At 38.4% G+C, this 71,794-nt stretch overlaps 4 protein-coding genes and 1 pseudogene across 7 annotated transcripts; 4 read left to right on the top strand and 1 right to left on the bottom strand.

The window, feature by feature from the left end:
- Positions 1-40,425: 40,425 nt before the first annotated feature.
- LOC104237476 (uncharacterized) lies at positions 40,426-43,341 on the top strand. Of its 3 annotated transcripts, XM_009791630.2 has the most exons (10): positions 40,426-40,619; positions 41,054-41,165; positions 41,251-41,524; positions 41,616-41,703; positions 41,790-41,911; positions 42,010-42,227; positions 42,312-42,469; positions 42,539-42,833; positions 42,917-42,970; positions 43,071-43,341. In XM_009791630.2, exons 6-10 carry the CDS (start codon positions 42,165-42,167, stop codon positions 43,242-43,244), a joined length of 744 nt encoding a protein of 247 aa, XP_009789932.1. In that variant the 5' UTR covers positions 40,426-40,619; positions 41,054-41,165; positions 41,251-41,524; positions 41,616-41,703; positions 41,790-41,911; positions 42,010-42,164; the 3' UTR covers positions 43,245-43,341. The 3 variants fall into 3 exon arrangements, with proteins under 3 accessions (XP_009789932.1, XP_070027692.1, XP_009789931.1); XM_070171591.1 differs by having other exon boundaries at positions 40,426-41,165; positions 41,790-41,908; XM_009791629.2 differs by having other exon boundaries at positions 40,426-41,165.
- On the top strand, positions 41,022-41,671 carry LOC104237478 (replication protein A 70 kDa DNA-binding subunit D-like). Its single transcript, XM_009791632.1, has 3 exons — positions 41,022-41,165; positions 41,251-41,524; positions 41,616-41,671. The coding sequence occupies exons 1-3, from the start codon at positions 41,022-41,024 to the stop codon at positions 41,669-41,671; spliced, it is 474 nt and encodes a 157-aa protein (XP_009789934.1).
- An 8,261-nt stretch (positions 43,342-51,602) lies between the features above and the next one.
- On the top strand, positions 51,603-55,462 carry LOC104237479 (uncharacterized). Its single transcript, XM_009791633.2, has 3 exons — positions 51,603-52,698; positions 53,813-54,765; positions 54,911-55,462. The coding sequence occupies exons 1-3, from the start codon at positions 51,603-51,605 to the stop codon at positions 55,460-55,462; spliced, it is 2,601 nt and encodes an 866-aa protein (XP_009789935.2).
- Positions 55,463-55,545: 83 nt separating this feature from the next.
- On the top strand, positions 55,546-58,093 carry LOC104237481 (uncharacterized; annotated as a pseudogene).
- An 8,629-nt stretch (positions 58,094-66,722) lies between these two features.
- On the bottom strand, positions 66,723-68,384 carry LOC104237477 (protein JINGUBANG-like). 2 transcript variants are annotated; one of them, XM_009791631.2, is made up of 2 exons: positions 67,764-68,384; positions 66,723-67,575 (listed from the first exon to the last, which is right to left on the bottom strand). In XM_009791631.2, exons 1-2 carry the CDS (start codon positions 68,331-68,333, stop codon positions 66,892-66,894), a joined length of 1,254 nt encoding a protein of 417 aa, XP_009789933.1. In that variant the 5' UTR covers positions 68,334-68,384; the 3' UTR covers positions 66,723-66,891. The 2 variants fall into 2 exon arrangements, with proteins under 2 accessions (XP_009789933.1, XP_070027691.1); XM_070171590.1 differs by having other exon boundaries at positions 67,791-68,384.
- Positions 68,385-71,794: the final 3,410 nt, after the last annotated feature.

Raw genomic sequence — 71,794 nt, 5'->3', positions numbered from 1 at the left:
CTTATATTCCCAAAGGCTCCTTCGGTACACCGATTTTTTGGTCTTCTGAATATCAGTAATCAAATCAGAAAAAGCAACGTTGTCAAAGGGTGTTGTTCTTTCAACTTCCTATATTCAAGGTTCGGAAAGTCGGATGGGTTTGAAATTCATGAAAAGGGCCTTACTAACAAACAAAACAAGGACACCTGGCAGATTCACCGACGCTTCGCTTTCATGGTGGCTTTTCTGGGAATCATGGTTTTCCCAAACAAAGAGTGGACGATTGATATTTGCATAGCCAGAGTCGTACAAGTCCTCACTACCAAAGAACATCACACTCTTGCCCCGATCATTCTCTCAGACATTTATCGGGCGTTGACTTTGTGTAAATCCGGGGCAAAATTCTTCGAAGGTTGCAATATTTTGTTGCAAATGTGGTTGACTGAACATCTCCGACATCACCCCAAGTTCATGCAGTATGGTCCAAGCAAGGATAATTTCATCGAGAGTTATGAAGAAAGAATAAAAGATTATAAATATTCAGAAGGAGTGGAAGCCTGGATATCCCACTTAAGATCTTTAATGGCAAGTCAAATTGAGTGGACTTTGGGATGGCTCCCGGTAAGAGAGGTGATACACATGTCAACCTTGAAGAGTTATTTGTTGTTGTTAGGTTTAAGAAGTGTCCAACCGTATGCGCCATAGAGTGTTCTAAGACAGCTAGGAAGATACCAAGTAGTGCCTGATGATGAAGATTTGAGTGTGCAAGTGATCGAACTACACCCCGAAGCCACTCTCCCTGAGGCTTTAATCCAACAGATTTGGAATGGTTGTCGATACTTGAAAGATGATACCCAAGTTCCAGATCCTGCGAAAGGTGAGATAAATCCGGGTTATGCTAGGTGGTTTGAGAAAATATCCCGTGTGGATGATGCACCAGAACCTGATCCTAGAAGGCCCATCTGATGGAAAAAATGCAAGATTATGACTCCATCTTGACAAAAACTGAGAAGGCGTTAGACAAAGCTAAGAAAAAGGTCATACAGTTAAATGAGGAGGCCAAATCTAGTAAGGAACGCCAAGTAATGAGATATGAAGAAGAAATGGCTCAATTCAACAGAGAGAAGGACAATTGGATACATTCAGAAGCTCAACTCCATGCACAGTTGGAAGAAATGAGAAGGTACAATAGAGAACATCAGCACGCAAATATTGATAGGGAGAGAGCACAGGCAAGACTCGATCATGCCAGACGTCGAGCTTAGTTGGAGTCAGCTTTAGATAGCGAAGACCGCATAAGAGATATAGCCACCACTCACCAACAGCGATTGCAAAACCAAGACCAAAATCTCCAAGATTTCAGAGCACAAATCCATGATTTGGCCGTTTATACTTCTCAAATTTACGTAAACTGCCAAGGAATGGATTATGAAAGGTTTTTAGAGCATGCACCTACTTTTGCCCGTCATCTTACAATGGAGTTAGAGAGGATGTACCGTACACTAGGGGGTCAGCCGGGTCAAGCCCCACCGTGAGCAGATGTTCCAATAATTAAAAGTAAAAGATTGTGGAGTGAAGCGTAGTCATAGTTGTTGGAACTTTTTGTATAGTAGTCATGTTTTAGTTTGAGTCTGTGTCGAGTCTTTTAAACCATTGTCTTAAAGTGTTGTCCAAATTTAATATAATTTCTGTCTTCGTATTGTTTTATTTGTTAAAATAAATAAGAGTATTAATAATTGTTTCCGCCAGAACTACGCTCGGTCTGATTCATGCAGGGTCATGATACGTAGGCAATCTTCATAAGATTCGACCACAACTAAAAGAAAAGAATAAAATGAAAAGAGGGGAGGAAAATAAAGATAGGCGTGAGTGACAATAAAAGGAAAGATCAGGAAAAGCTGGGATAACACAAGCAACCGAGCAAATACATGATAGAAAATGGTTAATTGCCTAGATACATTGCATCCCAACGTGTAATTGCATATGTGTTAAACTATAAAAACTAACAAGTTTGTTGTTTTCCAGAGAATTCAAGTAGTTAGTTTATCTAGAGTATACTGGCATATTATCATTACCAAACCAGATCAAAAAAACCAATACCAGAAATCATGTCTATCCCGGATATCGACACAAGTGTTGAGGTAGAGGAGTTAGACGTCAGTAAAATGAAAGAGGAAATGCTCAAACTTAAGCAACAAATGGCCGAGATGTATCAGGCATGGTCTAAAGGACAATCACCCCCAGCTTACCCTACTAACCATGCTTCCACCCCACCACCGGCTAAGACTCAAGATCATCCTGCCACCGATCTATCCCCGAGCTTTCCCATTTACCAGCACTACCGGGGCACCACGTCTCATACACCATAATCGCCACCACCAAAATCAATTCCATACCCTCCTCCGCCAGTCACCCCTGTCTTTGTGGCACCTCCACCAGCTACATTCCACAAATCTCCTAGCGAGCCTATGTTCCAGGCCCAGGAAAACTAATACTACCCCTCGGAGCCCACTTTCAAAGCTCCAGAAACCCATTCCTATACTCCTAACTTTGACCTCCCAATAGAAGCTGATAAACCAGTCAAAAATACCGAACAGGAGGAGATGTTCAGGAAAGTTAAAAGCTTAGAACAATCATTCAGAGATATGCGGGGGCTAGGAGGGCAAGTCAGCGTGGCCTACAAGGACCTATGTTTGTTCCCAAATGTGCAATTACCGGCAGGTTTCAAGATGCCCAAGTTCGATCTATACAACGGGCACGGTGATCCAGTAGACCACTTGAGGGGTTTTTGCAGCAAGATGAGGGGAGCTGGAGGAAAAGACGAATTGTTAATGGCTTACTTCAGTCAGAGTTTGAGTGGATCAGCATTGGAATGGTATACCCGCCAAGACCATGGGAGATGGTACACATGGGATGATCTAGCGCAAGCATTTGCTTGTCACTTCCAATATAATCTTGAGATTATTCCAGATCGACTGTCCTTGACTAAACTTGAGAAGAAGCATAGTGAAAACTTCAGAGAATATAGTTTCCGATGGAGAGAGCAAGCAGCAAGAGTAGATCCCCTAATGAAGGAAAGTGAGATGGTAGATTACTTCCTATAGGCTTTGGAACCTACTTACTATGGCCATTTGGTCTCAGCTGTGGGAAAGTCAATCAACGAAGTAGTAAAGATGGGGGGCATGGTAGAAGAGGCCTCAAGTCGAATAAAATCATGAGCTATTCGGCTATCAAAGTGACTACTCAGGCTATTCAGGGCGGCATAGCAGGGATTGAGAAGAAGAAAAGAGAGGAAGCGGCAATGGTTGATTCAGGAACTTGGTCCGGATCCAGAGGTTCACCTTACCACTACAATCAACCTCAACCCCATCAACAAACTTATCACCACAATCCACCCCAAAACTACTATCCCCCACCAGAACCTCATTTTTTCGTCCACCATGCACAAGCATACAACCAACCTCCTGCCTACGCTTAATGGCGTGCTCCTGTCCTACCAAATACTTATCCACATCCACGAGCCTACCAAAATACTCCCGGACCAAGTTTCAGGCCTAGTCAAGCACTCAAGGGTGAAAGGTTGCAGAAAAAGAAAACCTTTACTCCGTTGGAAGAATCATACACCAGTCTGTTCCACAGGCTAAAACAGCTAGATATGCTAAGGCCGATACAGTCCAAACTGCCAAATCCTCCTCCAAAGAATCTTGACTATACTGTCAGTTGTGAGTATTGTTCTGGTACTCTGGGTCATGATACAGAAAAGTGCTGGCACTTGAAAAGTGCAATACAGGAGCTTATTGATACCAATAGAATTGAAGTTCAAGCTCCCGAAGCACCCAATATCAACAGGAATCCGATGCCAGCCTATCAGGAGGCAAATATGATTGAAATAGTGCATGCGGAGGGGGAACCCAAGAAGCCATCATAGACCGTCATGATGATTCGGTCCAGTGGAGTCAAGACAGATGAACAATCAGCAGATGAGAAGTTGGTGCTTAAGTAGAGCAAAAAGAGTGTTGATCCATCTATGGCAGTAGATAAGGGGTCTTTAAGTAGAGTTGCAACGAAACAGGAAGGGGTAAAGGTGATTGTACCAGGAGCGGCCAGCAAACCCATCATAATCGTGGAAGAAGCCCGCGCAGATCAGGTTATTATCAAGCCAGTAACCTAATTACCAATTATCAACAGCAAGGCTATTCCATAGAATTACGAGCGGGTAACGGTGATGCATAAAGGGAATGAAGTAAAAGAAGAAATCTGTGAAGTACAGGGTTTAATTCGCTCGGGAAGGTGTTTTACTCCCGAAGAGTTAAGAAGAGCTAAAAATAATCCAGCACTAATAAAGAAAGTCGTAACTGAAGAAGAAGCAGAAGAATTCTTGAGGAAGATGAAGCTACATGACTACTCTATCGTGGAACAGTTAAGAAAGACGCCCGCTCAAATTTCCCTATTGTCAAATTGATCCATTCGGACGAGCACCGTCAAGATTTAATGAAGATCTTGAATGAGGCACACATTCCCGATAAGATCTCCGTGAATCACTTGGAAAAAATAGCCAACAAAATCTTCGAAGCAAACAGAGTCACGTTTTCTGATAATGAATTGCCTGTAGAAGGTACTAAGCATAACAGAGCTCTTTGCCTCACATTAAAATGTGAAAACTCTGTGGTGACCCGGGTATTGGTTGACAACGAGTCAAGCACAAACATCTGTCCTCTCTCCACTCTAAGCAAGTTTTAAATAGAAGATGAGAGGATCCATAAGAATAGAATTTGCGTGCGGGGAATTGACGGCGGAGGTAAAGATTCGGTTGGGGACATAGTGCTAGAGCTGACGATAGGGCCAGTTGAGTTCATAATGGAGTTTCAGGTGCTGGATATAGTTGTTTCCTATAATTACTGTTGGGTCGACCATGGATCCACGACGCTAAATCAATCACATCAACACTACACCAGGTAGTCAAATTTGAATGGGATAGACAAGAAATATTTGTGCATAGGGAAGACAGTTTATGTGCTCGCAGCAATGCCATTGTACCAGTTATTGAAGTGGAAGATGACCAGGGACCATGGGTCTACTAGGTTTCTGACACGATGTTGGTAGAGAAAGTTCTAGAGGGGAAATACATTCCAAATCAAAAGATAACCACCGCATCAGTCATGGCAGCCTATGAGATGTTGAAGAATGGTTTTGTACTCGGTAAAGGTTTGGGCTCATCTTTGCAAGGCATCATACAGCCGGTGTCTCTTCCCGAAAACTTAGGAACATTTGGTTTGGGATTCAAGCCCACTGCCGCAGACATAAGAAAGGCCATAAAGCTAAAACAGAAGGCATGGGTCCTTCCAAAGCCAGTCCCACATCTTTCCAAATCTTTTGCCAAGTCCGGTACCAGAAGTCGCCCAGTAACAACAATTCCTAATTCTATGATTAATCCTGATGAGGAGTTAATTGAAAGATTTGAAAAGTTGTTTGACGGTGTGAACACGGTGGAAAGTGGTGAAGGTCCTAGCAACGCAGAAATTCAATTCGTTGGGCCAGAAACAATGCTTAATAATTGGAAAGCCACTCCTCTCCCCATTCGAAAGGAGTCTTGGTAGTTTATTTTGATTTTCCTTTAGTTTGTTTGGGTTATTCCAGGGTTGTAATCCAGATTTTTGTCTTTCAGTCTGTTTGAAGTGTGCAAACCTTGTTATCTTAAATCATTCAATGAAATGCAGTTTCCCTTTCTTTATCGTTCCTGATAGTTTTTCTTTTGTTTTTCTTTTCTTTTCTGTACAATTCTTTTTACGCTGGCTCTAGTGATATGGCATGCATAAGGAATCCTCAGGCCAATCTTAAAAATCAATCTGATTCTGAAATAATAGTTCAAGAAGTAGATTGTGATTACGAATCAGAATACGATGAGGATGAGGCCTTCAAAGAGATTAGTAAGGAGTTAATTCACTTCGAAGAAAAACCCAAACCCAACCTGAATGATACAGAAGCCGTCAATTTAGGAGACGCAGATAATATCTGAGAGACTAAAATAAGTGTCCACCTCGAGCCAAAGATCCGGGAAGAGTTAATTAAAGCACTTATCGAATTCAAAGATGTTTTTGCATGGTCATATGACGACATGCAGGGTTTGAGCACTGATTTAGTGGTCCACAAATTGTCTACTGATCCAATGGTTCCTCCCATCAAGCAAAAGTTGAGGAAATTCAAAACTAATATGAGTGTGAAAATTAAAGAAGAAATCACCAAACAGTTGGATGCAAAGGTCATTCGGGTCACTCAATATCCTGTTTGGTTGGCTAATGTCGTGCCTATGCCAAAGAAAGACAGTAAGATCAGAGTATGCGTCGATTACCGCAATCTCAACAAAGCAAGTCCGAAGGATAACTTCCCATTACCCAATATCCATATTTTGATCGATAATTGTGCCAAGCATGAGATATGATCTTTTGTTGATTTCTATGCCGTGTATCATCAGATTCTAATGGATGAAGAAGATGCAAAAAAGACGGCATTCATCACGCCGTGGGGAACTTATTGCTACAGGGTAATGCCATTTGGTTTGAAGAACGCCGGGGCAACTTACATGAGAGCAATGACTCCAGTGTTTCATGATATGATACATAAGGAGATTGAGGTATACGTGGATTATATGATCATAAAATCAAAGCATCAGGCCGACCACATTGGGGATTTGAGGAAATTCTTCCTGAGACTTCGCAGGTACAACCTCAAGCTTAACCCTATCAAGTGCGCATTTAGTGTTCCATCCGGAAAGCTGTTGGGATTCATAGTCAGTCGGCGAGGCATCGAGTTGGACCCATCAAAGATCAAATCCATCCAAGAATTGCCACCACCGAGGAACAAGACTGAAGTGATGAGTCTGTTAGGGAGGTTGAACTACATCAGCAGGTTTATTGCTCAGCTCACGACAACTTGTGAGCCTATTTTCAAATAGTTGAAGAAGGATGTTGCGGTCAAGTGGACTGATGATTGTCAAGAAGCATTCGATAAGATAAAAGGATACTTGTCAAACCCACCCATACAGGTTCCACCAGAACTAGGAAGACCTTTGATTCTTTACTTGACATTCTTGGAAAATTCATTTGGTTGTGTACTGGGGCAGCATGACATCACCGGCAGAAAGGAACAGGCCATCTACTATCTTAGCAAGAAGTTCGCGGCTTATGAGGTTAAGTACACTCATCTGGAAAGGACATGTTGCACCCTAACTTGGGTGGCTCAGAAATTGAAACATTATTTGTCATCCTACACTACTTACCTCATTTCGCGTTTGGATCCGTTGAAGTATATCTTTCAAAAGCCTATGCCGACAGGGAGACTTGCTAAGTGGCAGATACTGCTCACAAAGTTTGACATCATCTATGTCACTCGGACTGCGATGAAAGCCCAAGCATTGGCCGATCATTTGGCCGAAAACCTGGTCGATGAAGATTACGAGCCATTGAGAACTTATTTTCCCGATGAAGAAGTGATGCATATCGATGAACTGGAGCAAATTGAAAAACCAGGCTGGAAACTTTTCTTTGATAGGGCTGCCAACATGAAAAGAGTCGGTATAGGAGCTGTGCTTATTTCTGAAATAGGGCATCACTATCCTGTTATGGATCAGCTTCGATTTTATTGCACCAACAATATGGCTGAGTATGAAGCCTGTATTTTGGGTCTAAGGCTAGCTGCAGATATGGATATCCAGGAAATCTTGGTCTTGGGAGACTCGGATCTTCTAGTACATCAAATTCAAGGAGAATGGGAAACGCGAGACTTGAAGCTCATACAGTACCGACAATTTTTACATGATCTTTGTCAACGGTTTCGATCAGTGGAGTTCAGGCTTATTCCAATGGTCAATAATGAGGTCGTCGATGCTTTGGCTACCCTGGCATAAATGTTGCACCATCCGGACAAAGCTTATGTCGATCCTCTGCATATTCAAGTCCGAGATCAGCATGCTTACTATAACATGAATGAAGAAGAACTTGATGGCGAACCATGGTTCCACGATATCAAGGAGTACATCAGAATGGGGATATATCTAGTGCAATCCACAGGGGATCAAAAGAGAACAATTCGACGGTTGGCAAATGGATTCTTCTTAAGTGGAGGAGTTTTGTATAAGAGAACACCAAACCTTGGATTATTAAGATGCATAGATGCGAGACAAGCTACGGCTGTCATGTCCGAAGTACATTCAGGAGTCTGCGGACCACATATGAGCGGATATGTGTTGGCAAAGAAAATTCTCCGAGCAGGCTATTATTGGCTTACCATGGAGCGAGATTGTATCAATTTTGTGCGCAAATGTCATCAGTGCCAGATACACGGAGATTTGATTCATTCTCCACCATCGGAATTGCACACAATGTCGGCACCATGGCCCTTCGTTGCTTGAGGCATGGATGTCATTGGACCAATTGAGCCAGCAGCATCCAACGAGCATAGGTTCATTCTGGTAGCCATTGATTATTTCACTAAGTGGGTTGAGGCCAAAACATTCAAAATGGTGACCAAGAAAGCAGTGGTCAATTTTGTTCACTCAAATATCATCTGTCGATTCGAAATCCCAAAGGTGATCATCACAGATAATGGTGTTAATCTTAACAGTAACTTGATGGAAGAGGTATGTCAATAGTTTAAGATTACACATCGCAATTCTACCCTGTATTGTCCCAAGGCGAATGGAGCAGTCGAGGCAACCAACAAAAACATAAAGAAGATACTTCGGAAAATGGTAGAAGGTTCGAGGCAATGGCACGAAAAATTACCATTTGCGTTGTTGGGATATCGCACTACTGTTTGTACTTCGGTAGGCGCAACTCCTTATTTGTTGGTATATGGCACAGAAGCAGTAATACCTGCAGAAGTTGAATCCCTTCCCTTCGGATTGTCACTGAGGCTAAGATTGATGATGATGAGTGGGTCAAAACCCATTTGGAGCAATTGAACTTGATTGATGAAAAACAATTGGCAACAGTATGTCATGGCCAGTTATATCAAAAGAGAATGGCAAGAGCGTACAACAAAAGGGTGCGTCCCCGAAAGTTTGAAGTGGGTCAGCAAGTACTGAAATGTATCCTTCCACATCAGGTTGAAGTAAAAGGCAAGTTCGCCCCGAATTGGCAAGGGCCGTTCATTGTGACCAGAGTATTGTCCAATGGTGCTTTATGTTTAATAGATATTGAAGGAAAATGCATAGACATGGCTATCAATTTTGATGCAGTAAAGAGATATTATGCATGATTTTCTTTGGTATAACTATTGATTGTTTATATTTGGCATTGTTTCGAAGATTGAAATGACGAAGGCAATTTATTCTGCTATCTAAACACTATACCCTCTATTCCCCCTTTTGAGCCGCATTTGTTTCTTTCATACCCCTCTTTTGGAATCAATAACAAAAAGGAAAGGAAAAGAAAGAAAAAGAGAAAAGAGAAAAGAAAAGAAGTGAAAAGAGAAAGTATAACAACAAGGAAATTCAGGTGTGAACTATGTTTGACCTGATTCCTGTTAAGGATACGTAGGTAGCCTCACGGCTCGGTCATAGTAAAATAAAATATCAAAAGATCCCCAAGCAATAAATTGGGGCATAAGTTGTACTTGAAATAAGAAATGTGATTTCAAGAGTTGTAATTTTAAACCCATGTCAAATTATTTTGAGCCTTTGATACCCTTTCTTTCTAACCCCATCCAAAAGCCCATATTACGGTCCAAAGAAAGACCTTCCGAACTGTCTTCGAGAGATGCCAAGTTGAGCAAATAGAGGTGATTCATATCAGGATAACGCTCTGGTCCAAGCAGGAAAAGTAATGAAAATGAGAGAGTCTTATGGGTGAAAACCCTCACGGGCACCATGAGGCGACGAAAGTTGAGAGAAAGTAAAAATGAGAGAGTCATATCGGTGAAAACCTTCGCGGGCACCATAAGGCGACAAGGAATTGAGGAACAAACAAATGAGAGAGGTTTGTCGGTGAAAATACTTCAGGGCACTGCAAGTCAAACAAGGTCCGTAAGTTGGCGGAAAGTAAAATTGGGTTGTGGAAATCTTGGAGAACAAAGTAAAACAATTGGAAAGGAGATTGGTTAAATAGACTGGGTTAATTAATCCAAAATGCATACCATGATCATTGGTGCCAGTGACTCCACTCAGATAAGTTCCTTTTTCCTATCTCCAACAGTCATCCAAATTTGGATTTTCTTCTTTATTTTTAATTCTCAAAAATCGTCGCATTTCATTGCTGTTAATTTTTACTCCCCTAAAGCTCTTCCAAGGTTAGCCTTGTTCCAACAAATAAGAAGGAATGTTAAAGTATACTACCAAGATTCAGAATTGCACAAAGCAAAATACAGCTAGACATGCTGGAGATAATATGATGAAAATGAGACATATGGTGTAAGCAAAAGTGGAATCGGTGGAATGGTTCAGTAATTTCATGGGATATATACGAGTTTAGACAGAAGGTTCAGAAGCGAAAACAACAGTTAGGGATCCTGCATTTAAGGATCAATCACGAGGTCAAAACAGTCCTTTCGACAGGTTCAAGGCAGTTTGTTGAAGCAAAGCATGGCAAAGAGAAAACCCTCCCCAGCAAGAATGCCACAACTAACCACCACGTTTTAAACTGACAAGATTTTCTTTGATTTTAAATAGGGGCAAAGATGACATTTGTTTCAGGAAGCACCCTGTGAGGGAGGCAAGTACCATGCAGGTTTGAACGTATAAATTTTCAGGACCCTCCTGGAAAATGGAATTTAGTTTAAAATTTAAAACAATCATGAGTAGCAAGATCTAGTATAAATGTACCCCCAAAAGAATATAAGTTGGCTTTAAAACTTTTATTGCTAGGATAGATTTAATTTGAAGTTTTCAGGACCCTCCTGGAAAATGGGACCTAGGTTAAACTTTAAAACAATCATAAGTAGTAAATATAGGACAAATGTGCACCAAAAGAAATATAAGTTGGCTTCAAAGTTCGCGTAAGTTATCAGGACCCTCCTGGATAATGGGACATAGCTTTCAAATTCTTAATAATATTTGGTAATATGATTCAGTTTAACACTCACAGATGCGCCCAGCTACCAAACCGGGGTAGAAATTTTTCTTTTATTTTTTCTATTTTTGTTGAAATCAGGCGTCCACCTGGAGACAAGGAACAACAGTTGAAGTATCAGCAATCAAACGTCCACCTGGAGAAAAAGGAAGAATAGTCGAAGTATCAGCAATCAGGCGTCCACCTGGAGAACAAGGAACAACCGTTAAAGATTCAGTAATCAGGCGTCCACCTGAATAACAAGGAACAACAATTCAAGTTTTAGCAATCAGGCGCCCACCTGGAGAACAAGGTAGTACAATTCAAGTTTCCACTTTCAAGTTCTTACTGATATTTGGTAACATGATTATATATGCCCATCTACCAAACTGGGGCAGAAATTTTTCTTTGCTTTTGTCCATTTTGTTGAAATCAGGAGCCAACCTGGAGAACACGGGAATACAGCTCAAGTTTCAACAATCAGGAGCCCACCTGGAGAACAAGGGAATACAATTCAAATTTCAAAGTAGTCAGGAGCCCGCCTGAGAACGAAGGGAAGAAGCAATTCAAATTTCAAATAATCAGGAGCCCGCCTGGGAAATAGAGGAAAGGAAACGATAGTCAAGGGAAGACATTTAAAAGGTTCAGCAATCAGGTGCCCGCCTGAAGAAGAAGGGAAAGCATTTCAAAGAATACCATTCAAGTCAGCCACAAAGGAACTTCTGAAGAAAATACAAGTCAACGAGGCAACATCAATCACAAGATCAAGTTTGAAAATAAATCTTTGTAAGGCATAGATTATAGCTTAGTCTAGCTTCTTCATTTTGTCATGGTGTAATAAGGAGGCCATAGGCAGTATCAACAGCAGCAACAATAGTAACAGTAAAACCGCAGCTTCATGGTAGTCCCAGCTACCAAACCTTCTCGAACTACATTGACCTGATTCCTTTATAGCCAAGGATATGTAGGAAACCTTTGAAGCAGAGGTTCGGTCAAATCTTTCAAAAAATGCTTCACACGGAGTGTTCAAACAGGCAAAAATCGCTCGTATCCGCTCACTTTATCTTTGCACGAAAACTCTTCGTGTTTCTGGACAAAGAGGGGCAGCTGTGAGCACATGATTTTTGCCTCATACGAATTACTCCAAAAGAATTCCCAAAATTAGGTCTTTTCTTTAATTATGTGTTATTTTTTAAGAATTATTGTGTGATTTCCCTGATCGTTTGCATATATTTGTGTGCATGTTTAATTTTATTAATGCATTAAAAATACAAAAATATAGCATTTGCATTTAAGGTTTGATTTTTACATTTTTTTGGAATTAATTAATAATTAGGTGTTTTACAAAAATGAAAATTCAAAAAAAATAATAATAACATATTTTTGTAATTTTAGTCAAATTGTGTGATTTTTCTTTTAATTTGGCATTTAATTATTTGTGATAATTATTAGTTGGAGTTAATTAGTATTTTTAAGTTAATTTGGTGTTTTTATAATTTAATTTAAGATTTTGGTTTTAATTTTTGAGAAAAAAAAAGGGAAGAAAAGAAAAGGAAGAGAATTAAATTAAAATTGGGCCAAATTCAAGTTAATTTAAGAAGCCCAAAACCAAAAGCCAGCCAAACTCAGCCAAAAACCAGCCCAGACCCGTCCCAACCCGGTCCGCCTTTACCAAAACCAAACGATGTCGTTTGGACACGCTTTGATCAGGGCCGTCAATTTTATTTGATCGAACGGCCCAAAGTCTTGCCCATCACCCGTATCCGACCCATTTCATCTGAGATCGATCCGGTCTTCAGCTCACTCAAACGACGTCACTTCATTTAGTCAGATGATCCAAGCCGTTGATCTCGTTTGATCGAACGGCGTGGATCCAATTCCACCTCAATATATAAAAATCCAAACAAACCCCGCCCCCTCAGAACCCCCCTCTCCCCCATCTTGTCTATCGTCTCCCTCACCCCGAACCCTAGAGACCAGCCGCCACCATTCCCCACCGCCTTCCGGTGGCGGCGCCGGCTCCGTTACTCTCCAAAATCACACTTCATAACCACCCCAACCCCCTCTTTCCAAATCCTCGATCTTTTTCCCTCGAATCACCCTAGTACTTCTCGAATCTTCAATCGAAGTTGTCCGGTCCAAAAATCTCCGAACCATAGCCTACCCAATCGACCCTAGTTTAACACCACACAACCCCCATGACTCCGTCATACCAAATCCATCAATGGTTTCCTTGGAATCTGAGCAGAACTCGTCGAATTTTAAATCTAGGTTCAAACCTAAAAGTTAAAAATCAGTTGAGCCTGAGGACATGCATCAATCCAAGCCTCTAGTTTTGTGATTATAAGGTCGACTTACTACAAAAACCGATGTTGTTCATTTGTTCTTGATAAAGAAAAAATGATTTGCATCAGTTTGGGGTGAGTCACAGTATCAAAGCCAAACCCAAGTTCGAGCCTGTCCGGTGAGTTCTGTCTTAATCTTTGTTTGTTTACATTAGTGTTATTCTGATGTTCGTCTTCCTCATCTCTTTTTCTTTTCCTGATCAATTTCAAATGAAATTCGATCAGTACTTTGGTATAGATTATTCTGTTCATTGTTTGTTTCCTTAAGATTGTTTTCGTAGATTTTGTTTCATATAATTGGGATATCAGTAGACTTTGAAATTGTATTTCGTTTAATCACTTAGTCAGAGTAATTAGGATCAGTTCAATAATTTGGTTTAAATTCTTGTTTAATTGTGTCGATAAGAATTGATTAATATAAGTAATTCAAGTGTTTACCTATTTAAGAAGTTTCTAGTGGATAGTAGGGTTAGGATTGCACTAATGGATTAAATAATTAAGTGGATAATTGAGTGGACAATGGAGTGGAGGATTAAAGAAATGAAAAGTTAAATTTGTAGTGGAAAATGCACTAATTGAATGCCCATTTAAGGGAGCTGAAATTCAGACAGAAAGAGGACAGAAGAGAGGGTCTAGTACTTTGAAAATAGAGAAATATACACAGAGAGAGATTGGAAGAAGGACATTCTAAGAGAGATATAGGAAGAGAGATACACAGAAATAGATACAGAAATCAAAAAAAATTAGAAACGATTGCAGAATTTCAGAAAAATACACTGTTTCATTGAGTCATTTGGTATTTTCTGAAGTTTTCCTCTAAGATGGAAGAAATTTCTGGTTAGCTGATAATAAAAAGGGTTTAAGCCGAGTCTGGTTTGGGGTCTGCTGATTCATTAAGACTGAAATTAGGGTCTGGACTATTGTATCGCATCTCTTGATTTCAAAATTAGTCTGTTGGTTTACTTTCTGGTGTTGAACACTACTGCAGTTGTTGGTTACTGCTGATGCCTCATTTTTCTGCATCCTTCTTTCATTTCCAGGTACACGTCTATGAACTCTATTCGAATGTAAAGCTTGAGGTGGGAATCAAAAAATGAAATCTGGAGCTATGAGTCGTATTCAATTTAAGTTTTAAAATAAGAATAAACATGCTTGTCTACTTTGTCTTGCTATAAATTTCCCTTGCTGCCTCTCAATTGTGAACGATGGAATCAACCTTTAATCTACGAATGTCATACGACATGGTAGCCTAGTCTAAATGTTTACCTTATTATAAGTTCTTTATATGCAGTTATTTTGCTATTCAATTGTTTCGAGTTGGACTGGTTTAGATACTGTTGACACAAGATCGTTTATTTCACGGACTATTAGATCTGATTGAAATTTGGTGTTTACATTTAACTTGCCTAAGTTTTGTATAGCAGTTTCTGGTACAGTTTTAGAACTCAAGCAAGTTGTTTGCTCTCAAAGAACTGTGATTCACACTATGAGTTTACCGTTCGACGAATACCAAATCTGGTAAACTGTGGTAGAATTTATAACTTGGGACTTAAATTTTCACTATGCCATTTGGTCCAATATGGTTGCTGCATTTTGTGGCAGAAATGGATTTAGCAATGCACAAGCATTACTAGAAGTTGAATTCTGCATTAAAAATTGTGGATGCAGATTTAGCATGTAACAAAGGGTAAACTTAGGTTTGTATAGGCTTGTAAGTAGACACAAATTTGAGCCAGTTGTTTGGATGTGTGTTCGTTTATGTGTGACTATCCTTATAGAATTATTTAAAAGAATTGGGCCGGTTGGACCGCATGGGACAACTTACTAGGAAAGGGCCTTCATATTTGTATTTCCCCCCCCCCCTCTCAATGGTCAAAAGGTTATGAGTAAGGTCATTGTTAGATGTTGGCTTCAGGGATTCGATCCTGAAGCCCTTGCCTGCAGCCAATGTCGCCAAACTATTTGGGCCCTTGGGCCTGAATATCATTGGGATATCTTCAGTCAGAAGAGTTTCCTCACGCTGAGATGGGTTTGTTTTTCCAGAAGTCTGGGCCTGTTTAATTCGGGCCCTTCCATCAATAAAATGGCTCAATGAAGCCTTGTTGATTGGAAGGGATTTCTCAAGTATTTTAGTGTTAAATAATTAGGGAGTTGAAAAAATAGAAATTTGAGGCAAGTCATAGTTAGACACTTAGTAACAAATGGCTCTTGTGTTAATTTCATAATGTAGAGGTAAAAATAATAAATATTCGTAGAGAAACCTTTAGGCACGTTTAATATACTGTCGTGGTTGTGGACACGTTCGCGTGACATGATTAAAATTCTAAAAACAATTCGGAGTATGCTTTCGCGCAACTTCGAACAAATCTTCTCAATAAAAAATGGGTTTTCGGAGGTTATTAAATTAAATTAGCTCATATAGTCCGAGGCGCGCCACCTACCATTTAATCGTACAAAAATGACAAATGTTCGTAGTTTGTTTTAAGCATGCGCAACTTCGACCAAATTCATTTTTATAATAAAAAATGTTATTAATTTAATTATGTACACGTACGCGTGACATGATTCCTTACATACAAAAAATAAAACGAATATACGTATGCGTGATTCGTTTCAAGACAATTCTATAATTAAGCTAAAAGCGGTTATAAAAGCTAAAAATACACGATAAGTTTAAAACGTGATATAAATCAGATAATTAGGCCAAGTATAAATTGTTAAGCGACCGTGCTAGAACCACGGAACTCGGGAATGCCTAACACCTTCTCCCAGGTTAATAGAATTCCTTACCTGGATTTCTGGTTCGCTGACTGTAATACAGAGTCAAACTTTTCCTCGATTCAGGATTATATCGGTGACTTGGGACACCATAAATCTCCCAAGTGGAGACTCTGAATCTTTAAATAATTAATCCTGTTTCGATTGTCCTTTAATTGGAAAAAACTCCTTTACACTCCTTCCCGGGGGTGTAGGTAAAAAGGGAGGTGTGACAGTAGGTCGTGATTTTGTCACCTTTGAGCCAGGTGTTTTCACGTAAAATCTTTGTGTTTTTTATTTTATGTATTTTTTATTCCGCAAACAGTAGTAGTAAGAACACCTAGAAGAACCAGGTTCTTCTAGAACGAAAATTGGGTACCACAAATTGTGTGGTATTGACGTTTAGAACATCAGGTACGTATCGTGATTAACCTTGACTTGAGGGATTAGGACTTGTTGGTCTATTTGCTACGTGTTTTATGTGTGAGGACAACGTATATGTGAGGTGATGAGTATCTATGCGTTGTCATTTGGTTAAAGCATGTGGGTGGAAATTATTTCTTTGTATTATATTGTTTCGTTGATTATGTTTCCATACTTAGGTTTGATTATTACTTCTTTTAATAATTGTTTCGTACATAATTATTTCTTATTTAAAAAATATTGGATATTTTGAAAGTTGAGTTTGATATTGTGGCACTATAACTGAAGTAAAAAAAAAGTCGCCTTAATTTTATTATTCGGATTTGTATTATTGCTTGGTGAAGAAGAGAGTAAAGCGCGAAGGGTATTGTCGTGCCTTATTTGCATTTATTATTATATATTAAGAGATGTTGAGAGTAAAAGATGAAGGAATGCCATGAGTAAAAGAACAAAGAGTGATATCGTGCTATTTTATTTATGATATTAAATGGTAAGGACGAGAGTAAAAGCACAAAGAGTGATGACATGTCATCTTCATTTCATTGCCTTGATTGATTTTTGAGTTTGGTGATTTACTTGGTTATATCGTGGTTTACTTTGGAAGATGTTATTTGTGATTTGTAATTGCGGCCTTTATGTTATCTCCTCTTTCGCATGTCCCTTTCCAATTAATATTTTATCGTTCTTCTTATTATTTTGCTGATATATATATATATATATATATATATATATATATATATATATATATATATATGAGGTTAGGCTCGATACTTACGAAGTCGGTTGTAGTCACACTATACTTATGCATTTCTTGTGCAGATACTGGTATTGGTTCTAGAGGTGCTTAGAGGTCCATCTATTTGGATCACATTGCTTCAATGACTTGAGGTAGATTTGTTGGCGTTCGTAGACTTTGATATCCCCTTCCATTTTCTATCCTTAATGTTATCTCATTCGAACAGTTGTATTTATTTCAAACTATACTTGTAGACTTCTAGTTGCTCATGTACTTGTCACACCAGACTCTGGGGTTGAGTTAGAGCGCGTTATGTTATGGGTTTATTTCATGAATTTCAGCTTTAATCTTCGTTAATAATTATTATTATTCTGTTTTGAACTGTTTAATTATTAAATTGTCTAACTAATATTGGCTTGCGTAGCAAGTGGATATTAGGCGCCATTACAACCACGAGGTTGGATTAACGACTAGTTTAGAATTTTAATAGCCATAATAATCCTTTAATATATGTATACCGGCTATTTTAGTTATGTCAAAATAAGACAAATAATAATAATAATAATAATAATAATAATAATAATAATAATAATCTTTTTAAATGGTGTTTTGCACAAGTTTCGCGTGTATTTCGTGCACAGGGGAGAGACCTATTTTGCCTTTTACCCCAGGTTTTATCGAGTGAACTCAATCCATTATTCTTGCTCTATACTAGACCACTAGAATAACAATTCTTAATAGAAATTTTTATTATCCATATTACATTATAAACTTATTTATCTTTCTTATAGAAATAATTACTTAATTACATTGGCGTATATAATTTATCACTTATACGCAAAATAATGTCACGTCCTTCATTTGGTGATGCACGCTGATGAACTACTTTTCCATGAGATATTTGCAAAATGACCTTCCCACGCTAGTCATATTGCAGAAGATGACATAGATGAGCTGCCAACTACTTACCTCCCGTTAGAAGAACCGAAAATCGGGGCTGGCTTTCTCCATGACTGCAACTAGGCCACCACTATATCCAGGGTTCGAGTTACAGGCTAAAGTGAATTTTGACTTAAGCCAAAAGACTTAGTATGCAATGAATCCAGTAATTACTATATTTAAATAACAAGTGAGCAAATAATAATGAAATTCGTGTTAAACCGTTAAAAACTTCATTGGCAGCCAATAAAAAATTTTGAAGCTCTGACTTCAAAAATCGAATATTTTGAAATTGTTATTTATTTGGATTGGGTGTTATTGTAAATGATCAAGGATATTCTTTGAAATTTATATTTAATTTTGAGCGAACTTGGTGAAGCTTCAAGTTGGGTTAGATAGAAACTCGAAGAAGAGGAAGACATAAATAAATTATATATATATATATATATATTGTGATGACTCAAAAGGTCATCACTTATTTTAGAAATAAATTCAGTGTTCCAAGGCCTAAAAACCTCCTTTTTTACCTCACCTTGACTTGCGTGCGTGGTCCGGTCCTATATCCGGAAAGCCTTCTATGTGAAAATATGAGAAATAGAAATTTCTAGAGTTAAAATTTGATTATGGTTGACTTTGGTCAATATTTTGAGCAAACAGACCTGGATCCTTGTTCCGACGGTCCCAGGAGGTCCGCAGTAAAATATGGGACTTGGGTGTGTGCCCGGAATGAATTCCGAGGTCCCAAGCCTTAGAAATCAATTTTTGAAAGAAATCGATTTAATGAATTATCTAAGAAATGAAGAAAAGAATTAATGTTTGAAACTATTGGTATCGGGCCCATATTTTGGTTCTAGAGCATGGTACAAACTTGTTATAGTATTTAAAAGATAATTGTGAAATTTGGTGAAAAACAGAGTTTATTTGACGTGAGTTGGACTTTCGGTTGAAGAGTTATGATCTTTGAGTGTTCTTGATGAAAATGTTGAGTTTTGAGGTTTAATTCATGGTTTTACATGTTATTTTGATGATGTGACCGCACGAGTAGGTCCATATGATGTTCTTGAGTTAGTATGCACGTTTGGTTTGAACTCCTGAGGGCTCGGGTGAGTTTCGGGTAGGTTCCGGGATATTTTAGGCTTAAAACATAGCTGTTGCAGGTTCAGAGAAGCTGCAGATCTATGAACCCGCCAGTGTTGTCCGCAATGTTTTTGTGCGATCCGCGGTGGAGGGATTTTGCAGCCGCACTCAATTTTGTGCGGTCCGCGGTGAGGAAGAATCCACAGATTCACTGGTCTGACTTCGGGAGCCTATATCTTTTGATCTACAAGGAATTGTAAAATGATTTAAAACTAAAGTTGTAGCCCTTCGTTCTAGTTTCCAGAAAGGTAAAGAAATCACAATTTTGACATCTGTAGAGAAAGTTATGACTAAAATACTAAAGCATGTCACAGCAGTCAACATTCTCCGCGGTGAGCTCCGCGGCCGTAATCCTTTTTGTGTAGTCCGCGGAGAGGGTCTGAGAGGGATATATTTAAACGGGACTTTAAGTTATTTTTCACTTTTCAAAACCCCAAAAACGTAAGAGGCGATTTTCCAAATACTCTTTCTTCTCCATAACATTTGTAAGTGATTTCTAACTCATTTTCTTTACTCCTTAACTTCTTTTTCAAGATTTCATCCTAGAATCTAGGGTTTTCATGGTGCAATTGAGAATTTTGGATAAAAACTAAGAATATTGAAATTTGGGGATATAGACCTCAAACTGAGGTCGGATTCCAAAACCAATTATATATCCAGGCTCGGGGGTGAAAGGGTAATCGGGTTTTGGTCCGAATTTCGGGTTTGGACCAAGCGGGTCCGAGGTCGATTTTTGACTTTTCGGGAAATACTTTAGAAAACTTAATTTCATGCATTAGAATTGATTCATTTAGCAATTATTAATATAATTAAGTAACTTGTGGCTAGATACGAGCGCGTTGGTGGTGGAATCAAGAGGTAAAGCGATAGTTGAGGCTTGAATTGTGTTTGTGGCATTGAGGCAAGTGTTTGGTCTAACTTAGCTTGAGGAATTAAGAGTTGTGTCCTATTTGCTATGTGTTATTTATTGAGTACGACGTAAAGGCATGGTGACGAGTATTTATACGTTAATGTCAAGCATGCCCATGAGTCTTATGTTATGACTAATGTGACTCTGTTTGTATTGTTCATGCCTAATGTGATGATTGTTATTATTGAGTAAGGTTTGTGGAAAGAATATTGATATTTGAAATTGAAGAGCGTTGGCTCAAGTTGAAAAGTGATTTGTGGAAGTATAATTGGCAATTAAACCTTATAGAGCATTGGCTCAAATTGTGAACCGAGTTGTAGAGTAAATGTGAAAAGAGTAGAGAATTATGATATTGTTCCTTTGCGGGGATGTTGTTGCTTTTAATATTGTTTCGTTGTCAGGATTTTATTATGATTCATTTGTTTCCTTGCCCTTATTGGTTGTGTTTGTTGTTTGGGTGAGGAAGAGTGTAAAGTATGAAGGGTGATGTCGTGTATTATTTTGGTGATAGAGCGTTAAAGCACGAAGGGTGATGCCGTGTAATCTGAGGAAGAGTGTAAAACACGAAGGGGGATGTCGTACCGCACAATGTACCATACTGTGCCGATTATATTTATTTTATAGTGAGGATGAGAGTAAAGCACGAAGGGTGATGTCGTGCAGTTTATATTTATTTTATGGTGAGGATGAGAGTAAAAGCACGAAGGGTGATGTCGTGCACTTGTTTGATTTCTGATTCTTGTTGATAATTAAGTTATGGTGTTCCTTATATGTACCTGCTATTTTTCTGTTATCATTTGATGTTTCCCCGCAGCATGCTTCCCCCTCCCATCCTTAACTATACATACCTGCTACTATCTTTCCGTTGTATATGAAACAACTGCATAGCTTTATTTGGTAGTTTGGTCCTAGCCCTATCACTACTTCGCCAAGGTTAGGCTAGGCACTTACCAGCACATGGGGTCGGTTGTGCTGATACTACACTCTGCACTGTGTGCAGATCCCGGAGTAGCAGCATTAAGACCTTAGCTTAGGTGGCTACCTTCAGTCCAATCGGAGATTCCGAGGTAGTTCTACAGGCGTCCACAGGCCTTGGCATCTTCTCCTATCCTTTTAGTCAATTTCTTCTCATATTTCAGAGACAGATTTGTAATAAATCTGTCAGACTTTTATATGTAGTATTCCTAGACAGTCTATAGAATTGTGACACCAGTCTTGGGTAGTTCTTTTATTGATTGGTATTGCCATCATTCTTAAATTATTACATGTCAGTCTTCCGCTTGTTTAAATTCCACTGTTTATAAGATGTTTGTTTCATAATTGTTAAAGGATTAAAATGGGAAAAGGGTAATTTGTTCAAACAGTTGGCTTGCCTAGATTTCATTAGTAGGTGCCATCACAACTCCCGAGGGTGGAAAATCCGGGTCGTGACAAGTTGGTATCAGAGCTCTAGGTTACATAGGTCTCACAATTCATAGACAAGCTTAGTAGAGTCTGAGGGATCGGTACGGAGACGTCTGTATTTATCCCCCCAGAGGCTACAGAGTTAGGAAAAACTTCACATCTATTCTTTCCTATCGTGCGGTTTGGTTTCTCAATATTGATTAAATATCTACTCTGTTCTTTTGCAGATGCCGAGAACACGCGCTTCTTCATCCGTTGATCAGCAGCCCAAGCCCCCAACAGCAGCTCCCCATGGGGCAGAGGGTAAGGACGAGGTCATGCTAGAGGCCAAGGTAGGGGCAGAGCTCAGCCCAGAGCAGTAGTCCCAGTGGCAGAGCATCAGGTCGAGTTTGACGAGGAGGTTCTAGCCCAGGTAGTTCCAGTAGGACCAGCTCAGGTCCAATAGGGGTTCATTGCTATCCCAGTACTCCAGTATGCTCTGGTCCATCTAGTGGGCATTATGGCGAGTGTCACCCAGGCAGGCTTGCTTCCTGTTGTACCAGTCATCTCTCAGGCTGGAGGAGGAGCCCAGACTCCTGCTATTCGCACTCTGGAGCAGGTGGCTCCCCAGTTTCAGACTCCAGTAGCTCAGCCAGTTGGAGCAGTTTAGTCGGGTGTGGTAGCCCAGGCCGGTGATGGAGTAGCCATGACTGTCGATGCCTTGTGGAGATTGGACAAGTTCACCAAGATCTTCACTACCACTTTCAACGGTGCATCTTCTAAGGATCCCTAGGATTATTTAGACAGCTGTCACGAGGTTCTCAGGAACATGGGGATAGTAGAGACCAATGGGGTCAACTTTGCTACTTTTCGCATATCTGGATCCGCCAAGACTTGGTGGAGAGATTATCGTTTTGCTAGACCGGCAGGGTCACCATCTTTGACTTGGGATCAGTTTTCTTAGTTGTTTTTGGAGAAGTTTCTTCCTGTCACTCAGAAGGAGATCTATCGGAGGCAGTTTGAGCAACACTAGCAGGGTTTTATGACTGTCACTCAGTACGCGACCATGTTTATTAATTTGACCCATCATGCTCTACTTATACTTCCCACTGAGAGAGAAAGAAAGTGAGGAGGTTCATTGAGGTACTCATTCAGCCTATTCAACTTCAGATAACTAAGGAGACGGGGGTGAGATTTCTTTTCAGGAAACCGCCAATGTGGCTAGGAGGGTTGAGATAGTTCTATAATAGGGAGGTGGTCAGGGGTCTGACAAGAGGCCACGTCATTCAGGAAGATACAGTGGTACCTCGTCTGGAGACAGGGATTCGTATGGTAGAGGTCATCCTCCTAGGCCTTTTCAGTCAGCACTTCAGGTTTCTCATGGTGCTTTAGGTGGCCGTAGTTCTCATATGTAGTATTCTAACCAACAGTCCTATAGTGCATCACCAGCTCCTATCAGTACACCGTCGCTCCAGGGTTTTTGGGGTGGTCATTCGGGTCGTCAGGCTCAACAGTCTCATCAGCCGAGGGCTTGTTATATTTGAGGCGAGATGGGGCATATTGCTAGATTTTGCCCTCAATCATCGAGCAGTTCTCAGCATCAGGGTTTGCGTGCAATGGTTCAGAAACCGAGTGTTCCACAGCCCGCTCAGCCAACTAGAGGTGGAGGTAGAGGTACTAGAGGTGGAGGTAAAAGTGTTAAAGGTGGAGGTCATACCGCTAGAGATGGAGGGCAGCCCTGATGTTATGTTTTTCCAGCCAGGCCTGAGGCTGAGGCTTTCGATGCAGTTATCACAGGGACCGTTCTGGTCCGTAGTAGAGATGCTTCAGTTTTATTTGATCCAGGATCTACGTACTCCTATGTGTCATCTTATTTTGAACCGTATTTAATCATGCCTAGTGATTCTTTGAGTGCTCCTGTATATGTGCCTACATTGGTGGGTGGGTCTATTATGGTAGATCGTGTCCATCATTCTTGTATAGTTGTGATCGGGGGTCTTGAGACCCGAGTAGACTTGTTACTCCTGGACATGGTTGATTTTAATGTCATATTGGGGATGGACTGGTTATCACCTTACCACGCTATCTTGGACTGTCCTGCCAAGACTGTGGCCTTAGCCTTGTCGGAGTTGCCTCATTTAGAGTGGAGAGGGACTCCTGGTCATTCTACCTGTAATGTTATCTCATATGTGAAGGCTCGACTTATGGTCGAGAAGGGGTGTGTGGCCTATTTGGCTTATGTTCGTGATTCTAGTGCCCAGGTTCCTTCTATTGATTCTGTGCCTTTTGTTCGTGAGTTTCCTGAGGTATTTCCTTCAGACCTGCCGAGTATGTCACCCGACTAGGATATTGACTTCTGCATTGATTTGGCTTCAGGCACCCAGCCCATTTCTATCCCGCTGTATTGTATGGCCCCGCCTAAATTGAAAGAGTTGAAGGAGCAGTTGCAGGACTTGCTTGAAAAAGGTTTCATTAAACCTAGTGTCTTGCCTTGGGGTTCGCCCGTGTTGTTTGTTAAGAAGAAGGACGGATCGATGAGAATGTGTATAGATTATCGGCAGTTGAACAAGGTTACAATCAAGAATAAGTATCCATTGCTTAAGATTGATGATTTGTTTGATCAGCTTCAGGGTGCCAAGGTATTTTCGAAGATTGACTTGAGATCTGGCTACCATCAGTTGAGGATTAGGGCATCCAATGTCCCTAAGACAGCTTTCCGCACTCGGTACATGCATTATGAGTTCTTGGTGATGTCATTCGGGTTGACAAATACCCCAGCAGCTTTTATGAATTTGATGAACCGAGTGTTCAGGCCTTACTTGGATTCATTCGTGATAGTCTTCATTGACGATATTTTGATCTATTCCCGTAGCCGGAAGGAGCACGAGCAGCATCTGAGAGTGGTTCTTCAGACTTTAAGAGATAGTCAGTTGTATGATAAGTTTTCGAAGTGTGAGTTATGGTTGAGTTCAATTGCATTCTTGGGTCATGTTGTTTCAGCGGAGGGTATTCAGGTAGATCCAAAGAAGATAGAGGCAGTCAAGGACTGGCCTAGACCCTCATCAGCTATATAGATCCGGAGTTTCTTGGGATTGGTAGAAAATTATCGTCGGTTTGTGGAGGGGTTTTCATCTATTGCAGCCCAGATGACCAGGTTGACCCAGAAGGGTGCCTAGTTCATATGGTCAGACGAGTGTGAAGCGAGCTTTCAGAAGCTCAAGATAGCTTTGACTACGGCGCCAATGTTGGTTTTGCCCATAGGTTCAGGGCCTTAGATAGTTTAGTGTGATGCATCTCGTATTGGACATGGTATGGTATTAATGCAGGATGGCAAGGTCATTGCATATGCTTCGTGCCAGTTAAAGATTCATGAGAAGTACTATTCGGTTCGTGATTTGGAGTTAGCAGCCATTGTTCACGCGTTGAAGATTTTGAGGCATTATCTGTATGGCGTGGCATGTGAGGTGTTCACGGATCACAAGAGTCTACAGTATTTGTTCAAATAGAAGGAACTAAATTTGAGGCAGAGAAGGTGGTTAGAGCTATTAAAGGAATATGATATCACCATCTTATATCACTCGGGAAAGGCCAACGTGGTAGCCGATGCTTTGAGTAGGAAGTCATCCAGTATGGGTAGTCTCGCATATATTCCGGTCGGTGAGAGACCGCTTCCTTTGGATGTTTAGGCTTTAGCCAATCAGTTCGTGAGGTTAGATGTTTCTGAGCTCAGTCGTGTGTTAGCTTGCACAGTCGCCCGTTCTTTATTATTAGAGCGCATCCGAGATCGGTAGTATGATGATCCTCATTTATGTGTCCTTAGGGACACGGTGCATCACGGAGGTGCCAAGCAGGTTACCTTAGGAGATGATGGAGTTTTGAGGCTACAAGGTTGAGTTTGTGTGCCGAATGTGGATGGTCTCCGGGAGTTGATTTTAGAGGAGGCCCATAGTTCTCGGTACTCTATTCATCCGAGGGCCGTGAAGATGTATTAGGATTTGTGGAAGCATTATTGATGGAGGAGGATGAAGAAGGACATTGTTGCATATTCGGCTCGGTGTTTGAATTGTCAGCAGGTTAAGTACGAGCATCAGAGACCTGGTGGTCTATTCCAGAAGATTGAGATTCCTGAGTAGAAGTGGGAGCGTATCACTATAGACTTCGTTGTTGGACTCCCACGGACTCAGAGGAAGTTCGATGCGGTGTGGGTTATTGTTGATAAGCTGACCAAGTCTGCACACTTCATTTTTGTGGTAGTCTCATATTCTTCCGAGAGGCTAGCTGAGATCTATACCCAGGAGATTGTTCGTCTTCATGGTGTGCCGTGTCTATCATTTCTGATCGAGGTACGCAGTTTACCTCGCATTTCTGGAGAGCAGTTCAGCGTGAATTGGGTACGCGAGTTGAGTTGAGCACTACATTTCATCCTCAGATGGACGGGCAATCCGAGCGCACTAATCAGATTTTGGAGGATATGCTCCGAGCTTGTGTCATTGACTTTGGAGGCTCATGGGATCAGTTTTTGCCTTTAGCGGATTTTTCCTACAACAACAGCTACCAGACGAGTATCCAGATGGCTCCTTATGAGGCATTGTATGGTAGGCGGTGTCAGTCGCCGGTTGAATGGTTTGAGCCGGGAGAGGCTCGGTTATTGGGTACAGATCTGGTGCAGGATGCCTTGGACAAGGTTAGGATCATTCAGTATAGGCTTCGTACAGCTCAATCCAGGGAAAAGATTAATGCCGACCGTAAGGCTGGTGATTTGGCATTCATGGTCGGTGAGCGGGTATTGCTTTGGGTGTCGCCTATGAAGGGTGTGATGAGATTTGGAAAGAGGTGCAAGCTTAGCTCTAGGTTTATTATCCCGTTTGAGATTCTTGATCGAGTGGGGGAGGTGGCTTACAGACTTGCGTTATCGCCGAGATTATCAGTCGTGCATCCAGTGTTTCACGTGTCCATGCTTCGAAAGTATCACGGCGATCCATCCCATGTGTTAGACTCCAGCACTGTCCAGTTGGACAAGGACTCGTCATATGAGGAGGAGCCGATAGCTATTCTAGACTGGCATGTTTGTCAGTTGAGATCGAAGAATTTCCCTTCTGTTCGTGTTCAGTGGCGAGGTTAGCCTACTGAGGCATCAACCTGGGAGTCCAATATGAGGAGCCGTTATCCCCATCTTTTTCCCGACTCAGGTACTTCCTTCTTATGTCCGTTCGAGGACGAACGATTGTTTTAGAGGTTGAGGATGTGATGACCCAAAAGGTCATCACTTGTTTTAGATATAAATATAGTGTTTCGAGGCCTAAAAATCTCCTTTTTTTTACCTCACATTGACTTGCGTGCGTGGTCCGGACCTATATCCGGAAAGCCTTCTATGTGAAAATATGAGAAATAGAAATTACTAGAGTTAAAATTTGATTATGGTTGACTTTGGTCAACATTTTAAGTAAATGGATCCGGATCCGTGTTTCGACAATCCCGAGAGGTCCGCAGTAAAATAAGGGACTTGGGTGTATGCTCGTAAATGAATTCCGAGGTCCCAAGCCTTAGAAATCAATTTTTGAAAGAAATTGATTGACTGAATTATCTAAGAAATGAAGAAAAGAATTAATGTTTGAAACCATTTGTATCGGGCCCGTATTTTTGGTTTCGGAGCCCGGTACAAACTTGTTATAGTATTTAAAAGATAAGTGTGAAATTTGGTGAAAACGGAGTTTATTTGACGTGAGTTGGACTTCTGGTTGAAAATTTATGAACTTTGAGTGTTCTTGATGAGAATGTTGAGTTTTGAGGTTTAATTCATGGTTTTACATGTTATTTTGATGATGTGAGTAGGTCCACATGATGTTCTTGAGTTAGTATGCACGTTTTGTTTGAAATCCCGAGGGCCCGAGTGAGTTTCGGGTAGGTTCCAGGATATTTTAGGCTTAAAACATAGCTGTTGTAGGTTCAGAGAAGTTGCAGATCTCTGAACCCGCCAGTGCGGTCCGCAATGATTTTATACGGTCCGTGGTGGAGGGACTTTGCGGCCGCACTCGATTTTGTCCGGTCCGCGGTGAGGAAGAATCCATAGGTTCTCTGGTCTGACTTTGGGAGCCTATATCTTTTGATCTACAAGGAATTTTAAAATGATCTAAAAACAAAGTTGTAGCCTTCGTGTCTAGTTTCCAGAAAGGTAAAGAAATCACAATTCGGACATCTGTAGAAAAAATTATGGCCAAAATACTAAAGCATGTCACAACAGTCAACATTCTCTGTGGTGAGCTCCGCGGCCGCAACACTTTTTGTGCGGTCCGCGGAAAGGGTCTGACAGGGGTATATTTAAACGGGACTTTCAGTTATTTTTCACTTTTAAAAACCCCAAAAACGTAAGAGGCAACTTTCCAAACACTCTTTCTTCTCCAAAACATTTGTAAGTGATTTCTAACTCATTTTCTTTACTCCTTAACTTCTTTTTACAAGATTTCATCCTAAAATCTAGGGTTTTCATGGTGGAATTGGGAATTTTGTGTAAAACCTAAGAATATTGAAATTTGGGGATTTAGACCTCAAATTGAGGTCAGATTCCAAAACCAATTATATATCCGGGCTCGGAGGTGAATGGGTAATCTGGTTTTGGTTCGAATTTCAAGTTTGGGCCAAGTAGGCCCAAGGTTGATTTTTGACTTTTTGGAAAGAACTTTAGAAAACTTATTTCCATGCATTAAAATTGATTCATTTAGTAATTATTAATATAATTAAGTAACTTGTGGCTAGATACGAGCGAGTTGGTGGTAGAATCAAGAGGTAAAGCGATAGTTGAGGCTTGAATTGTATTCGTGGCATCGAGGTAAGTGTTTGATCTAACCTTAGCTTGAGGGATTAGGAGTTGTGTCCTATTTGCTATGTGTTATTTATTGAGTACGACATATAGGCATGGTGACGAGTATCTATACGTTGGTTTCAAGCATGCATGTAAGTCTTATGTTATGACTAATGTGACTCTATTTGTATTGTTCATGCCTAATGTGATGATTGCTATTGTTGAGTAAGGTTTGTGGAAAGAATATTGATATTTGAACATTGAAGAGCGTTGGCTCAAGTTATAAAGAGATTTGTGAAAGTATAATTGGCAATTGAACCTTATAGAGCATTGGCTCAAATTGTGAATCGAGTTGTGGAATAAATGTGAAAAGGAGTAGAGGATTAAGGTATTGTTTCCTTGTCGGGACGTTGTTGCTTTTAATATTGTTCCATTGCCAGGATTTTATTATGATTCATTTATTTCCTTGCCCTTATTGGTTGTGTTTGTTGTTTGGGTGAGGAAGAGTGTAAAGCACGAAGGGTGATGTCGTGTATTATTTTGGTGAGAGAGCGTTAAAGCACGAAGGGTGATGCCGTGTAATGTGAGTAAGAGTGTAAAGCACGAAGGGTGATGATGTGTCGTACGATGTACCATTCCGTGCCAATTATATTTATTTTATGGTGAGGATGTGAGTAAAAGCACGAAGGGTGATACCGTGCAGTTTATGTTTATTTTATGGCGAGGATGAGAGTAAAAGCACGAAGGGTGATGGCATTCACTTGTTTGATTCTGATTCTTGTTAATAATTGAGTTATGGTGTTCCTTATATGTACCTGTTGTCTTTCTGTTATCATTTGATGTTTCCCCGCAGCATGTTTCCCCCTCCCATCCTTAACTGTACATACCTGCTACTATCTTTCCGATGTATTTGAAACAACTGCACAGGTTTATTTGGTAGTCTGGTCCTAGCCTCAACACTACTTCGCCGAGATTAGGCTAGCACTTACCAGCACATGGGGTCGGTTATGCTGATACTACACTCTGCACTGTGCGCAGATCCTGGAGTAGCAGCATTCGAACCTTAGTTTGGGTGGCTACCTTCAGTCCAGACGGAGATTCCAAGGTAGTTCTACAGGCTTCCGCAGGCCTATGCGTCTTTCCCTATCCTTTTAGTCTTTTTCTTCTCATATTTCAGAGATAGAATTGTAATAAATCTTTCAGACTTTTATTTGTAGTATTCCTAAACAGTCTGTGGAATTGTGACACCAGTCTTGGGTAGTTCTTGTATGGATTGGTATTGGCATCTATCTTAAATTATTACATATCAGTCTTCCGCTTGTTTAAATTCCGCTATTTATAAGCTATTGTTTTATATTTGTTAAAGGATTAAAATGGGAAAAAGGTAATTTGTTCAAACAGTTGGCTTGCCTAGCTTTCATTAGTAGGCGCCATCACGACTCTCGAGGGTGGGAAATCCGGGTCGTGACATATAGGTAACAGAGCTCTATGTTACATAGGTCTCACAATTCACAGGCAAGCTTAGTAGAGTCTGAGGGATCAGTACGGAGACATCTGTATTTATCCCCCATAAGCTACAGAGTTAGGAAAAACTCCACATCTTTTCTTTCCTATCGTGCGGTTTGGTTTCTCAATGCTGATTGAATTTCTACTCTGCTCTTTCGCAGATGCCGAGAACATGCACTTTCTCATTCACTAATCTGCTGCCCAAGCCCCCAATAGCAGCTCCCATGAGGGGCAGAGGGTGAGGTCGAGGTCGTGCTAGATGCCGAGGTAGGGGCAGAGCTCAGCCCAGAGCAGCAGCCCCAATGGCAGAGCCTCAGGTCGAGTTTGACGAGGAGGTTCCGGCCCAGGCAGTTGCAGGAGGACCAGATCAGGTCCCAGAGGGGTTCATTGCTACCCCAGTACTCTAGGATGCTCTGGTCCGTCTAGTGGGCCTTATGGAGAGTGTTACCTGGGCAGGCTTGCTTCCTGTAGCACCAGCCGTCTCTCAGGCTGGAGGAGGAGCCCAAACTCCTGCTACTCGCACTCTGGAGTAGGTGGCTCCCCAGTTTCAGACTCCAGTAGTTCATCTAGTTGGAGCAGTTCAGCCGAGTGTGGTAGCCCAGGCCGGTGATGGAGCAGCCATGACTACCGATGCCTTGTAGAGATTGGACAGGTTCATCAAGCTCTTCACTACCACTTTCAGCGGTGCATCTTCTATGGATCCCCAATATTATTTAGACAGCTATCACGAGATTCTTAGGAACATGGGGATAGTGGAGACCAATGGGGTCGACTTTGCTACTTTTCGCCTATCTAGATCCGCCAAGACTTGGTGGATAGATTATTATTTGGCTAGACCAGCCGGGTCACCAGCTTTGACTTGGGATCAGTTTTCTCAACTGTTTTTGGAGAAATTTCTTCTTGTCACTCAGAGGGAGATCTATCGGAGGCAGTTTGAGAATCTCTGGCAAGGCTTTATGACTGTTACTCAGTACGAGACCAGGTTCATTGATTTGGCCTATCATGTTCTACTTATACTTCCCACAGAGAGAGAGAGAGAGAGGAGGTTCATTGAGGGACTCATTCAGCCTACTTGACTTCAGATGGCTAAGGAGACGAGAGGTGAGATTTCTTTTCAGGAGGCGGCCAATGTGGCCAGGAGGGTTGAGATGGTTCAATCACAGGGTGGTCGTCAGGGGTCTGACAAGAGGCCTCGTCATTTAGGAAGATTCAGTGGTACCTCGTCTGGAGGCAGGGATTCGTCTAGTAGAGGCCATCCTACTAGGCCTTTTCAGTCAGCACTTCAGGTTTCTCACGATGCTTCCGTTGGCCGTGGTTCTCATATGCAGTATTCTAACCAGCTGTTAGTGCACCACCAGCTCCTATCAGTGCATCGTCGCTCCAGAGTTTTCGGGTTGGTCATTCAAGTCGTCAGGGTCAGCAGTCTCAGCAGCCGAAGGCTTGTTATATTTGCGGCGAGATGGGGAATATTGCTAGATTTTGCCCTCAAATATCAAGCAATTCTCAGCATCAGGGTTTCTGTCCCATGATTCAAGCACTGAGTGTTCCACAGCCCGCTCAGCCAGCTAGAGGTGGAGGTAGATGTGCTAGAGGTGGAGGTAGAGGTTAGGCCGCTAGAGGTGGAGACTAGCCAGCAGAAGGTCGTCCCAAAGATGTAGTCTAGGGTGGTGGGGTCCAACCCCGATGTTATGCTCTTCCGGCCAGGCCTGAGGCTGAGGCTTCCGTTGCAGTTATCACAGGTACCGTTATGGTCTGTAGTAGAATTACTTCAGCTCTATTTGATCCAGGATCTACGTACTCCTATGTATCATCTTATTTTGCACCGTATTTGATCATGCCTAGTAATTCTTTGAGTGCTCCTGTATATGTGTCTACACCGGTGGGTGAGTCTATTATGGTAGATCATGTCCATCGTTCTTATATAGTTGTGATCGGGTGCCTTGAGACCCGAGTAGACTTGTTACTCCTGGACATGGTTGATTTTGATGTTATATTAGGGATGGACTAGTTATCACCTTACCACGCTATCTTGGACTGTCATGCTAAGACTATGACCTTAGCCTTGTCGGGGTTCCCTAGTTTAGAGTGGAGAGATACTTCTAGTCATTCTACCCGTAATGTTATCTCATATGTGAAGGCTCGGTGTATGATCGAGAAGGGGTGTTTTGCCTATTTGGCATATGTTCGTGATTCTAGTGCCCAGGTTCCTTCTATTGATTATGTTCCTGTTGTTCGTGAGTTTTCTGAGGTATTTCCTTCAGACTTGCCGGGTATGCCACCCGACAGGGAAATTGACTTCTACATTGATTTTGCTCCGGGCAACCAGCCTATTTTTATCCCGCCATATCATATGGCCCCGCCTGAATTGAAAGAGTTAAAAGAGGAGTTGTAGGACTTGCTTGAAAAAGGCTTCATTAGACCTAGTGTCTCGCCTTGGGGTGCACCGGTGTTGTTTGTTAAGAAGAAGGACGGATCGATGAGAATGTGAATAGATTACCAGCAGTTGAACAAGGTTACAATCAAGAATAAATATCCATTGGTAAGCATTGATGATTTTTTTGATCAGCTTCAGGGTGCCAAGGTATTTTCGAAGATTGACTTGAGATCTGGCTACCATCAGTTGAGGATTAGGGCATCCGATGTCCCTAAGATAGCTTTCTGCAGTCGGTACGGGCATTATGAGTTCTTAGTGATGTCATTCGGGTTGACAAATGCCCCAGCAGCTTTTATGGATTTGATGAACCGAGTGTTCAGGCCTTACTTGGATTCGTTCGTGATAGTCTTCATTAACGATATTTTGATCTATTCCCGCAGCCGGGAGGAGCACGAGCATCATCTGAGAGTGGTTCTTCAGACTTTGAGAGATAGTCAGTTGTATGCTAAGTATTCGAAGTGTGAGTTCTAGTTTAGTTCAGTTGCTTTCTTGGGTCATGTTGTTTCAACAGAGGGTTTCAGGTAGATCCAAAGAAGATAGAGGCAGTCAAGGACTGGCCTAGACCCGCATCAGCTATATAGATCCGGAGGTTCTTAGGATTGGCATGCTATTATCGTAGATTTATGGTAGGGTTTTCATATTGCAGCCCCGATGACCAGGTTGACCTAGAAGGGTGCCCAGTTCAGATGGTCGGATGAGTGTGAAGCGAGCTTTCAGAAGCTCAAGATAGCTTTGACTACGGCGCCAGTGTTGGTTTTGCCTACAGGTTCAGTGCCTTATACAGTTTATTGTGATGCATCTCATATTGGACTTGGTGCGGTGTTGATGCAGGATGGTAAGGTCATTGCCTATGTTTTGCGGCAGTTGATGATTCATGAGAAGAACTATCCAATTCATGATATGGAATTAGCAACCATTGTTCACGCATTGAAGATTTGGAAGCATTATCTGTATGGCATGGCATGTGAGGTGTTCACGGATCACAAGAGTCTGCAGTATTTGTTCAAGAAGAAGGAACTAAATTTGAGGTAGAGAAGGTGGTTGGAGCTATTAAAGGACTATGATATCACCATCTTATATCACCCGGGAAATGCCAACGTGGTGGTTGATGCTTTGTGTAGGAAGTCACCCAGTATGGGCAGTCTCGCGTATATTCTGGTCGGTGAGAGACCTCTTGCTTTGGATGTTCAGGCTTTAGCCAATCAGCTCGTGAGGCTAGGTGTTTCTGAACCCAGCGGTATGTTATCTTGCACAGTCGCTCGTTTTTCATTATTGGAGCGTATCCGAGATCGGCAGTATGATGATCCTCATTTCTGTGTCCTTAGGGACACGGTGCAGCATGGAGGTGCCAAGTAGGTTAGCTTAGGAGATGATGGAGATTTGAGGTTGCAGGGTCAAGTTTGTGTGCCTAATATGGATGGTCTCCGGGAGTTGATTTTATAGGAGACCCATAGTTCCCGATACTCTATTCATCCGGGCACCACAAAGATATATCAGGATTTACGGCAGCATTATTGGTGGAGGAGGATGAAGAAGGACATTGTTGCATATGTGGCTCGGTGTTTGAATAGTCAGCAGGTAAAGTACGAGCATCAGAGACATGGTAGTTTATTCCAGAAGATTGAGATTCCTGAGTGGAAGTGGGAGCGTATCACTATGGACTTCATTGTTGGACTCCTACGAACTCAGAGGAAGTTCGATGTGGTATGGGTTATTGTTGATAGGCTGACCAAGTCCGCACACTTCATTCATGTGGCAGTCGCCTATTCTTCCGAGAGGCTAGCTGAGATCTATATCCGGGAGATTGTTCGTCTTCATGGTGTGCCATATCTATCATTTCTGATCAAGGTACGTAGTTTACCTCGCATTTCAGGAAAGCAGTTCAGCGTGAGTTGGGCATGCGGGTTGAGTTGAGCACAGCATTTCATCCTCAGACGGACGGGCAGTCCGAGTGCACTATTCAGATTTTGGAGGATATGCTCTGAGCTTGTGTCATTGACTTTGGAGGCTCGTGGGATCAGTTTTTGCCTTTAGCAGAGTTTGCCTACAACAACAGCTACCAGACGAGTAACCAGATGGCTCCTTATGAGGCATTGTATGGTAGGCGGTGTCGGTCGCCGGTTGGATGGTTTGAGCTGGGAGAGGCTAGGTTGATGGGTACGGATATGGTGTAGGATGCCTTGGACAAGGTTAGGTTCATTCAGGATAGGCTTCATACAGCTCAGTCCAGGCAAAAGGGTTATGCCGACCATAAGGCTCGTGATTTGGCATTCATGGTCGGTGAGCGGATATTGCTTCAGGTGTCGCCTATGAAGGGCGTGATGAGATTTGGAAAGAGGGGAAAGCTTAGCCCTAGGTTCATTAGCCCATTTGAGATTCTTGATCGAGTGGGGGAGGTGGTTTGCAGACTTGCGTTACTGCCGGGATTATCAGTCGTGCATCCAGTGTTTCATGTGTCCATGCTTCGGAAGTATCACGACGATCCATCCCATGTGTTAGACTTCAGCACTATCCAGTTGGACAAGGACTTGTCATATGAGGAGGAGCTGGTAGCTATTCTAGACCGGCATATTCGTCAGTTGAGATCGAAGAATTTCCCTTCTGTTCGTGTTTAGTGGAGAGGTAAGCCTGCTGAGGCATCGACCGGGGAGTCCGAGTCCGATATGCGAAGCCGTTATCCCCATCTTTTTCCCCACTCAGGTACTTCCTTCTTATGCCCGTTCGAGGACAAACGGTTATTTTAGAGGTGGAGGATTTTGGATCATCACTTGTTTTAGAAACAAATTTAATGTTCCACGGCCAAAAAACCTTCTTTTTTACCTCACCTCGACTTGCGTGCATGGTCCGGACTATATCTGGAAAGCCTTCTATGTGAAAATATGAGAAATAGAAATTTCTAGAGTTAAAATTTGATTATGGTTAACTTTGGTCAATATTTTGAGCAAACGGACCCGGATCCGTGTTCCGACGATCCCGGGAGGTCCGTAGTAAAATATGGGACTTGGGCGTATGCCCGGAAATGAATTCTGAAGTCCCAAGCCTTAGGAATAAATTTTTGAAAGAAATTAATTTACTGAATTATCTAAGAAATGAAGAAAAGAATTAATATTTGAAACCACTGGTATCGGGCCCGTATTTTGGTTTCGGAGCCCGATACAAACTTTTTATAGTATTTAAATGATAACTGTGAAATTTCGTGAAAAACAGAGTTTATTTGCTGTGAGTTGGACTTCCGGTTGAAGACTTATGAACTTTGAGTGTTCTTGAAAAAAATGTTGAGTTTTGAGGTTTAATTCATGGTTTTACATGTTATTCTGATGATGTGATCGCACGAGTAGGTCCATATGATGTTCTTGAGTTAGTATGCACGTTTGGTTTGAAGTCCCGAGTGACCGGGTGAGTTTCGGGTAGGTTCCGGGATGTTTTAGGCTTAAAACATAGTTGTTGCAGGTTTAGAGAAGTTGCAGATCTTTGAACCCGCCAGTGCGGTCCGCAATGATTTTATGCTATCCGCGGTGGAGGGACTTTGCGGCCGCACTCGATTTTGTGCGGTCTGCGGTGAAGAAGAATCCGTAGGTTCACTGGTCTGACTTCGGGAGCCTATATCTTTTGATCTACAAAGAATTGTAAAATTATTTAAAAAAAAAGTTGTAGCCCTTCGTGTCTAGTTTCCGGAAAGGTAAAGAAATCACAATTTGGACATCTGTGGAGAAGTTATGGCCAAAATACTAAAGTATGTCACAGCAGTCAGCATTCTCCGTGGTGAGCTCTGCGGCCGCAATCCTTTTTGTGCGGTCCGCGGAGAGGGTCTAAGTGGGGTATATTTAAACGGGACTTTCAGTTATTTTTCACTTTTCAAAACCCCAAAAACGTAAGAGGCGATTTTCCAAACACTCTTTCTTCTCCAAAACATTTGTAAGTGATTTCTAACTCATTTTCTTTACTCCTTAACTTCTTTTTACAAGATTTCATCCTAGATTCTAGGTTTTCATGGTGGAATTGAAAATTTTTGGTAAAACCTAAGAATATTAATATTTGGGGATTTAGACCTCAAATTGAGGTCAGATTCCAAAACCAATTATATATCCGGGCTCGGGGGTGAATGGGAATCGGGTTTTGGTTCGAATTTCGGGTTTGGGCCAAGCGGGACCGGGGTTGATTTTTGACTTTTTGGAAAAAACTTTAGAAAACTTATTGCCATGCATTAGAATTGGTTCATTTAGCAATTATTATATAATTAAGTAACTTGTGGCTAGATACGAGCGAGTTGGTGGTTGAATCAAGTGGTAAAGCGATAGTTGAGGCTTGAATTGTGTTCGTGGCATCGAGGTAAGTGTTTGGTCTAACCTTAGCTTAAGGGATTAGGAGTTGTGTCCTATTTGATATGTGTTATATGTTGAGTACGACGTATAGGCATGGTGACGAGTATTTATATGTTGGTGTCAAGCATGCCTGTGAGTCTTATGTTATGACTAATGTGACTCCGTTTGTATTGTTCAAACCTAATGTGATGATTGCTATTGTTGAGTAAGGTTTGTGGAAAGAATATTGATATTTGAACATTGAAGAGCGTTGGCTCAAGTTTTAAAGTGATTTGTGAAAGTATAATTGGCAATTGAAGCTTATAGAGCATTGGCTCAAATTGTGAATCGAGTTGTGGAGTAAATGTGAAAAGGAGTAGAGGATTATGGTATTGTTTCCTTGCCGGGACGTTGTTGCTTTTAATATTATGCCCTTGCCGGGATTTTATTATGATTCATTTATTTCCTTGCCCTTATTGGTTGTGTTTGTTATTTGGGTGAGGAAGAGTGTTAAGCACGAAGGGTGATGCCGTGTATTGTTTTGGTGAGAGAGCATTAAAGCACGAAGGATGATGCCGTGTAATGTGAGGAAGAGTGTAAAGCACGAAGGGTGATGCTGTGCTGCACGATGTACCATTCTGTGCCGATTATATTTATTTTATGGTGAGGATGAGAGTAAAAGCACGAAGGATGATGTCGTGTAGTTTATATTAATTTTATGGTGAGGATGAGAGTAAAAGCACGAAGGGTGATGTCGTGCACTTGTTTGATTTCTGATTCTTGTTGATAATTGAGTTATGGTGTTCCTTATATGTACCTGTTGTCTTTTTGTTATCATTTGATGTTTCCCCGCAGCATGTTTTCCCCTTCCATCCTTAACTGTACATACCTGCTACTATCTTTCCGATGTATATGAAACAACTGCACAAGTTTATTTGGTAGTCTGGTCCTAGCCTCAACACTACTTCGCCGAGCTTAGGCTAGCACTTACCAGTACATGGGGTCGGTTATGCTGATACTACACACTGCACTGTGTGCAGATCCTGGAGTAGCAGCATTCGGACCTTAGCTTGGGTGGCTACCTTCAGTCCAGTCGGAGATTCCGAGGTAGTTCTGCGGGCGTAGCCCTTGGCGTCTTCTCCTATTCTTTTAGTCTCTTTTTTCTCATATTTCAGAGAAAGAATTGTAATAAATCTTTCAGACTTTTATTTGTAGTATTCTTAGACAGTCTGTGAAATTGTGACACCAGTCTTGGGTAGTTCTTGTATGGATTGGTATTGGCATCTTTCTTAAATTATTACATATCAGTCTTCCGCTTGTTTAAATTCCGTTGTTTATAAGCTATTGTTTCATATTTGTTAAAAGATTAAAATGGGAAAAAGGTACTTTGTTCAAACAGTTGGCTTGCCTAGTTTTCATTAGTAGGCGTCATCACGACTCCCGATGGTGGAAAATCCGGGTCGTGACATATATATATATATATATATATATACTAGTTTTTAGATACGCGCATTGCGCGTGTACTCAATATCAATGAATATAAAATTTTAAAAATCACACAAGAATTTTTAAACTATGTGCAATGGATTATAAAATATATTTTAAAATAATACAAGCTGTTGAAAATGATAAATATTATATCCCAAATTTTGAAAATAACATACACTATAATTTATAAATATACCAGAGTTATAAAATAAATATTATTAGTTTCTGAAAATGTTTATTCTTGATCGTGGCTAGCTAATATCTCCGAATACTAAAAAATGGCAGGACTAAAGCATATTTCGAAGAAGAAAAAGAAGATCGTCATATTTATTTTGTCGTTCTGGTAAGTTAATTCATAAAAATACTGGTAACTGTGATCTCCTAAGAGTGCTACAAAGGGGTTACAAATAAAATCAAAAGAAACAAAAATAGTTTATTGTGCTTACAATATTAGTTGAATCTTGTAAAGCAGTATATATATGCCCACGACATCGGCAACCACATACAAAGTAATAGCCTGCAGAGTAAGCAATTAAACATACATAGGTGATATTCATCTTAAAAATAGATAAATCGGTAAAGAATAACTATGAAAGTATTCGAAAAACACCAAGATGTAAATGTGAGATCTAGCTAAGTGAGTTCTGAAAGAGCTCTTATCTTGTTTTACTCATGCCCAACTCTTCAATGTGAAACTCTTCAAATTTCTCAAGGTTCAATTATGGAGTCACTCTTGTCCAAGAGGGTGTCAATTGAGACCATTTGCCGAAAAATTACACCACGTAAATAAGTAAAAAAAAAAAAATTATAAATATATTATATATTGAGTTTCCTTAACATCTTAGTATATTCACTTTTTTATTATTTATATTTTAATTTCTCTTAGTGAAAATTCTAGGCTCTTAGGCACAGTGTAAAGTCCATTGAAACTAACATTGAGCTCCTTCAAACTTGCACCAAACTCTTCGTATTCACAAGTAAGCCTTTTGTTGTGCCCATACCTGATCGCTTGTCAATCACATAATGTATGCACACAATTTTTCAGTAACAATAAGGTCAACCAATGTTCCTTATAAATAGACACTAAGGCATCACTCTGTAGATGGATTTCATGAAAATTAGAACAACGCGGGGTCTAATAATGACATCAGTTTTTGTATTAAACATGCGTTAATTCCACAAGAATTTTATTTATTAAATTAAAGGAAAAAACGACCGAACCATGAATACGATTCATAATGCTAATCGTACTGTTATGAGAAAAGATGCTTATATTAACAAAAAAAAAAACGGAATATAAAAGACTTCGTCTATTGTACAAATAAATAACTCCGGACGTAAGCAGGCAAACAACAATAGAAACAACATAACTCACAAGTAATTCAACTAATCACTTATAAATAATAGATACTTGATCTTCAATTGCGTTGTTCGAACATCCAGAAATTTAAATTGAATGAATTCGTGGAGAAAGCAGAAACCATATTTGAGGAGAAAGCGGCCAATTGATTTGTTCAACTACAGGTTATTTTGAAAAAAAGAAAACTACTATTAAGAGAATCCTAAACCTAAAGTGATATTAATATTGTTGAATTCCAAACCTAAAAGACATAATGTAAAAGAATCCTAAAGCTAAATTGAATCCTAAAACTAAACAAAAGAAGCCGTATCCAACAAAAAAGGCAATAAATATAATTATAATTTTGTCTAAAGTAGAATGAAATGATATAAAGGATAAAAAAGTCAATCAACATTTCGATAGGGGATTCGTGCTTTTAATATATATATATATATATATATATATATATATATATATATATATATATATAAAAGATGTATATAAATTGTGTACAAGATGTATATAAATTATAGGTTTTAATTTGACCAAATTTCTATGCCAAAAATTGTATTTAAATGTAGATAAATTGTAGATTTTGACCGGATGTGTATAGATTTTATCAAAAACTTTAGTTACTTTTTATACATAGGAAAAATTGGCTAAATCGGGTAAATAAGTATAAAAACTATATATATATATATATATAATAGAGGGCCCTAGCCCCGGTGAGGTGGCACTCCCAATAACCAGCAATCCAATTTTCTCGCCTCCAGGTTTTTTGCGGTAGTTTCACACTTACATTACAAAAAAAAAAAAAAAATGCTTCACATATTGTTTAGTCGCCGCTTCTTTAAATTCCCAATTGCATTGCACCTGCTCCAATTTACCCAACCTTCTTTGCATTTACAATTCCCTTTCCCCTATTCAAATACCCTCCGGCCTCTTCATTAGTGACATTCAAAAACCTATGATTTACCCTTTCCGCCAAAAAATTTGTTTCCCTCTCCGCCAATTTAACAAGATTTTACCATAGAAGAGTCAAATTGTAAAGAAGATTTGCTTCAACCTATTTCAGAAGTTGCCTTCTTCTCTTCTTTGATGGTATGTAAAATCGGTTAGCTTTCATTGCAACTTTCTTTGGCATATCTCACGAATGCCTTCTAATATTGGTTATTCTGAAAAGTCCTAAATAATTGTGTAATAAATAATGTATATATTCAATATAAATTCATATACGGAAAGTTGAAGTGTTAAACGACATAACGTCGCCCTCTTCATCCTCATGTGCAAAAACTCCCTCCGTTATAGTGGCTGTTCTAAAGGGTTGTAACTTTCCAATTAACTGTTGGCATCGTTTAAAATTTTTAACCGAATCCTTTATATAAAATCCACGCACACCATTGTCCTTAAACAACTTCTGCTATCCTTCTTAAACAAACAATTTCTGCTATCCTTCTTAATCTCATACGCTATTTTCCTATTCCTAAAACTCTTATATACGATATGGCGTATTCTCTTCTTACACACTTGAATAGTACTAGGGATGATTGGACCGTGAGGGTTAGAGTTTGCCGGAAATGGGACTCTATTAATTTCAAGAGAAACAGAGAACTAATGAGTACAGACATGATCCTTATAGATGAAGAGGTAATACATGTGTCTTATCCTTTTTTAATTATTATGCATTTGTAATTATTAACTTTGAAAACACTAACTGTTTTTCTTCTACCAGGAAACTTTGATACATGCTACAATCAACAAGAATTTAGTAAATAAGTACAAGAATTTGCTCAGTGAAGGATCAGTCTATTTTATTAAGAACTTCAAAGTTAGTGAGGCTTCTGGTGTATATAGACCAGTGACAAGTAATTTCAAAATTTCTTTCTTCCTGACAACTGCACTCCAGGAACTACAAGAAGGTATTGTTAATATTCCAATAAACGGATTCCAGTTTATAAAACCCGACATGATCGACTCAAGGCTGAACAATAACACCGTTCTATCAGGTATACTGATTACGATCAATGTTTCCTGCTATATTTATCGCAATAGCAATGTAGTTATGAAATGATTACTTCTTTCAATTTGATATTGTAGATGTGGTTGGTTGTTTAACTGCCATCGGTGACATGGAGAGTGTTGGAAGCAATTAGAAAAAAAGGGCCATCCAAGTTATAACTGATTAGTAAGCCACTTATCTTTAAATTACATATTAGATGAATCATATGGATTGTTACTCAATTAAATTTTGTTTCATCTTTTTACCTATAGTTCTGCAAAAACAAAATTAACTTTGTGGGAAGAACTTGGAGAGAAGTTCGAACTATTTCTATACAACGACTCTGGCCCGTACGTTGTCATAGTTACTTCTACAACAGTTAAACAATTCCGTGGTAATTTTTTATGTTAAATGTTCATTGCTATGTAATTTATTACTGATATTCTGAATATACATTAATGTTTGTTTTAAAACTGGATTCACTATTTACAGGTGGGGTTACTTTCGCCACGACATATGCAAGTAAAATATATGTAAATCTAGAAATAGATTACATAACAACTTTGATTCAAAAGTTTGGCCCCACATTTCTTGGTGTACAAACTATTGGAAGCTCTCATGTCAATAACATTCCCATTGAGGAAGAGATGTTTATGAACAGGATGAACATTACTGAGTTGTTGGAGTCCGACTGGAGTGCGGAAATACATGTTATTTCCCTATTTCTACTTCTTTGTAATTAAAAGTACAATTCTTCAAGATGCTTCTACTAATTAGAGTTTTTTATACGATAGGAATACATTGTTACAGTGAGGGGAAACATTGCAGAAGTAGATAATTATTTTGATTGGTACTACATTTCATGCAACTTGTGTTCAAAGAAGATTGTACCTTCAAATGGTGTCTACACATGTCACTTTTGCGCAAAAGAATGCAAGTTTCCTTTGGTGAAGTAAGGAAGCGACTAATAATGTAAATTTGATTATATTGTCGTTCATTTAAACTGACTGTATAATCATAGGTACAAAATACATGTCAAAGTAAGAGACAAAACTGGAAATACTACTGTGGTATTATTTAATGCTGTTGTGGAGAAGCTCCTCGATACATTTGCCCACGAGTTGTTCAATAGGCTATCATTGGAAAGCAATAATGTACCTCCACTAATCCAGAGCCTTTGCGGCAAGGAATTTATTTTCAAGCTACGATTAAACAATTACAATCTTAAAGAGGGGCTTGAAAATTATACTGTATCCAAGTTGTTCATTCCAGATGAGAATCTTGAATTGCAATACACAACAAGGAAAGAACAAAAGGTATTGTGATATAGATTGTTTTAAATGGTAATCCAGATGTATATGTACACTGAAAATATGCTTTATTTTCGTTGGTTATGCAGGGAAAAAAGAAGGTGGAGGATAACATTGAAACAAAACGTTTTGTTGAAGCAAAGGTAAATTTCTTTACTGTTTTATTAAGCAAATTTTCAGCTACAAAAGAAATTAGCATATTTGATAGATCTGTAAATTATAATTTTCCTGAAAACTATTCAGGAATCTACTGCTGTCTCTTTGGAGGACTTTGAAGACTCTCCAGAAGATCCACATGTCAATGACGATGTTAACTGTAAGGGGAGAAGAACCTCATCAAGAAAGATTAGAAAGAGAAACCTAATCATACATGACGATGAAGTTATCGAGCAAGCAACCAAAAAAAGCAAGAAGTAGAGTGTTTATTTGTTGGTTTTAGAACTTTTAAAGTTGTTTAAGAGCAGGCTAAATTATTGTTCCCTATTGTGCTTTTCATGATGATCTCTGCAGTAGAAAGTTGTAGTGATGTAGAAATTTCTCTATTGTTACTATCATGAAATAACCACTGAGAAAAAAATACTTGCAATAAAAAAGCAAAAAAAAAAAAGCGTACTAAAATAAGAATAGACAGTATCACAATTTGCCATACTTTGAAGAAAAATGTTCCCGCTTTGGTTGGAACATTTTAAGTGAAAGTTACATAAATACAAAACAACGTCAAAACATTTTGAGTTTCATTTACTCATATAGGTAGCAGTTTCATCAACACCACTAATTTATTTTACTGCATCTATCATGTCACTACTTCTGCTGTTATTTTATGTTTCCATGAATTTTTGTATTCCAAGCGCAAATTGCTTTCTGAATAAATTTAGTCATATTTGACCAATGCTAGCATTTCCGTATACTCTTATTACTTTAGCTCATTTGATTGAAATGTTTATCAAAAGGCCGACTTCATACTTTTACAATCAACTGATTGCAAATTTTATTTTTTTAGCGTTTTATTAATTGCAGCAAGATAAATAGTGACATAAGAAACAAGGGCGTATTTCTTTTCAGGCAAGTTTCTGTTGTTATATTCAATCCATACTTTCAAGATTTAAATTTTCTAAATATCTTTTGTCGTTCCTATGATTACCGCCGTTCCATTGTTTCACCAATTGAGAAAGGACAAAAGAGAAAGAAATGGAAATAAGAGAATAACACACGTTGAAATCTCTTTCTTTAGCAGGATGCACACATCTTTTGATCAATATGAAACTTAAGTTACATTTCCATTTGCCATTGTTCTCTGCCATTCATTCACATATGGAATAAATTTTAACACACTCTTATCAAACAGAAGTTTTAACAGCATCTCCTTTTCTTTAACCCACGAAGGTTGTTTCTTACTTGTATTCACAACATAATACTTGACCTTTATGTTCCAATTAATTACAGTATTAAATTTAATATTAATTGAATATTTATGAAGCACCCAAATATTGTATACAAGAGTAGATGGCGATTCAGAGAAACATCACACAACTTCTCCCTGGCAGTTACTTTCTTGCACCAAATCAATAACGGCTATATCCTATTTTATATACTTCAGACTTACTTTTATCTTTCCACCTATTATATTCATTTTTTCCTGCTAAAAATTGAAGAGGGACCACAGCAAAGAAGGAAAAGTTGAATTAGTATTTCAGAAAACATAAAGAAGAATCAAACCGCAGCATTACTAACACTTCACTTTTGTTAACATCATACGCTTAGTGTGTTTCACTTTACGTTGGCTTCTGAAATTTTCATTTTTGTTCTATTCGAAATACATTTAGGTGTTCCTCCTTTCTATTGTTAAGCAGGCAGGCATTTCTTCATATCTTCTTACATTTTGTTACTTTGATTATTTACTAAGAAAGAATTTCTTGGATTTGCTCAAGTATAAACTGGGTATAATCCTTACTTATCATTTTGCCTTGACATAGTCTTGAGAATCTGTTTGCATTGAATATATCAACGCCGCACATCCGGAAATATCATATTTTACCTGTTAATAATAGCAGTTACAAATTGTTCAAGATTACATGCTACACAGTCCGTATTGTCAATATTCCATTGTGTTTTTTTGCAATGGATAGTTTGATTTGCAGTTCACATAACCATCTTTGCAACCTATTTGTTTTTAATATCTGACTTCACCAAACATTTCAAATTTTAATATATTCAATTTTTTCAATACTTTATAACAGGTTTGATGGAACTGCTATCTGCTATTGTTAAACAATTTAATGTGTCAACGAATGTTCAGCCGGAAATTACACTGCTGCTGCAGCTTCTACCAATTTTGCAAATCTGTGACCAACTTATTGAAACTGGTGATATGTTCATTCATCGTGGTACCAGGAACATAGGTGAAGTGAAACAGTCTCTTCTTCATGTACAATTTATTTTGACTGTTTTTCTTCAAAAATTTATCCTCCAGTGCTTTCCATAATTTACTTGCAGAAGTTTCCTTTGTGTATGGATATTTCTGCTCTCTAGCAAGGTAGGATCGAATGGTACCGCAAGCAACACGGTTGATAATTCTCCAATCTTCTTCTCCAATAACATCTGGTTTCTTTTCTTCAATGGCCAGATCTAGCCCTTGTTGAAAAAGGACATCTAGAACCTCGCCTTGCCACATCCCAAAATGTCCGGACCCGTCAAATATTTCGACCGCAAATTTCGCATTTGACACAATTCTTGTCATAAGCGAAGATGCCAATGATGACGTATTGTTGACACTTGATGTAGATTCTTCTTGTTTATTGTCTCCCATCTTTGACACAAATATTATTTAATAGCTGACGACACAAATCAAGATTATTTCCTTTCTGGTGTGGAAGATCAGACTAAGCTGCAACCACAGAGCATACTCAGACAGAACCTTGACTCAGTTACCAAGATAAATCTTTTCTGATGTGGAAGATCAGACTATGCTGCAACCACAGAGCATACTTAGACAGTACCTTGGCTCTGATACCAATTGTTGCGGAAGCCAAATGTATATAGTGTGAATAAGTCACAACTACTATACCAAAAATTATGACAGCCACCAAATAATAAATAAGACAATAAAACAACAATAAAGGGAACACCAGAATTTACGAGGTTCGGCTAATTTTGCCTACTCCTCGGACACAACCAAATATTTTATTCCACTCCAAAAATACAAGTGAAATAATACTAAAGAGAGAAGATACAAATGCCTTAAACAGATGAGAAGGCAAATGAGAGGTGTGTCTCAATCCTAAACATTAGGCCTTCTTTTATAGGGGAAAAATCCCCTCCAAACTTAACTCCCAACCAATGTGGGACTTTGGCATTTTGCCAAACTTCAACAAATCTCCACCTTGGCAAAATTCCACATTTTCAATTCTCTCTCAATAACAAATTTTGGTTGTGTCTTCATCTTCAATCTTCAGTGTTCAACAATGTTGATCAAATCCAAACAATGTTGAAACTTGACCGCAGTCACCACCTTTGTCAGCATATCAGCAGGATTCTCTGTAGTATGAATTTTCTTCACCGTGACTCCACCTTCTTCTATGATTTCTCGTACGAAATGATACCGAACATCAATGTGCTTCGTCCTTGCATGATAAACTTGGTTCTTCGCTAATTGAATAGCACTTTGACTATCACAAAAAATTGTGATACCTTTTTGTTCAACACCAAGCTCCTTTAGCAATCCTTGAAGCCAAATTGCCTCTTTCACAGCATCTGTAATAGCCATGTACTCTGCCTCTGTTGTAGACAAAGCAACTGTTGACTGCAAAGTAGACTTCCAACTAACTGGTGCCTTTGCAAAAGTAAACACATAACCAGTAGTTGATCTTCGTTTGTCCATATCACCCGCAAAATCTGAGTCACAATATCCAACTACAGACTGATTGTCTTCCTGCTCAAAAACTAACCCGACATCTACAGTATTATGAATATACCGTAGAATCCACTTCACAGCTTGCCAATGCTCCTTCCCTGGATTGTGCATATATCTGCTAATAACTCCAACAGCTTGTGAAATGTCAGGCCTTGTGCAAACCATTGCATACATCAAGCTACCAACAACATTTGCGTATGGTACCTTTGACATATACTCTCGTTCAGCTTCATCCATTGGCGACATAGTAGTACTTAGCTTAAAATGGGAAGCAAGTGGAGTACTAACTGGCTTAGTCTTGTCATCTATGCCAAAACGTTGAAGTACTCTCTTCAAATATTCCTTTTGAGATAAACAGAGTTTCTTTGAACGTCTATCTCTAATTATCTCCATGCCAAGAATTTTCTTTGCCTCACCCAAATCCTTCATCTCGAACTCCTTCTTCAGTTGAATCTTCAACTTATCAATTTCTTCCAAATTCTTGGAAGCTATCAACATATCATCAACATATAGGAGAAGATATACAAAGGAACCATCTTTAAGCTTGTGCAAATACACACAATGATCGTATTTGCTTCTCTTGTACCCTTGCCGCAACATAAACTCGTCAAATCGCTTGTACCATTGTCTAGAAGATTGTTTCAATCCGTACAACGATTTTTCAAGTTTGCACACCATATTTTCTTTTCCAGCAACTTTGAATCCTTCTGGCTGAGTCATGTAGATTTCCTCCTCCAAGTTTCCATGTAAAAACGCAGTTTTTACATCCATCTGAACTAGTTCCAAATCCAATTGTGCTACCAAAGCCAACATAATTCTAATGGAGGAATGTTTTACAACTGGAGAAAACACTTCATTGTAATCAATTCCCTCCTTTTGAGCATATCCTTTGGCCACCAATCTTGCTTTGTAGCGAACATCTACTTGGTTAGGAAATCCTTCCTTCTTTGCAAATACCCATTTGCACCCAATTGCTTTCTTTCCCTTCGGGAGATTGGCCAATCTCCATGTATGATTCTGATGAAGGGACTGTATTTCATCATTCATGGCAATCCTCCACTTATCTTCTTCTGAACTTTGGACAGCGTCTTTATAAGTAGTAGGAACATCATCAGCTACAATTGAGGTTGCACAAGCAACCGTCTCTATGAGACGAACAGGTTTCGTTATTGTTCTTTTTGGCCTGCTGGTTGCTATTGATTCAAGTTGTTGTTGAGATTCCTGAGTTGGAATCTCCTCTACTGGCTCTCCTTCCAGAGGGTAATCTTCATTTGTTTCCTCCTCTGCTTCTTGTGTAGGAAAAATAAATTTTCCCTCAAACTCCACCTGCTTAGAAGCACCTTCATTTTGTTTGGTATCTTCTGTTACCTTATTTACCATAGCAAATTCATCAAAGGTAACATCTCTGCTGAATATTACTTTCTTTGTCATAGGGCACCATAAGCGATATCCTTTGACTCCAGAAGTAATTCCCATAAAAATAGCCTTCTTTGCCCTTGGATCCAATTTTGACTCCGTCACATGATAATATGCAGTTGAGCCAAACACGTGCAAAGAGTTATAATCTACAGCAGGTTTTCCGTACCATTTTTCAAATGGTGTTTTGCCATCAATAGCAGCAGATGGTAGACGATTAATGAGGTGACATGCATATGTAATTGCCTCAGCCCAAAATTCTTTGCCCAAGCCAGCATTGGACAACATACACCGTACCTTCTCCAGCAAGGTCCGGTTCATACGTTCTGCCACTCCATTCTGTTGTGGTGTATGTCTAACAGTGAAGTGTCGGACGATGCCATCATTTTCACAGACCTTATTGAAATGATCATTTTTGTATTCACCTCCATTGTCTGTGCGAATACACTTGATCCTCCTGCCTGTTTGATTCTCCACCATCGTCTTCCATTTGAGAAAAATTCCCAGCACTTCATCTTTGTTTTTCATTGTATACACCCACACTCTTCGAGAAAAATCATCAACAAAGGTTACAAAATAGTGCTTCCCACCCAATGAAGGTGTTTTGGAAGGACCCCAAACATCAGAGTGTACATAATCCAAAATGCCTTTAGTATTATGGATCGCTGTACCAAATTTAACCCTTGTCTGTTTCCCTTTGACACAATGCTCACAAAACTCCAAGTTGCAAGCCTTTACTCCTTTTAACAATCCTTGATCTGATAGAGTTTTCAAGGATTTTCCTCCAGCATGTCCCAAGCGCATGTGCCATAGCTTGGTTGCTTCTGCCTCTTTGTCGTCACTGGATGTTACTGTCGCTGTCCCAATAACTGTACTGCCACGATAGCGGTACATATTATTATTCTTCCGATTAGCCTTCATTACCACTAGTGCACCGGAGCATACTCTCATCACTCCATTTTCTGCAATGATTTTGAACCCTTTTGATTCTAGGGCTCCCACAGAGATGAGATTCTTCTTCAAATCCGGTACATATCGAACATCTATCAATGTTCTGATCATTCCATCATGGTTCCTTAATCGTATTGAACCAATGCCATATGAGGTAAGAGGGCTGTTATCCGCTGTGTGGATGACTCCATATTCTCCTTCTTGAAATTCCATGAACCAGTCCCTGTTGGGACACATATGATAGCTACAAGCCGAGTCCATCAACCATATGTCTGATGATGTTGATGACTCTGTTGTAACTAATGAGAAGTCTGAATCATCACAATCAGCTACATTTGAATCCATAATGGCCTTTCCATTGTTATGTTTGGCCTTATTCTTCAACTTCGGACAGTCTTTCTTCCAGTGCCCTTTTTCTCGACAAAAGGCACATTCATCTTTGCTGGGTCTGGATCTTGACTTGGATCTTCCCTTCTTTGTCCTCGTTTGATTTTGAGGACGACCCCTCACAAATAGTGCTTCTCCTTCTCCGCCCTTCTGTTTTTCTCGCTTTCTTTGTTCATAGCTGTACAAAGCTGAACAAACTTCTCTGAGAGAAATTTCGTCATTTCCATGGAGTAGAGTAGTTTCAAGGTGCTCGTACTCATCAGGAAGTGACGCCAACAACATTAAGGCCAAGTCACCATCATCATAAGTTGTATCCATATTTTGCAAATCTGTGACCAACTTATTGAAACTGGTGATATGTTCATTCATCGTGGTACCAGGAACATAGGTGAAGTGAAACAGTCTCTTCTTCATGTACAATTTATTTTGACTGTTTTTCTTCAAAAATTTATCCTCCAGTGCTTTCCATAATTTACTTGCAGAAGTTTCCTTTGTGTATGGATATTTCTGCTCTCTAGCAAGGTAGGATCGAATGGTACCGCAAGCAACACGGTTGATAATTCTCCAATCTTCTTCTCCAATAACATCTGGTTTCTTTTCTTCAATGGCCAGATCTAGCCCTTGTTGAAAAAGGACATCTAGAACCTCGCCTTGCCACATCCCAAAATGTCCGGACCCGTCAAAAATTTCTACCGCAAATTTCGCATTTGACACAATTCTTGTCATAAGCGAAGATGCCAATGATGACGTATTGTTGACACTTGATGTAGATTCTTCTTGTTTATTGTCCCCCATATTTGACACAAATATTATTTAATAGCTGACGACACAAATCAAGATTATTTCCTTTCTGATGTAGAAGATCAGACTAAGCTGCAACTACAGAGCATACTCAGACAGAACCTTGACTCAGTTACCAAGATAAATCTTTTCTGATGTGGAAGATCAGACTATGCTGCAACCACAGAGCATACTTAGACAGTACCTTGGCTCTGATACCAATTGTTGCGGAAGCCAAATGTATAGAGTGTGAATAAGTCACAACTACTATACCAAAAATTATGACAACCACCAAATAATAAATAAGACAATAAAGCAATAATAAAGGGAACACCAGAATTTACGAGGTTCGGCTAATTTTGCCTACTCCTCGGACACAACCAAATATTTTATTCCACTCCAAAAATACAAGTGAAATAATACTAAAGAGAGAAGATACAAATGCCTTAAACAGATGAGAAGGCAAATGAGAGGTGTGTCTCAATCCTAAACATTAGGCCTTCTTTTATAGGGGAAAAATCCCCTCCAAACTTAACTCCCAACCAATGTGGGACTTTGGCATTTTGCCAAACTTCAACAGTTCAAAGATAGCATACTAAAATACTATAGAAAACACCAAGTCTCCTGATATGGAAACACAAAGGGGAAAACAATTCTATAGAATTTCTGCTTGAATAAACCAAATCCTACTTCAAAAGGACCAAATTGGAACAAATGTAGCATGTTGCTCAACTTAGCAGAAAATGCAAACAACGGACTTCACTTTGAATGTCCAGTGTTCTTCGCAATTTAAAAAATTGTCCTTGGAACATGAAAACACTTGCTGGTGTGGCTATATAAATCCTCATTATCCATTTCACTCATTTCGGACCTGTTTCAATCCAATACTCAACACCGTGAAGGTCTTTAACATTAGAGGTTCTCTGCACTTTCTACTGATATACAAATCTTAAATGACTTTAAAGACAGCTCGCAAACTCCTAATATATCTGCAACTCATGTCAATAACATTAGACTTGAAAGCCACTTCATATTGATGTTGAAATTTCTATTTGGCAGGTCATAATACAACAACTTGGAATTTTGGCCCTCCAACACACACTTGCCAATATTGTGGGGCCATTTTATGGTATGAAGAACGAACAAAAAAAACTAAACAGACAACACGGCCAAAATTCTCATTTTGTTGTATGGAAGGCCGTGTAAGACTACCGTTAATGAGCCAACCCCCGCCCTATCTCAAATATCTTTTGAGCACAGATTCTGGACAACTTGGTATCAGTTTTCGAAAAAATATCATAGTTTATAACTCTATGTTCGCATTTACATCTATGGGAGGCCGAGTTGACAGAAGCATCAATCGTTCAAAGGGCCCATATGTTTTCAGGATGAGTGGTCAAAATTATCATCACATTGGCTCTCTGTTGCCGAAAACTGGGAAAAAACCACAGTTTGCCCAGCACTATATATATGATACTGAAAATGAGATACATAACAGAATGAATAGTCTGCTCCATGAAGAAGTTGATCCTAAAATTGTTCAGGGCTTATCTGAAATGCTGGACGAGCATAATATTTTGGCAAAAATATTTCGAATGGCAAGGGATAGATATAAACAACATCCTGAATCTGTTTTCCGTCTACGACTACTATCCGATAGGACAAGAGATGGCCGACAATACAATATACCCACAGCTTCTGAAGTTGCAGGACTAATAATTGGTGATCTTACTGATGAAAATTTCCAGCGAGATGTTATAGTAGAACATCGGAAAAACAGACATCAAAGAATCACAGATTTACACCCAAGTTTCATGTCTATGACTTACCCATTAATACACCCATATGGTGAAGATGGATATAGGCTTGGAATTCTTTTGACAGATGTAATCAACAAAACTTTCGCGAGAGAACAATTGACAATGAGACAGTTCTACTGCTTCAGGATACAACAAAGACTTAACGAAGCGCACACTCTTCTACAAGCTGGTAGACTATTGCAGCAATACGCCGTGGATGGTTACATGGCAATTGAAGAAGAAAGATTTCGTTATATCCGGAACAATAAAAAAAAACTCAGGGCTGATCTATTTTCTGGATTGATGGATGCTATTGTCCGAGGTGATTCTGATTGTTCAATGATAGGGAAAATCATTATCTTGCCTTCTTCACACACTGGGGGACCTCGATATAGGGTACAAAATTATCAAGATGCAATGGCAATTTGTAGGTGGGCGGGATATCCAGATTTGTTCATTACTTTCACTTGCAACCCAAAGTGGCCAGAAATAAATGAAATGCTCCGTTTAATTGGACAAGAGAGCGATGACAACCGGGTTGATATCATATGCAGAGTTTTCCACATAAAATTGTTCCAGCTAATGCAAGATCTAAAAAAAAAGCAGCCTTTTGGAAAAATAATTGCATGTAAGTTAACTCATTCACTACATAATGCACACATTACTAATAACATAAATATGCATGAAACAAGTGTTAGTAACAGGTCTTTTGAATGTTAGCAATTCTCATTGGTATGAAAACTATAATTTCTTAGTTTATCCTTAAGGCTTTATGTTTTAAGAAGTTCGTCATAATCCAACAACTTAGTTGCGCATGTGGTTATCTGACTTTTGGTAACAATATAATGCATCATACATATGTGTGGAATAGTAAAGGATCTTGAAAAAATAAGTAACAAAAATATTTTGAACTGTTAACGATGCTAATTGATGCTATTTTAACTAAATTGAATTAGACGATCTTACATAATTCTATTATGAAATGTATTTATATGCATATATACAAGTTCTATTAGACTTATATTTGATAACTTCAAAAGAAAGACATAGATGGCAAGTCCAAGCAAAAAAAACAAAAGAATAACTACTAAGTTAGAAGGAAGTTACATAGCTCTTAAGGAGTTGGAGAGCACACAACTATACCAACTATCCCAGTCTGATAGCAACCCTAGCTACAGATCCAAGCTTCAAAAATAATTACGCCCATAATACATAACTATAGGACTTAATACCAAAACAGAGTAGATATTAAATTGTACGTTCGTATACAATCTTTACCCATAAGCACCCCATTCACCAGGATTGGCAATGGAGTAATTGTCATGAGCAATGTTGCTCGGACTCTCCGAAAATATTGCCGGGTAAGAGTCGGATTCTCCAAAAGTAATGTATTTTTGGAGAATCCGACACGGGTGCGGCAGTATTTTGGAGAGTCCGTGCAACATAGGTCATGAGCCTCTAAAAGTCCTGCCAATGTCCATATAAGAATCATTGACATATCATACGTTTGTATAGATAACTTTTTTTAGCACAAATGCACATAGACAACAGTTGTTATTGATATCACCAAATCCTTTTTGTCATGTCAGATTAAATCTCAATCTTAATCCACGAGAATTTTTACCGCCGGAAAACAAAGAATAATTACATAGTATAGCTTCTGCATATGCTGGTAAAAGAATGTGTACTGCATGTCTTTTGTGCCTGCATCCTAACCATAACCTTATACTATTCATTTACAGGTTTATATACAATTGAGTTTCAGAAAAGAGGTTTACCTCATGCGCATATATTGCTCTTCCTGCATCCCACATTAAAAAGCCTCTCCACGGATCATATTGACAGAATAATAGCAGCAGAAATACCTGATTTGGAAGTTGATCCTGACGGTTATAATGCTGTTAAGAACTTTATGATGCATGGACCTTGCGGAGAATTAAATCCACATTGCCCATGTATGAAGCAAGGAAAGTGCACGAAGCATTTTCTGAAGAAAGTCAATGATCGAACAACTTTTGATTCAGATAGATTTCCTATTTATAGGAGAAGGAACACAGGTACTCAACTCAAGAAAAATGGCGCCAACTTAGACAATAGATATGTTGTCCCTTACAATAGGGATTTGCTTGTCAAATATGATGCACATATAAATGTCGAATTATGCAATTACTCAAGGTCTGTGAAGTACCTGTTCAAGTATGTCCATAAAGGGTCTGATAGAGCAACTGCAACTATAGAATCTACCAATACAACTGCAGAAAATGATGAGATAAATAAATATCTAGACTGCAGATACATATCAGCTATAGAAGCTTGCTGGAGGATTTTTAAATTTGATATACATTATAGAAAGCCGGCAGTTGAGCGTCTGCCTTTTCATTTAGAGGGACAAAATACAATAATATTCGAAGAAGGAAAGCGAGCAGAAAGCATGATTAGCAGACCGGACATAGAAAAGACAAAATTCACAGAATGGTTTGAGGCGAACAAAAGATATGATGATGCACGAGAGCTAACATATTCGGACTTTCCTACGCATTGGGTCTGGAATGCAAAGGACAAAACTTGGAATAGAAGGCAAAGTGGGAAGGCAGTTGGTAGAATTTACTTCGCACATGCTGCAAGTGGAGAACGTTTTTATATGGGAATGCTGCTTAACTTTGTGAAAGGAAGCACTTCCTATGAACGGAGTGGAGTATAAAAATTATAGAGATGCATGCTATGCGTTAGGATTATTAGATGATGATAAAGAGTGGAATGACTGCTTAGCCGAGGCTGCACTTTGGGCGACAGGAAATGAGTTGAGACATCTATTTGTAACGATACTTATTCACTGTCAGGTATCTGATTCAAGCAAATTTTGGAAGAACAACCGTGGAATTTTATCAGAAGATATAACATCATTACAGAGAAAGAGATTTCAATTGAAAAATTTACAGTTAACTGAAAAACAAGTAGAAGCATATACATTATTTGAGATTGAAACCATCATATTAAAGATGGGAAAAAGTTTGAAAGACATAGATGGAATGCCGCTACCAGATTCTGCGTTACTGCGAAATGTGGAAAACCGTCTGCTCAATGAGGAGCTAGACTATGACAAAGAGGAGCTAAAAATACTGCACGACAAATCATTCGCTCTCTTAAATGATTGCCAAAAGTTAGCTTATGATGCAATAATAACATCAGTTGAGAATGAACAAGGACGATTATTTTTTATAAATGGACATGGTGGTACTGGCAAGACATTTCTATGGAATACAATAATTTCCAACCTCAGATCACAATCAAAAATAGTTCTTCCCGTTGCTACTTCTGGAATTGCAGCTTTGTTATGCCAAATGGTAGGACCGCTCATTCGTGCTTCCATATTGCTTTGGATGTTACTGTAGAATCCACTTGTAAAATAAAACAAGCCACCCACTTAGCTGAACTTCTCAATAGAACTTCTTTAATTATTTGGGATGAAGCCCCCATGGCAAATAAGTTATGTTTTGAAGCATTAGATAAGACGTTGAGAGATATCCTGCGAATGAGGTATGAAAATAGCTCTGACAAACCTTTTGGAGGCCTTACAGTTGTATGTGGTGGCGATTTTCGCCAAATATTACATGTTATTCCAAAGGGTACCCGAGCTGATATTGTTGATGCATCACTAAACTCCTCTTATTTGTGGCCATTTTTCACAATATATGAACTGAAGCAAAATATGAGACTATGCAATGGAAAAGTAAGTGATTGCGAGGCTGACCAAATTGCTACTTTTGACAAATGGTTGCTACAGGTTGGAAATGGATCATTTTACGATGACATTAACAAGGAGCTAATCAAATTGCCTCCTGATGTATGCATGAAATCATCTAACGACCCAATCGGATCGATTGTTGAGGCAGTTTATCCATGTCTCCTACAAAATTACAGTGACCCAACATATCCGAAAGAAAGAGCAATACTAACGCCAAAAAATGATATGGTACATGAGTTGAACGATAGAATTCTGAAAATGATACCAGGTGAAGGAAGAACATATTTCAGCTCTGACAATGTATGCAAAGCGAGCATGAACACTAACGATGAAGAACTGTTGTACCCAACCGAATTTCTAAATAGCTTAACATTCCCTGGCATCCCTAATCATGACATACACTTAAAAGTAGGTACACCAGTTATGCTTCTCAGAAATCTAAACCAAACAGAAGGCCTATGCAACGGAACAAGATTAATTGTCAGGCATCTTGGAAATTGGTCTGTCAGCGCAAACATCATGTCCGGAAAGAACATTGGTTCGAGCGTCACAATTCCAAGAATCATAATGTCTCCCAACGATTCAAAGTGGCCATTCAAGCTTAACAGAAGGCAGCTCCTTTGGCGCCATGTTTTGCCATGACAATCAATAAAAGTCAAGGACAGTCTCTTAACCATGTCGGCTTGTATCTTCCGAAGCAAGTATTCACCCATGGTCAATTATATGTGGTTGTCTCCCGAGTAACAACAAGAGAGGGATTAACCATACTAAATGTTGACGACGACGCAGAAGATCCTACATTCATTAAAAATATTGTTTACAAAGAGGTATTCCAAAATATACGCCCTATGGTTGCTGAGACACGCGAGGTATTTCTTAGTCTTTTCCAAATTGTGACATGACCTTTATACAATCTTACAAATAGTTACTTCATTACAATTATTTCAAAATGTTTGTGCTTCAGGATAACTAACTATACCATTGATAATTCATGCTGGAATAAGCACTCAATATCGATGACGATATTAAACGTCCTGCTTCAGTTGTGCTTAAGCCATCCAAAAATGCAGATTATTACTTTTCCGAGAAGGCTATGCAATAATTAATACATAACTGATGTTAGTATTCATATATTTTGTATTTACTGTAATGAATAGGAAGATTTTACAAAAGATACTATTGGTGTATAACTGATGTTAGTATACATTTTTGTTCTATTTGAAATACATTTAGGTATTTTTCACTTTCTTTTGTTAAGAAGCCAGTCATTTCTTCATCTCTTCTTAGATTTTTTTAAATACATTTAGGTGTTTCTTCCTTTCTTTTGTTAAGCAGCCAGTCATTTCTTCATCTCTTATTACATTTTGTTACTTTGTTAACTTCGTAAAACCAGATTTATTGTGTGTACTTTTATTTTGTCATCCAAGTTGTTTATGCATATATCTTTAGATTACATATTAGATGAATCATATGAATTGTTACTCAATTAAATTTTTGCAAAATCAAAAATAACTTTGTGGGAAGAATTTGGAGAGAAGTTCGAACCATTTCTATACAACGACTTTGGCCCGTATGTTGTCATAGTTACTCCTACAACAGTTAAATAATTCCATGGTAATTTTTAATGTTAACCAATCATTCCTATGTAATTTATTACTGATATTCTGAATATACATTAAAGTTTGTTTTAAAACTGCATTCACCATTTACAGGTGAGGTTACTTTTGCCACATACGCAAGCAAAATATATGTAAATCTAGAAATAGATTACATAACAACTTTGATTCAAAAGTTTGGTCCCACATTTCTTGGTGTACAAACTATCGAAAGCTCTCATGTCAATAACATTCCCATACAGGAAGAGATGTTTATGAACAGGATGAACATTAACGAGTTGTTGGAGTCCGATTGCAGTGCCGAAATATATGTTATTTCCCTATTTCTACTTCTTTGTAATTAAAATTACAGTTCTTCGAGATGCTTCTACTAATTAGATTTTTTTTATATGCTAGGATAATGTACCTCCACAAATCCAATGCCTTTGCGGCAAGGAATTTATTTTCAAGCTACGATTTAACAATTACAATATTAAAGAGGGGCTTGAAAATTATACCGTATCTAAGTTGTTCATTCCAGATGAGAATCTGGAATTGCAATACACAACAAGGAAAGAACAAAAGGTATTGTGATATAGATTGTTTTAAATGGCAATCCAGATGTATATGTACACTGAAAATATGATTTATTTTCGTTGGTTATGCAGGGAAAAGAAGGTTGAGGATAACATTGAAACAAAACGCTTTGTTGAAGGAAAGGTAAATTTCTTTACTGTTTTATTTAGCAAACTTTCAACTACAAAAGAAATTAGTTATACTATTGGTGAATAATTATCTAATATGTTCACTATGTAACACGATTCAAATTTATTATTTTGTTTCTCATTCAAATTTATTATTTTGTTTCTCATGTGCGATCATGCTTCTAAAGTATTCTTTTTGAAATTATTTTGTAAATGTCCATTGCCTGCCAGGAGACATTGTACGACAATATAATAAAAGGAGTGCGATTGAATTACGCCATGAACGCGCGAAGCGCGGGCAATTTACCTAGTTTTGTATATATACGAAAAAGTAGTAGAGTCAAAAAAGAAAAAAAAATCTTATTAGTGAACAACAGTCCCTTCGAGATACCCACTAATTCTCCAACACTAATTAAATTAAAGCACGTCTTATTTATCTTGTCACTTTGAGCCGTCGTATGTATTTTGACCCAACATGTTTGTTTCACACCCCGATCATATAGAAGTAGTTAACCTGTACACCATGCTCAGTCATGAAGTTGAGCTATTGTATTATTTTTTTAACATTTTAGAAAGCGAAGCATTGGTGACAAACGTGGAGTATAGGCATATTTAAATAATTCGTGAAACAATCTAATTGACATATTGTATACGGGCAAAATCAGGGTAAGCGAGCCACTTTGATTTTTCGGTAGGGCAAACGAAGCAATGACATAACTACCCGGAATCGGGATCGAAGCCAAGATCCTCTCGCACTGAGTCCTGAACGAAGCACTTACCACCGAGGCCATCGAGGCAACAGCCCCCGAATCCAGTTCGGGCTCCAAGACCTCGGAAGGTATAACCAAACGGTTGCACACGACTAACGAAGGGCCGTGATATCCGCGCCCAACCGGATATAACGCCGTGGATCTCGGCCTGTATCAACAGCGGATTTGTGATTAACGAAAACGAAGACTTTTACCTTTCTTAGAGTTGTACTTGAGGTAAAATTCCCCTACTATATAAAGGGAAAGTTTAGGGAGACTGTAACATGCATTCCAATGCAATATACACTTGTTTTTTCTGCTTCTAAGTTGTTCAAAGTTCTTGTTCTTGTTCATAGTTCTTCACAGATATATGGCTCCGAACCGAGGGCAGAACAATCACTAAGTTCATACCCGAGCTCGGACTTAACATTACTACTGGTTTGATTATTTGTTTTACCTTTAATTCCTTTGTCTAATGTTATTGATCATTTTGTATTGGATTAATCCATATATCCTTTTAACCACGTATAAATTCAATTGTTATCATTTTTAAGGGTAAACACATATATACCTGGGGGCTAGGAGTGTGCCAAGTCTGAAAAGTATCTGGTGATCAGCTATAAACAGATCAACTCCTTGACACATTCATTCGGTATTATATTCTTTCATATCAATTATTAATCTACTCATCTGTTTTACTGGCAGCTGTCCGACGAAAATAATTTTTTTAACCAAGTCTAAATAAACTTTTCCCTAGTTTTATACTGAAGATCATCTTGGATTTCAGCTCCATCTGTATTTGGACATGTCGCTGCTTCACAGACACACAATTTCTGCAATATATGTAATATACATACCACCTTAAGTCAAAGTTAAATGATGTAATTCTGCTCCACGAAAAAATAAATATATGTTTTCTAGATTAGCAGTATCATTAAGTATGTTTAGTTAATTATAATTGCGGCAGAAAGAGATAAGTAGTGCACTTTTTCACTTACTTATACTCAACGTGGCGCTTTAATATGTGCTTACGGACCTAATTCAACGTATATGCATTAACTTTAAAAGCTTGCTTACACTATCAACCTGGTCTAATTTTTTTAAAGTTAGCAGATTTGATTGTTATAAATAATTAGTATTTGTTGTAGGCCAGTTTAATCAAATAATATATAAATTGTACATTGTCAAAACATATAACTTAAACTCACTTGAAAAAGATTAAAAACTCAAAAATTATTTAATTTAACTTTAGAGATATCTCAAGGATTTTGTTCTGTCTCCTAAAGTTCCATCTCCTCAATCCTTATCCGGTTCAATAGAAAAAATAGACATTTTTCAAATTGTAAAAAGAAAGGAAGATATATATATATATGAGGTAAATCCGAAATTTGGAAGTGCGACTTTTAGCCTAACTCCGAATCCACTAGTAATTAATTAAGCAAATCAAATCTCATAAGCTTGGTAAGAAAGATTAAATATTGTAGATATTAAATCATAACCCCAAACATTAATGTAAAGTTAACAAGTGTACGTAGAATACATTTTGTATTTGTATCACCTTATAGGTTTATAGGAGATAGGCTAGAGGATGACAATCTTTGTGTCCGGGTGTAATTCTCATCACCTTCCTTATTCATTTATTTGTCCTCAATACATCACCATGGTCCCGGCGAAAATCGATTCTTCCTTTTTTTTTTTTTTCATTTCTTTTCTATTCTCTTTGTGGGCGTTTGGATATAAGAATTCTAAAATTTCGAAAAAAGGTAAAAAAAAAAAAAAATCAAGTGAAAATCGTATTTGAAAATTAGAGTTGTGTTTGGACATGAATATAATTTTGGGTTGTTATTGAATTTTTGTGAGGGATCTGAGTGAAAATTTTGAAAAACAGTTTTTTGGAGTTTTTTCAAATTTTCGAAAAATTCCAAAATTGATCTTCAAGTGAAAATTGAAATTTTATGTCCAAACACAGATTTTGAAAAAAAGGTAAAAAAAATTCGAAAAAAAATAAAATAAAAATTCATGGCCAAGTGAGCTCTTATAGCCCGTTTGGCCAAGCTGCAAAAATCAGCTTATTTTGAGAAGTGTTTTTTTTTTTTCAAAAGTGTTTTTCTCAAAAGTACTTTTGGTGAGAAGCAGTTTGTGTTTGGCTAATTAATTTGAAAAGCACTTCTGAGTAGCAATTAGTGTTTGGTCAAGCTTTAAAAAACTGCTTCTAAGTGTATTTTTCTCAAAAGTGCTTTTCAAAAAAGTGCTTTTGGAGATAAACTACTTTTTTCTGCTTCTCCAAGACTGCTTCTGCTTCTCCCCAAAAACACTTTTTTCCCTTTCAAAAGCTTGGCCAAACACCTTAATTTTAGAAAAAAAAACACTTTTGACAAAAAAAGAAGTGTTTTTGTCTCAAGAAAAGCTTGGCCAAACAGGCTATAGTCATGGATGCAAAGCTCAGCTGGCTTGAGGCTTAGTCAGCTCGCTTGTGTTTTAGTTCGGCTCGCTTCGACTTGGTCAAATTCAAGCTCCCCCTTGCTAACTTTGTCCGTTAACTAAATTTAATTATTATTTTAATTAAAAGAAAATTTCATCCCTTATGTGAACTCTATGCCATCTTACAATGAGGGGTATTTGTGCACTTTCAAGGATGCTGATAATTACGCCGAGGGCCTCAGGGAGTCACCTATTTCACCCTTGTTTCTATTATTGTGCATTGAGGACAATGCAATTTCTTAAATATGGGATATGGTATTCTTATTTGTGTGTACTTGTTTTTTTGATTTTGCCACTTGGTTTTGTTTTGATATATTTTTTGCTTTCATTAGACAATAGTTGGCCAGTAATAATTTAACTCCAGTTCTAATTGGCATGTAATAGTTAGTAATTGTAATTGTTTAGTTTTGACTTTTTGCGATGATGGATTTCCTCGACTGTCTTCTCGAGGGATTTGAAGTCGAATGAAAAAAATACAAAAAAATCAAAAACTTTTGAAAATCCAAAAATATATCTTTTTTTATTAATTTTCTTAGATAGTGTAATATTTTTCTTTTGAATTTTCTTTGTGCCACGGTCTTTTCTAAGGATTTTATTTGAACCGGGTGTAGTTAGTTTTTCTATTAATAGGAATAAAGAAGTATTGTGTAATAGTGCTAAATGAAGATTGCTTGTCTTAACTTTGATGTGCTTTGAGAGTGGTGAGTGCCTTAGTATGACACTTAGGCTAATTTCTTGACTCATGTATAAATGCCTTAAATTGTTGGATTTCGACCTTGCTTAACTGCTTTGACTAGAGAGTCGGGATAGATCTAGTCCTAAGTGAATTATGTGACATGGTATTAGTAAGGTTTATTGATATTCTGTGCATGTCAGTTGATGTCTAGAACAGCCCCGTGTATTTGAAAAGCGAATTAGTAGTCTTAATCAGTCTAGGAAGTGATAGAGACATTTTCTTAGCAATATATATGCTCATTACCCACTAAATTATATGTATCCTAGTTATCCCCTTTGAGCCTGTAATCCTATTTTCTTTAGTAACCACATTACAAGCCTGACCCGTTTGTTAAATTGACCATCTATTCGAACTGTTTACCTCTCCTGAGCACTTATAATTGTTGTTACCTTGTCAAAATCTAAGTGGAGATATGATTGAGTTTTTGAGTGGAACTATAGAAAAATGAGAAAGGTTCAGTATTTTGAAGGGAAAAAAAAGTGAGAGTCACTTGTAGGGAATCGAAAGAGGAAAAAAAACAGAAGAAAAAAGCCTGAAGAAGAAAAAAAATATTGGTGTTTGTAAATAGAAAATTATTCCTTGCTAAGTGGTAAATCTTGCTTTGTTTGTGCTTAAAAAAAATGGGAGCTTAGAGCTATTATTTTTGTGATCGTTGGGGTGCGATTCAACATAAGTGTGGGTTTGAATTGGTGAAGTTGTATGTATTAAAGTGTTTAGGGAAGTGTAGTCACTATGATCTATATGTATTATACCCGTCCCGCAGCTGACATTACAACAAATAAAGTCCTACTTGATCCTTGATTGAATTACCTCAAATTAGTAGAGTATTACATGACAGGCAAGCCTATGGTGTGCCTTCTACAGCACATAAATTTTATTTCTGAGAGTGAGTGAGTTCTTTCTATCTTGAGCTCCTATTTGTTCATGAATTTTATTGTGTGTGGAAGTAATCTCTATCTTTGGTATGAGGGAACATGATTGCGAAGGAGAGAGAATACCTTTGTCCTTTATCTTAGAGTAAGCGAGCATGTTTTAAATAATACGTGGTACTTCGAGTCGAGTCTTGAGGCTGAGTGGTTACGGTATGGTGCTTAATTTTATTCTTGGCATGGTGAGTTAAGAAGGGTCTTTAATGAAAATTTTGTCTCTATGTGAAGTGTAGTTTGATTGTTTGAGGAAGAGAAATGGTTTAAGTGTGGGGTATCGATGGTAGGCTAGGATTCCATGTTTTAGCCGCATTTTACACTCTAATTACTGCACTTTGAGAGTGCTTAAGCTTAAATGATGATGATTTGCACTTATTACGCGTTTTAGGCCTTGTAGAAAATAATTCCGAGTTAAGACGATAATGTGGAGCTAAATTGTTTAAATTGGAGTTTTGAAATCTGAGTAAAAGCCCAAGAAATTAAACTGAGATCACGTTTAGGAGTCAAGGACCACTTCTGAATATCAAAAAGTGGAAAACATATTACTTTGATATTTTTGCACTACCGCGCCGCATGGAGTGTCATGAGGCGCGGCGTGTCAGTGCAATGGGGCGTGCCTCAAAATAATTCATCTCTTTGAACTTCTCCATTAGCGCGGCGCGGCGCGCCTGTGCAATTTCGCAAGAGTATTTTCTCACTTCGACTTAGAAAGGTTAGTTCCCTCTGGACCCACTTTGACATAGTATAAATACACCAAAAATATAATTTTGAGGAGAGTTTCGGCCTATGAAGGATTTGAGGAGCAACTAAGGCAAGAAGACACAAGATTTCAACCAACAATCAGTGTAATACGAGAGTTTGTATCGAATCATTAACGTCGATGTTGCCTATGACTTTAAACCTTTTTAGATTAATTTTCCATCGTTATATAGTAGTTTACCATAGGGTTTAACGGATATGGTGTTTGATTGAAATTTGTGATTTTAACTCTGATTCAATTGTATAAATACGTTGATGGAGCTTTGAATTATTGCAACTTTAGTCACCTGTTTATTTAATCGAAAGATAAATATTTTGGTGGTTATCATTGCATTATTTGGGTTTGTTTAATTTGGTGATTCGTCTTAGTAATCGAGAGAGCTTTCTGAATTGTTGATTAAACAAATTTAGAAGAATATTCGAGAGACACTTTCTTAAGACTATGTCATTAACGTGTTCTTGCATATATTCACAGTGCTTTATATTGGTTTATTCTGTAGAGTTCAGATTAAATCGAAAGAGGAATTTTGACCTTATTCTAAGCTAATTATTGAGTGAATTAGTGAGAATCATTAGAGCCTTAGAAGTGAACTCAACCAGAGTTAGATCTCGAATAGCTATCATACACCTATCATGTCACAACTCTTATTTCTCATATAGTTTACAAACCATTTTAGTTCAACTCTTATTCTCTATGATCAAGTATAATTATTCGTAATCTTAATTAGTAGTTAATTATAGTTGATAACATTTCAATCAAAGTGTTGATCATCCTGGATAGTAGTTAACTAGAAATTACTAGAGCATTATTCAAATTCAATCTCTGTGGAGACGATTATTTTACTATACTATCTTTGGCTAGCGAGCATCAATTTTGTGTTGTGTTTTGTGCTCGTCAATATGAAACCTATACATGGTCTCTAACATGGTTCAAGGAGTTCACATAACTATACAAATGATCAAAATAGGTATCATAGGAAGTACACAGTCCAAACAAGGCATACTAGAAGCCTAAAGTCCACTTCTGTCAAAATCATACATAGCATCCGCATAGACGCTCATTACCTTGCATATACGTCACTTTTCACACATTTAAATTAGCCAAATAAGGTCACATCCTAAGGAGTATTCTCTTAAAATAAGATTTGGCAAGATACTTACCTCAAAGGAGTAAAATCAATACTCCAAGAATGTCTTTCCCTTAGAAATCACCTCCAACTCGCTTGAATCTAGCAAAAAATATCTCAATAACGTTGAACAAAGTCATAGTAATCAATTCCAAACAATAAAGCTTTAATTTTTATTCAATTTAAAAAAGTCAACAAAAGTTAATTAGAGCCCGCATGGTCAAAACCCAAGTCAAGGGGTATATCCCGACTACCCATAATCCCACGAGTCTATATATGTGTTTGATTTTCAAATCATAGCTCAAAATTCTAAATTTTCACTCTCTTAAGTTGTAGGAAGAACCCTCCAAATTTACCTCAAAATTTTATGTTGTAGGTGTTAATAATCCATGTAGATTCTTGAAATAATGTCAAAATTGAGTAGAAATCACTTACCCCTTAGTCTTAAATGAAAATCTCCGAGCAAAATTGCCCATATCCAAGTCTAGGGTTCAAAATAGGAGAGAATGGCAAAAATTATGAAATACAACACTTAAATATTCTATTATGGGGTACCCTTCACGAACGCGGTCCAAGCTTCTCGTTTGAGAAATGGCAAATTTCCTCCTTCGCGAACACAACTAACCCTCTGTGAATGCGATGCATCTTAGCCCAGCCTCCGCATGAATGCGACCTTGCCTTCGCGAACGCGAAGGCTAAAGCTCCAGCTCCCAACTCCCCTTTGCGAACGTGACTTACACATTGCAAATGCGAAGAACAAATCCTCCCCAACTCCAATCCTTCATCGTGAACGCGAGACTACCCTCGCGAACGCAATTAATACCCGACACTAGCACTCAACCAACTCCAAACATGCTCTAGATAGTCTGGAACTCACCCGAGCTACCTGAGTCCATGTCCAATCGTACCACCTAGTCCATAAACACAATTGAACCTATCCAAAGCTTGCAAACACATATGATAACATCACATCTATGAATCGAAGCTCAAATCATATGTTGAACTTCTCTTAAGTTCAAAAACTTTCAAACTACCAACCAAGCGTTTGATTCAAGTCTAAATAATTCAGATCACATACAAACTTTGTACACAAGTTTCATACAGCAAAAAGAACGTACTCGATGTTCCAGAACAACAACCGAAATCTAATAAAATCAAAGTCAACTCCCGGTCAAACCTATAAACTCTCTAAACCTTCAAATTGCCAACTTTCTGAAAAAGGATCCAAAATCCTCTATGAACATCCAAATCAAAATTCGAATATACGCCTAAGTTAAAAATTACCATACAAATTTATTGGAACCATCAAATTACTAATCCGAGACCATCTACTCAAAAGTCAAACGTTGATTAACTCTTAATAACTTAAGCTTTCAAAATGAGACTTAAGTGTCTCCAATCACTCTCAAACCTTCCCGAAGCCAAACTAACTAATCCCGCAAGTTACAAAACACCAACAGACACAGGAAGCATCAAAGAGGGAAAGGAGACTTAAAAAACGACTGCCCGATCATTACAGTTGCGATTGCAAGTATTTGGGAAAGGTTTTAAATGTGAAAAGTCTTCTAATGTGGAAAAGGTTCTTTTGTCCCATCGCATTTCATTTCTTTGTTAAAGACTTGGGAAAAACTAAGTTTCCAAATTACATGCTCAAAAGAATATAATTCCATAGGACTAACATTCATACCTCTTAGCACAAAGAATAGACAAACTATTCTTGAATTTCCTTACTCCCACACATTGTCTGTAAATATAGCTTACCATAAGAAATAGGGATAGGAGAGTGATAATATTTCGGGAGAATGAGAACATATAAAGTAAACTCTTGAGATAAAAATGGATGGAGAACTTCTAAAGCTCGTCTCCATTTCCATTGTCCAACCCCCAAACAGAAAAGGTAAGAAAACCAACAATCAAAAAAAAATAAAGTCATATGTTCTCTTTTATAGTTACAATATCGTACTATGATAAAGGTAAAAAAGGTACGAATAGATAAATTCTAGAGGTAATTAGGAACCCAAAGTTTCCAAACCTTAACATAACAATCCAAGCTACCACTATAAACCAGGTAAGAATTTCCGGAACCAGAATCATCTTTTACACTAGTATCTAAAGCTGCAGTCAAGCACTTAACTGGACCACTGTGCCCTTCAAACACTGCCAAACAAGAATAACTTTTTCCAAATCCTCTCTTCCATATTCTCACAGTTTTATCAGCTGATCCACTGCATACCAAATCAGAGACTACAGCCAAACACAAAATAGATTTTTTGTGTCCTCTTAATGCCCCTGACACCACCATCTGGCTAGCACTACTGCTCTCTTTCTCCCATACAACTATTGACCGATCACAAGCACCAGAGTATAAAATAGAACCGTCTTCACTAAGAGCTAATGCATTCACTGCTGATTTGTGCTTCTCTAGAGTAGCCAATAGGGTATGATTCTTGTCTTCTTGTTTCTTCCATACTTTGATTTTCTTGTCTGCTGACCCAGTGTAAACATGTCCATTGTTGGATAAAACTATAGAGTTGATAGCATCATCGTGTGCATTCCATACTGATTCTATGCATTTGAAATCTGAAGTTCTCCATACTTTAAAACTTCTGTCCCATGAAGCAGAGTAAAGCAAAGAGCCATCTTTGGATAAGGCTAAAGCTGACACTGTGTCAACATGATGTACCTGTTGAGACATAATACACTTTGAATAATGGTCGATATACTATTAGAACAAAATGTATATTTTCATGTGCTTGGCCAAGAAAATGAATCAAGATCAGGCATGGAAGGAGTATTGAGACATGAAATAAATAAGTATTATCTCAGATAATTCAAGCTTTTAAATAAGATGGTCACATAATTCAACAATACCCATGTGCATTTCTTGTGTCTACGCACTTGTACGTAGTTCCTTGTCCAAAATAGCTTCGTACAACGATCGTTGATTGTTGGTAAGGTGGCAATGCACTTGTATTTTTTATTAGGCGTACCATTGTCGATTTTCCAAACTCGGATTCTATGATCTTGGTGGGCGCTGAAGAGCTTATCTCCCAAGATAACTATGGATTTGACTGCGCTGCAACTTTGGGAAACAATGTTTTGTGTTGAATAATTGTCCTGTATTGAAGAATTTCTATCCCAAACGAAGATTTCGCCATTAGAAGAGCCGCTATAGAGGTAATTTCCAGCGAGAGATAGGCAGAATATGTAGGAGGAGTGGCCTGTAAGTGTAGCTGCACAGTGGTGGTAGGTGTTGGAGAGATGTTCAAATTGAGAAGATGATATAGAAAGAGAAAGAACAGATAGCAGACTTGGCTGTGAGTAGAGAGAAGAAAATGACCTTGAAGATAATGATGATGAAGAATCTGAGGAAAGATGTTTAGAGTTAGATTGATCAGAATCTGATAATTCTTTCTTTGATAGGAAAGGTAGAAGTACCATTTTTGTGTTCCTGACAGGGAATTGAAGAGGAAGAAATATTAAACAGTTCAAATAAAGGGCGGAATTTTTCATGAGTGAACTTCACTTTGCAATTGTTGGCTGTTTATAAATAAGTAGGAAAAACGTATTTTAGCAAAATGGCACTCGTAATAAAGAATAAAGAAAAGTTAAAAAACAAATGAGACAGTGGCAAAAGGGTGTACATATGGGCCCAAGAAGGGACTGTTCAATATGAAAGGTGGAGTCATTTGGGAATGGGAGTGCATAATCTAAACCATAGTCATGACTCCAAAAGCCATCATTTGGTGTAGTATTGTGAATGTCTGAGAATGAATCTTGAACCACTTTGTCTTTTGTGGATAATTTAATTTATTCTTAAGATAAACCTAGATGCTTCTCTAAGGTTTGGCAATTAGTCCCTACATTCTGTTCTCTGTAACTTCTAAAGTTGAGATTTATCATTTATCCATGTTTATGGTATAAATGGATCCACATTCGGGCCATTCCTTTTACGGATGTTTTGAGAATTATGGAGAACAGTTCAGATATTGGTAGGTAATCATAAGGTTCAGCACTATTGATTAATTTCAAGACTGCAAAAGCACAAGCAAAGACTCATTTTTGCAAGGAACAAAATATGGTTAAACCTTAATTAATCACCAAAAGGATGGGGAAAAACTCCGCAACATCCCATTATTAAGGTAAATCCCAAGAGCCAAATCCATCTTACTGCAAATACAATAGTTAAAGTCAACCTTGAATATAAGAAGAGAATTCCTTTTGGATTAGATGCTAATCGTGCTAGGTATTGTCTTAATTATCTTACCATATTTGTTTCTCCTATCTATTGAAGGAAAGGGCAACATGTTTATCATAATTGAATTTTCCTTCTTGTAGAAGAAAATTTTAAATTTTTCATATTTGGCTAGTCCTGAAAAGGTTTGGACTTCTATAAAGTGAGGATCATTCCTTCCCATTCAATAGCATCCACAATGTAGCCGTATCAGGTTTAAGAGTCATGTCTAGAGGGAGAACTTTAGGGGACAAGTGTTAGTGTGTCACTTGTGTTTGCCTCTTCGTGAGGTTATTCTCCCGATATTTTGTACTCTCTTTTATTAAAGTGGATTGCTCATCTCCGCCGTGAACGTAGGTCAATTGACCGAACCACATTAAATATTTATGTCTCTTTTGATATATTTTCTTTTTTATTGTCTGATTTATCATTATTCAAGGTTAACTTTGCTAGCCTCCGCATGATCGATCTTTTTTATATCATACTCTCGGCCATCAAAGACCACTGGCCATGAGTTGGGGTCGTCTAGCTTATGACCCGCCTGCCAAGCGGGCAGCGGGGACAGCGCGGTGATTCCTTTCTTAAATCAGGTGTTAGTCTAGTCTGATTTTTTTCATTATGTTAAAGTGTTATATTTCCTCCCGAGATGGCACTGTTAGTGTTATAATATGTCAGTGAGGAATTTCTACATTAATTTCGGGAGATCCGGTTAAATTTCAGTGTATTATCCAATCTTAATCCAAGCAGCTAGCACCATGGTCCCCTTAGCCAGGCCATAATAAAGGTAAACCGGAATTCAAAAGGCAAATTGGACGATGCAGAGGAATTAAGAAGGAATATTTTTTTGTCTTTGAATAAGAAAATTCTCATTAGAGGACAGATGATTTCGAAGGTAATAGGAAAAGGGGTGCCTCCTTTCATTCCTTCTTGTGATATGCAAAGTTTTAGTCTAAGTCTTCATTATTATTAAATAAATGGCTCTTTGATGCTTTAGAAGTCAGCTAATTAGGGGGGAAAGTTTTTTTGTTTTTTTCTTCTGAGAACAGTCTGTGGATAGAACTTAAGAGAGACCTTACTTTTCAATTTTCAAGTTCAGCAATAATTTTGCCTAAATTATGTTTATTACTTTTGCAGCAGTGAAATATTAAGACATTGTGTTGCCATATATTTATAACTTGTTGGAGATAATCGACTAGTTCTACATGAAAATGAATGATATCAGCATGAATGCTTCGAAATTTTTTTCTTTTAGCTAATTACGTAAATTTTCGAAACTAAACTTCATCAATTCAAAACGTTAGAGAAAGTGTACGAAATGTAAGGATGTGTTTGGTACGTAGGAAAATATTTTCTGGAAATATTTTTCAATTTTTCTATGTTTGGATGGTTTAAATATTTTTCTTGTATGAACTCATTTTCCTCTAAATGGAAAATATTTTTCGAAACTCTTTTTCAACCTTTTCCATCCTATTCTTCACCCCTACCGATCCCTACCGCCACCCACCTTCCCCTCCCTCCAACCCCGCTCCTCTCTTACCCCATAGTGTTTGCCTAAATTATATATTTTCTACTCACTAACCAAATACAAAAAATTAGTTTTTGGAAAAAAACTTTTCACTCACCAACGAAACATGAAAAAATAAGTGATAAAATTACATATTTTTTAGAAAAATATTTTCAAGGAAAATATATTTTGATAATTTTGAAAAATATTTTCTTTGATGCCAAGCACACCCTAAAACTCCAACAATTCTCTTGCATTTTTGTCACTACCCAAAACCAACCCGCCGTGATGGTGCCTATCGTAGAATTAGGGAAGCCAACTACTCAACCATTTCAACACTCTAAAGCTTTAAAAAAAATACGAAATCAGTTAAATTTAAGGAAAACCCTTTAAAAATAGAATAAGAATTCACAATTCAAGACAAGATCTCTCCCAAAATCGGGGTGTCACCGAGTACATGAGCATCTACTGAAACATAGGGATATAGTCTAATACAACATCTAGAGAATAAAACTGAAACATAAAATGAAAATAAGGGAGGAGAGTCAAGGTCTGCGCACGCAAAGAAGCTACCTCGATGATCTCCAAAAATTCGAACTCCGCAACTCAGCAACCGCTATGACCGGAAGCACCTGAATCTGCACACGAGGTGCAGGATGTAGCGTGAGTAGAACCAACTCAATAAGTAACAGATCTAGAGCCCGTTTGGATTGGCTTAAAAAAGTAGCTTTTAAGCACAAGTGCTTAAAATCAATTTTTAAGTGCTGGAGCTGGTTTTATAAATAAGTAGTTATGTGTTTGGATAAAAGTGCTAGAGCTGAAAAAAAGCTGTTGAAATATTTGGTAAACAAGTGCTAGTAAGCACTTTTTCTATTAAAATGACTGAAATATCCTTAAAGTTGTTAACACTATAAAGAAGCTTATTACTATAATATTTTATTTCAAACTTATTAATATAAATACGAAATAATTAATATTTGAACTGATCATCTAAGATAATTTTTATAAATATAATCGTTTAATTCTTATTTTTCACTTCTTTCAACCATGTAAATTTTTTATTTGTTTCTTGAAATTCCAAGCTTACTGGAAAAACATATGAAATGACTATCACATTTTATTATTTTATTTCTTATTTGAACTATGTAAAAGTTCCTAATATTT

Source organism: Nicotiana sylvestris, chromosome 4, assembly GCF_000393655.2.
Source record: "Nicotiana sylvestris chromosome 4, ASM39365v2, whole genome shotgun sequence".
Classification (NCBI taxonomy): Eukaryota; Viridiplantae; Streptophyta; class Magnoliopsida; order Solanales; family Solanaceae; genus Nicotiana; species Nicotiana sylvestris.
This window is presented reverse-complemented; position numbering and strand designations above follow the sequence as displayed.

Coding starts and splice junctions, on each gene's coding strand:
- LOC104237479 (XM_009791633.2), top strand. CDS start 51,603: ATGGGAGGCCGAGTTGACAGAAGCATCAATCGTTCAAAGGGCCCATAT. Junction 52,699..53,812: donor TTTTGGAAAAATAATTGCAT/GTAAGTTAACTC, acceptor ATTCATTTACAG/GTTTATATACAATTGAGTTT. Junction 54,766..54,910: donor CTTCCTATGAACGGAGTGGA/GTATAAAAATTA, acceptor ATTCACTGTCAG/GTATCTGATTCAAGCAAATT.
- LOC104237476 (XM_009791630.2), top strand. CDS start 42,165: ATGTTTATGAACAGGATGAACATTACTGAGTTGTTGGAGTCCGACTGG. Junction 42,470..42,538: donor TGCAAGTTTCCTTTGGTGAA/GTAAGGAAGCGA, acceptor GTATAATCATAG/GTACAAAATACATGTCAAAG. Junction 42,971..43,070: donor AACGTTTTGTTGAAGCAAAG/GTAAATTTCTTT, acceptor AAAACTATTCAG/GAATCTACTGCTGTCTCTTT.
- LOC104237477 (XM_009791631.2), bottom strand. CDS start 68,333: ATGGTACTTCTACCTTTCCTATCAAAGAAAGAATTATCAGATTCTGAT. Junction 67,576..67,763: donor GACACAAGAAATGCACATGG/GTATTGTTGAAT, acceptor ATGTCTCAACAG/GTACATCATGTTGACACAGT.
- LOC104237478 (XM_009791632.1), top strand. CDS start 41,022: ATGGCGTATTCTCTTCTTACACACTTGAATAGTACTAGGGATGATTGG. Junction 41,166..41,250: donor TGATCCTTATAGATGAAGAG/GTAATACATGTG, acceptor TTCTTCTACCAG/GAAACTTTGATACATGCTAC. Junction 41,525..41,615: donor CAATAACACCGTTCTATCAG/GTATACTGATTA, acceptor TTGATATTGTAG/ATGTGGTTGGTTGTTTAACT.